Here is a 67,247-nt window from a genome sequence, read left to right as displayed (position 1 = left end):
CTGGGGACACAGACACTGGGGGGGGGAACAAGGCCCTGGGACAGGCGGGTGCTGGGGACGCAGACACTGGGGGGGGGAACAAGGCCCTGGGACAGGCGGGTGCTGGGGACACAGACACTGGAGGGGGGAACAAGGCCCTGGGACAGGCGGGTGCTGGGGACACAGACACTGGAGGGGGGGACAAGGCCCTGGGACAGGCGGGTGCTGGGGACGCAGACACTGGGGGGGGGGAACAAGGCCCTGGGACAGGCGGGTGCTGGGGATGCAGACACTGGGGGGGAACAAGGCCCTGGGACAGGCGGGTGCTGGGGACGCAGACACGGGGGGGGGGGACAAGGCCCTGGGACAGGCGGGTGCTGGGGACGCAGACACTGGGGGGGGGGACAAGGGCCTGGGACAGGCGGGTGCTGGGGACGCAGACACTGGGGGGGGAACAAGGCCCTGGGACAGGCGGGTGCTGGGGACGCAGACACTGGGGGGGGAACAAGGCCCTGGGACAGGCGGGTGCTGGGGACACAGACACTGGAGGGGGGGACAAGGCCCTGGGACAGGCGGGTGCTGGGGACGCAGACACTGGAGGGGGGGACAAGGCCCTGGGACAGGCGGGTGCTGGGGACGCAGACACTGGGGGGAAGACAAGGCCCTGGGACAGGCGGGTGCTGGGGACGCAGACACTGGGGGGGGGACAAGGCCCTGGGACAGGCGGGTGCTGGGGACGCAGACACTGGGGGGGGGGACAAGGCCCTGGGACAGGCAGGTGCTGGGGACGCAGACACTGGGGGGGGACAAGGCCCTGGGACAGGCGGGTGCTGGGGACGCAGACACTGGAGGGGGGGACAAGGCCCTGGGACAGGCGGGTGCTGGGGACGCAGACACTGGGGGGGGGGGAACAAGGCCCTGGGACAGGCGGGTGCTGGGGACGCAGACACTGGCGGGGGGGACAAGGCCCTGGGACAGGCGGGTGCTGGGGACGCAGACACTGGGGGGGGAACAAGGCCCTGGGACAGGCGGGTGCTGGGGACGCAGACACTGGGGGGGGAACAAGGCCCTGGGACAGGCGGGTGCTGGGGACACAGACACTGGAGGGGGGGACAAGGCCCTGGGACAGGCGGGTGCTGGGGACGCAGACACTGGAGGGGGGGACAAGGCCCTGGGACAGGCGGGTGCTGGGGACGCAGACACTGGGGGGGGAACAAGGCCCTGGGACAGGCGGGTGCTGGGGACGCAGACACTGGAGGGGGGGACAAGGCCCTGGGACAGGCGGGTGCCGGGGACGCAGACACTGGAGGGGGGGACAAGGCCCTGGGACAGGCGGGTGCTGGGGACACAGACACTGGGGGGGAAACAAGGCCCTGGGACAGGCGGGTGCTGGGGATGCAGACACTGGGGGGGGAACAAGGCCCTGGGACAGGCGGGTGCTGGGGATGCAGACACTGGGGGGGGAATAAGGCCCTGGGACAGGCGGGTGCTGGGGATGCAGACACTGGGGGGGTAATAAGGCCCTGGGACAGGCGGGTGCTGGGGACACAGACACTGGGGGGGGAACAAGGCCCTGGGACAGGCGGGTGCTGGGGACGCAGACACTGGGGTGGGACACAGACACTGGGAGGACACAGTGATGTAGTGGGGTGTGTAGCTCACAGAGGTTGGGGGGCTGCTGCTGGGGGTAAGCTGGCGACGAGGTGACGCCTCTGGGCTGCAGACAAAGGGGCAGGTGGAGCCTGAGGGGTGTGAATGGGAGCTGGGAGTTGGAAGCAGTGAGGCTGGGCTGGGAGAGAGAGAGGCAAAGGAGGGGACAAGGCCTCAGCTCCGGGGGCCCTCGGGGTCTCCTCTCCCCAGCGTGGATGGGACTGGCTGTCTCTGCCGGCTGCACTGACTCCTCTGTACGACGCTGTGTCCTGTCGGCTCATAAACCCGCTGTTCTCCCGCTGAGTGAGAGTCACTCCTGCATGTGGACGGGTGCAGAATCTGGGGATCCCTGAATCCCATCACACTGGTGGCAGTGGTGGGATGTTCTGCACCCCGAGGACAGAGCATCCAGCAGTAAGTGACGGGGGCGCAGGAGGAAGAAGGGGGGGCAGCGAGACCCAGGTGTGCTGACGGGCAGTGAGGTGTGGGTCCTTGAGGCAGAGGGGCCTGCAGCCGAACCTGAGCAACTGCAGTCGTGGTCCTCGAGAGGGGATGTCACACTCGAGGAGGGGCTACTCCTGGGAGTCCATTGGAGTCGGTCCCAGAAGGCGGAGGGGCTGAGGGCCCAACCCCAGGGAACATGTGACCCGCGAGGAGTCTGGCACACTGACGGGAGTCTTCCAGGAATCGTGGGGTGCAGCAGGCATTGATCTTTGAGTCTGGAACCCCGCTCAGCAACTCTGCTGTGAAGCGGCAGCGCCTGGAAACTGAACTGAGATTAAAGGAGCTGGACATGGCAGCATGGATGTGCTGAGGGTTAAGGAAACTCCTGCAGGGGTGAGCCCAGATCGGGGCAGGGAGCCGTGGACTGCATGGAGCTCTGAACCGAGTGGCCTGCCACAGCTCAAGGAGGGAAGGGGCGATTCCAACCCATCATCTACTAGTGCCCAAGACAGGCCCGTGAAGGGTTTTTCAGGCCTGGACCGAGGAAAGTGCCTGTGTGTCTGTGCAGGAAAACAGCTTGTCCACTGGGAATGGCAAGTTGTCTGTGAAAGAAGCTGCTTCACCTTCTGGGCATGTGTCGCGACCAGCCAGGAGGGCTGGGACAGAGTTTCTCCCATTGTCTGTCTGTGGCGAACAGCAGCAGCAGCTTGGGCAGAAAGCAGAGCCTGCATTTGAAAAAGGTGCCAATGAGGAAACTAGTCCATTGTCTGAGGAAGACTCCCCCAGCCTGGGGAGGCTGGAGAGGGAAGTCGGAAAGAGCATTCCAGGTGTGACTCTGAACCCAGCCGGGGGGCTGGAACAGAGGGAAGGGCTCTGGGATGGGCAGTGGTATCCCTGATAAGGACACTGGTCCTTGGTGCAAGAAAGGGGCTTCTGCTTCTAGGGAAGTGAATCCTTTGTCTGAGCCTGTGGGGGTCAAGATGGTGGCAAGATCCCAAAGCTGGATCTGAAGGCAGCTGAAGTGGGCCTACCTACGGGAAGTGGGCCTACCTCTGTGTCTCTCAGGGAGGATGATGCTTTATCTTGGTCTGATCCAGTTAGTATCATCAGGGAATCCCAGAGACCAGGCGATTCCGGTAGTTGTTCTTTGCCTGATGCTGAGGTGTTACTGGGAGGGGTGAGAGGACTCTGTACTACCAGAGTCATCCTCCAGCCAGGACACTGGAGCTGCGTCTACACGTGCACGCTACTTCGAAGTAGCGGCAGTAACTTCGAAATAGCGCCCGTCACGTCTACACGTGTTGGGCGCTATTTCGAAGTTGAAATCGACGTTAGGCGGCGAGACGTCGAAGTCGCTAACCCCATGAGGGGATGGGAATAGCGCCCTACTTCGACGTTCAACATCGAAGTAGGGACGTGTAGACGATCCGCGTCCTGCAACATCGAAATAGCGGGGTCCTCCATGGCGGCCATCAGCTGGGGGGTTGAGAGATACTCTCTCTCCAGCCCTTGCGGGGCTCTGTGGTCACCGTGGGCAGCAGCCCTTAGCCCAGGGCTTCTGGCTGCTGCTGCTGCAGCTGGGGGTCCGTGCTGCATATACAGGGTCTGCAACTAGTTGTTGGCTCTGTGGATCTTGCACTGTTTAATGAAAGCGTGTCTGGGAGGGGCCCTTTAAGGGAGCGACTTGCTGTTGAGTCCGCCCCGTGACCCTGTCTGCAGCTGTGCCTGGCTCCCTTATTTCGATGTGTGCTACTTTGGCGTGTAGACGTTCCCTCGCTGTGCCTATTTCGATGTTGGGCTGAGCAACGTCGAAGTTGAACATCGACGTTGCCAGCCCTGGAGGACGTGTAGACGTTATTCATCGAAATAGCCTATTTCGATGTCGCAACATCGAAATAGGCTACTTCGATGTAGCCTTCACGTGTAGACGTAGCCTGGAAGAGCAGACTGGCAATGGAGTTATGCTGATTGATGAAGATAAAGAAGCTGGTAGCAGAAGTGAGGGAAGGGACCCCAACCTTTTGTCTGGTGGTACTGGCTGTCTTCCTGGAAGGGGAATATGTGGGAATCTGCCTGTTGGGCCAGAAGTGATCCTGGGCATAGGTGAAACCCAGAAGTTGGCTGTGGCTCGAGGGAGCAGTGCCCCCAGGGGTGCCAGAGAAGGGTGAGTTGTTGTTTGGGGGAGCTCTTGTGGAAGAGAATGTCCCTGAAACTTTTCCTGAGCCATCTGTGGGGGCTGTGGAAAATGGGAGTGAGGTGAAGGAGAATGATCAGGAAAGGTGTTTGTCTGTAAGCGCCAGAGCCAGAGCCAGTCTGTGGAGAAGTTTGTCTCAATTCTTGATGGCCAGGACCTGCCTGAGTGTGAAACCACTGGCTGTGCTCTGCTAGGGGCTGGAGCAGGCAGTGTAAAGGTTTCTCAGGAACTGAAGTTGATCCAGGTAAGCTGAAAGCTACAAGGAAATGTGAGCAGCCCTGTGATAAGCAAGTGACTGGGTGTGACCAGCGTACCGGGAGAGTAGTGTTATTCCAGGCTGGTGGGGTAAGTGAACTGAATGGGCCTCAGGTTTGGAGGAAAGGTTGTGTGGCTCAGTATGTGGAGCAGAACAGCCGCACAGTCAATATCTGTAGGATGTGGGCGAGGGTCGGCAATCCCCCATCTCCAGATGCTGGAAACAGTTATATCCTTGAAATGGACTCCACTTCTGATTCCATGGGGAGGCAGAAGTTGGCAGTGGAAGGACAAAGGAGCTGTGGGCCTGGTGGGCCAGTCGGGTAAGCACACATCCCCTCATGTGGATTCTGTGTCTGGGACTCACAAAGCAACTTTCAGAAAGCAGTTTGGTTTGCAAATTTCCAGACTGGCTGGGAGGAGGAAGTTGTCTTGAGGATCAACAATGGTCTAGTTCAGGCGTGTCCAACCTGCGGGCCGCATGCAGCCCTGGACAGCTAGTAATGCAGCCCCACAAGATCGTAAACTTTTAACATTATTATGTGATTTATATACATTAACTATATTATATATTTTATATGTGGCCCAAGACAATTCCTCTTCACTCAATGCGGCCCAGGCAAGCCAAAAGGTTGGACACCCATGGCCTAGTTACTGCTAGAGATCAGATTTCCACCCCATCGGGAAAGGGAGAAGATTAGAATTTGATGGTGCAAAGAGAGGCCTCAGCCATTTGGCCCCAAAATGCCAGATTCTCAAGGATGTTACACAAAGGTTGTGGGATACCAAAGAACAACATGAATGTACAATTGCAATGGGTTTGTTCTTGTTACTCACCCTGACTTCTGTAACCAATGGGTGTTGCTACCAAAAGCTGTAGACTTTTACCATGTACTGAATGTTTGGAAAGAACCATGTAACATGTTGACATGGATGTAGAAGCATGAATTGTATGTTGAAGGAGTTTGTAATTCTAAAGTGTCACCGTTGTTCCCTGTAACTAGTCTTGCAGCCTCTCACGTGAGAAGGAACATTCCAAACCTATTAAAAGGAAAAAGCCGTCCAGCAGCACTTTAAAGACTAACAAAATAGTTTATTAGGTGATGAGCTTTCGTGGGACAGACCCACTTCTTCAGCCCACAGCCAGGCCAGACCAGACTCAATATTTAAGGCACAGAGAACCAAAAACAGTAATCAGGGATGACAGATCAGACAAATTACTATCAAGGTGAGCAGAGCAGAGAGCAGAGGGGCAGAGGGGGGTGTGTCTCAAGAATTAGATAAAGCAAAGTATGTAGGGCTGTAAACAGGCCGGGACCATGGGCCCCTTTGGGGAAACCTGCTGCCCTGACACCCAGCTGGGCTGTGGGAACCTGCCCTGGCTGAGCCCTGTCTGCGCAGGGCTGTGTAACCACCCGGTCACTTCCCCCTTCTGCATCCAGCCCACACACTTTGCTTTATCTAATTCCTCATTTCCCCCCTTCTTCTGCCCCTCTGCCCCTCTGCCCTCTGATTTGTTCACCTTGATAGTAATTTTTCTGATCTGTCAACGCTGATTACTGTTTTTGGTTCTCTGTGTCTTAAATATCGAGTCTGTTCTCGCCTGGCTGTGGGCTGAAGAAGTGGGTCTGTCCCTCGAAAGCTCATCACCTAATAAACTATTTTGTGTCTTTGAAGTACTACACGACCGGTTTTTTGTTTTGCTAGTGTATAGACTAGCACGGCTGTCTCTCTGTTACGCTTCCAAAAATATTGTGTGGCATGGAAGGGGAAACTGAGGCACAACCATTGTGGTGGTCTGGCTAAATGCCAAGGGGGGAAAACATTTGTACCTTCCTTTACTGGACTGTAACTGAACTCCAAACATTTGCTGGAGCAGCTCTGTGGGCAGGTGGGCAGACGGGGCAGGGCCCAGACTAGAGATGAGCTGTTTGATCTGCTGGTGCTGCAGCAGCTGTATGGGCTCTGCCTGCCCGACTTGAGAACGTGGCTGATGGACCGGAGGCTGAAGCAGGGAGACCGACCAACCTGAGGGAACCAACGGGACTTGCCCGGCTGCATCACATGAAAGGGGCCAATGCCAGGGTCCTGATGTGGAGTCTCCCCGGCAGGATTGTAACATGGAGGTGGTGCACATCAATGGGAGCACCGTGGGTACAGCTGATGCCCCAGCATGTGGGGAGGGCTCCGAACTTCCCCAGCTCACTGGCTGAGTTTGTGTGTGTGTGTGTGTGTGTGTGTGTCACAGAGGGTGGGGGGCTCCTGCTGGGGGTAACCTGAGGACCAGCTGACACCTCTGGGCTGCAGACAAAGGGGCAGGTGGAGCCTGAGGGGTGTGAATGGGAGTTGGAAGCAGTGAGTCTGGGCTGGGAGAGAGAGAGACAAAGGAGGGGGCAAGGCCCCAGCTTGGGGGCCCCTTGGGGCCTCCTCTCCCCAGCATGGATGGGACTGGCTGTCTCTGCTGGCTGCACTGACTCCTCTGTACGACGCTGTGTCCTGTTGGCTAATAAACCTGCTGTTCTCCTGCTGAGTGAGGGTCACTCCTGCTTGCGGCCGGGTGCAGCACTTGGGAACCCCTGAACCCCATGACAGACACAACACTGGGACAGGCTGGTGCTGGGGACACAGACATTGGGGGGACCTGCCTCTCTGTAGGAAGCCATGTGCCCAGCTGTGGCCACAGGGCTGTCTTGGGGGAGAGAGTCAAGGTGCAAATAGGTGGCTGGGGAGGGGGGTGTCTCCCCACATCAGGGCACGGAGCTAAAGACGATTTCCCTGCCGTGATGCTGGGGGGGGGCGTGACCCAGGGGCTGAGTCCCAGTGGTCCCAGGTGAACTCCCAGAGCCACAGAGGGAGGGAGCCACTCACACGCTGTGCTGTTCACCCCGGGTCAGGGCACCCAGAGAAGGGGGAAGTGACTGGGTGGTTACAGAGCCCTGCGCAGACAGGGGCACGGCCAGGGCAGGTCCCCCTGAGTCAGACCACAGCCCAGCTGGGTGCTGGGGCAGCAGCTTCTCCCCAAAGGGGACCCAGGGTCCTGGCCTGCGTACAGCCCTATGGTGGAACTGGCCTATGGGGGGGGGGTGCCAGCACCCCGCCCACACCCGACCCAGGGGCACGAGAGCTGCGTCCATCGTCATGGGGTGCAAACCGGCACCGAGCTCCACAGGGGCACAGCCTGGAGCCCACCATTGTTGGGTAGCAAAGTGTGGGGGCCGGACCCCCAAGTGCCCCCGCGCACATGCTCAAGGTGAAGGCACCGGGCGGGTGTGACTCTGTGCTGGCTCTGGGCCCCACATGTGGAATTGTGACGTCGCTCAGCAGCCCAGGGGACGGGTGGAAGATACCAGCCATGATGGCGTCAGCCTGGCCTGGGAGACACGTGACCCAGCCAGGCAGGTCCTTGGCGTTCCCCGGCTAGGAGTGGGAGTGGGGCAAGGGGCAGAGGATTGTACGCTTGCCATGATTTTCTGGCCACTGGCTGTGCCTCAGTTTCCCCACTCGCTGAGTGTGACCACCTGCAGTGGTGAAGGGGTTAACTGTTCCAGGCCAGGGTGTTGGGAGGTGCCTGATCCAGGCACTCTCACACTGGCTGGAGGGGGCCTCTCTGCCAGGGCCTGGCCTCAGCTGGGAGTGACAGGGGCTGTGGGGCCAACTCAGTGCACTGGGGGCCGTGCGTTCCCCAGGCCCTGGCATAGCACCTGGCCCTGCCGGAGGGGCTGGGTGACAGTCAAGTCAAAGCATCCTGGGGAGCCAAGACAGACACTCACTGGCCCTGACATTGCTCGGGGGTGTCCAGACGCGGAGCTGCTGCCCTTGCAAATGCTAAGGGGGGCTGTTCACCTGGGGAAAGCAGCTGCACAGAGCCGCAGTCCTGGGCTGGGGGCTCAAGGAGGGCAGACGAGCTAGGACTCCTGGGTTCACCCCAGCTCTGGAGGGAAGAGGAGCTGGTGGGTTAGAACGGGGGGAGGGGGGGAGCAAGGACTCCTGGGTTCTTGGGCTGGCTGTGGGAGCTGACGCATCACCAGTGGCAGCTTTGCTGCCCCGGAGGCTGAATGCAGATGTTTGGCTTCTCTGGTTCCTCCTTATAGAGATTCACTAGAAAAATTCCAGCAAACGCACCGCACCCTGTGTGTGCAACACGCAGAACGTGTTAGATCAGATCCCTGGAAATCCACTCCCCCACCACCCACCCATCCTCACCTCCCTGAGCCTAGACAGAACCCAGGAGTCCTGGCACCCAGCCCCACCCTCCCCGCTCTAACCCACCAGACCTGTTAGAGGAAGAAAAACTCTCTTGTGCTGCACATTTGTTTAGCTTTGATCTCAGATAAAAGGGAAAACCTCAATGAACCCAGGTCGCCACACGTACGGCTGCCCGGCCATGTGCAACCCCCCCCAGACCCCCGCCCGACATCTCAGGCCCCAATGGGGGGAATGGAGGCACCAGGAAGCCAGGCCCTGGGCACTAAACCCCTTATTGTGCCCCCAAGAACACTCCCCCCGGCATAGGGAGCGCAGGACAGAGGCGCTGGGGCAGCCACGGGGGTCACACTCGCGTCACAGGGAGGTGAACAGCATCTGCACCCAGAGCAAGCCAGACAGCCACCCCCCCCGACAGACAGACGTACAGACGGACGTGCAGAACTGTCCGTTGGGGGAGGGGGAACTGCCACTGGTGACACTTGCAAAGAGGACACCCCCCATCCCCTCGCCCAGCTCTTGCCAGGACCCGGATACCTGGGTTCCCACACGGGCCTGCTCCCCGAGCACAGACTCCTGCCCACCCCCAGAGGGGAACGTGACCGGGGCGGGGGGGTGGGTGACGTCTGTGCCCGGACGCCTGGGTCCCCTGGCAGCGCCGCCCTGGAGCAGACGTCACCGGACTCCCCCGTGGGACTGTGCCCTATTAATGACCTTGAGCTGTTTCCTTATTGCAGATAATTACCTTCCCCCACCCCTGCCCGCCCGGGGGTGTGAGAGCTGGGGGGGGGTCATTCAAGTCTTCTCGATGCTGCAGTGGGGGGGCCCAGCACCAACCAGCACCAACCCCAGCCCTGGCTAGTCTGAGTGAGCTGGTGCTCACAGCCTGAGTGGAAGGGGGGCAGGGAAAGGAAGTGGGGGTTATAGGGAGCGGCTGGCCCATGTGTTAACGACGGTTAAGGGGAAGTGTGGGGGGGGCCGGAGCAGCTGGTCGCTGTGGTAACGGAGGGGGAGGGGAAGTGGGAAGACGGGAGGGAGGGAAGGGGGGGCAGTGTCTGACCCCTGAAGGGGAAATGGCTGAACTGGGTGAAGTATCGGACTAGGTGCACGGTGCTGTACGGCTGCAGGGGAAGGCGGGGCTGGGGTGTCAGTGGTGAGACAATCCTGCCCCTCCCCCATTTCCCCATCCCCATATGCCCCCCAGACCTGCCCCTCCCCAGCTCTGGGGCAGAGATTCCCCTCACCCCCCACCACTTCACCTCCTCTCCTGGCGGGTTTACGGGCTGGTTCCAGGGCAGACCACACCAGGGCCAGACCAGTCACGGAGGGTAGCAGGGAGCCTCCTTTGACTCACCCCATAAATGGCTCCCATTTAGGGCACCTCCACTCAAGCGCCCCCCCAGGAGCGACACCTCCTGCCATGGCCAGCCTGCGCCCTGCACATCCCAGGCCCCTTTGCACGCATCGGCCCTGCACCACCATGACACTGCTGTGGAGAAGCTCACAACACCAGCATCCCGTCTGGGGGAACATGGCTTCAAGGAAGCTCTCAGCCCCAGACTTTGAGTGTGTGTGTACTGACACGCACGCATGCATGTGTGCGCATGCGCACGCGCGCGCACACACACACACACACACACACACACACACACATATATATATATATATATATATATATATATATATATATATATATATATATATATATTACCCAACTGAGAAAGCTGCCCAGGCCGGTTATTGGCAAACCAGCAGCTGCAGCACTTCCAGCCCCATTCTCTGGGGCGGCTGCTCAGGGCCCATGGGGAAGGGGCCTGGGCTCCCCAAGCCAGCCAGTCTCTTGCCCAGGGGCCAGATTGGGGCTGCTGCCCCTGCAATGGGAAAGACCCTATGTCCCGCTCCCTCCCCGCCGCCAGCCAGTCCATGCCCTGGGGCCAGCTCTGCCTAGGGGCGAACGGACCCTGGGCCCATTCAGGTCAGCCCCTCACGGTGCTCAGGGTCTGTGATGGGGTTTGGGGTCCCTCAAGCTCTGCACCTGTCCGCAGGCAGGAGTGACTGTCACTCAGCAGGAGAACAGCGGGTTTGTTAGCCGACAGGACGCAGCGTCGTACAGAGGAGTCAGTGCAGCTGGCAGAGACAGCCAGTCAAACCCATGCTGGGGAGAGGAGGCCCCAAGGGGCCCCCGGAGCCGAGGCCTTGCCCCCTCCTTGGTCTTGCTCTCTCTCAGCCCAGACTCACTGCTTCCAACTCCCAGTTCTAATTCAAACCCTCAGGTTCCACCTCCTCCTTTGTCTCCAGTACAAAGGTGTTACCTGGTTGTCAAGGTTCCCCTCAGCAGAAGACCCCCACCCTCTGTGAGCCACTCACACGCACACAGGTATCCCCCACTTCATCACATCTCTCCCCCCTTCCAGACCGAACTGAGCGGGGTCACTCAGCTGGTGACCTGGAGAAGTTCAGGGTCTTCCCCACGGGATAGGGCAGCGGCTGTTCCCTCAGTGCTCCCCTCGATGTTACCACCTCCACGTTGTAATCCTGCTGGGGGAGGCTCCAGGTCAGGAGCTTGGTCTTGGCCCTTTTCATGTGATGCAGCCAGGCAAGTCCCTTTAGTTCCCTCGGGTTGGTCGGTCTCCCTGCTTCGGTCTCTGGTCCATCAGCCACGTTCTCAGGTCGGGCAGGCAGAGCCCGTACAGATGCTGCAGCACAAGTTTGGAATTCAGTTACAGTCCAGGAAAGCAAGGCACAAATGCTTTCCACCCTTGGCATTTAGCCAGACCACCACAATGGTTGTGTGCCTCAGTTTCCCCTTCCATGCCACACAATAGGTCATGTGAGAGGTTGCAAGACTAGTTACAGGAAACAACGGTGACATGTCAGAATTACAAACTCCTTCAACATACAGTTTATGCTTCTACATCAATGTCATCATGATACACGGCTCTTTCCAAACATTCAGTGCATGGTTCAATTCTACAGCTTTTGGTAGCAGGACCCATTGGTTACAGCAGTCAGAGTGAGTAACAGAACAAACTCATTGCAACTGTACATTTACGTTATCTTTTTCTGATTTGTCCTCCTTGCTTACTGTTTTTGGTTCTCTGTGCCTTAAATATTGAGTCTGGTCTGGTCTGGCTATGGTCTGAAGAAGTGGGTCTGTCCCACGAAAGCTCACCTAATAAACCATTTGGCTAGTCTTTAAAGTGCTACTTGACTGCTTTTTGTTTTGATTGTTTCTAAAAGTTGTTTTGTGAGTCCCAGACACAGAATCCACATGAAGGAATCCCTGTTTATCCCTTACTGGGCCACCAGGCCCACAGCTCCTTTGTCCTTCCACCTCCAGCTTCTGCCTCCTCACGGAATCAGAAGTGGAGTCCAGTATGAGAATATAAGTGTTTCCACCATCTGGAGATGGGGATTTGCTGGCCCTCTCCTGCATCCTACAGAAATTGACTGTGCAGCCGTTTCACTTGGTCCTCACAGGGCTGCTCACATTCCCTGATAGTTTTCACATTACTTGCACCAGCTTCCAATTCCTGAGAAACCTTTGCCCTGCCTGCTTTGGACCCTTCCAGAGCACAGCCAGTGGTTTCACACTCAGGCAGGTCCTGGCCATCAGGAGCTGAAACAAACTTCTCCCCAGGCAAAGGGCTGCTCTGGCTCTTACAGACAAGCACCTTTCCTGTTCACTCTCCTCCACCTCACTCCCATTGTCTGCAGTCCCCACAGATGGGTCAGGAAAAGTTTCAGGGAAATTTTCTTCCTCAAGAGCTTCCCCAAAACAACAACTCACCCCTGTCTGCCTCCACAGGGGCACTGCTCCCTTGAGCCACAACCAGCTCCTGGGTTTCACCTGTGCCCAGGATCACTTCTGGCCCATCAGGCAAATTCCCACATAATCCCCCTCCAGGCAGACAGGTAGTACCACCAGACAGAAGGTTAGGATCCCTTTCCTCCCTTCTGCTACGAGCTTCTTTCTCTTCATCAATCAGCGTTAACTCCATTGCCAGTCTGCTCTTCCTGTGTCCTGGCTAGAGGATGACTCTGGTCAGACAGAGTCTTCTCACCCCTCCCAGTAACACCTCAGCATCAGGCAAAGAACAAATACCAGAATCGCCTGGTCTCTGGGATTCCCTGATGATACTAACTGGATCAGACTGAGTTAAAGCATCATCCTCCCTGAGAGACACAGAGGTCGGCCCACTGCCCATCTGGGCTTCAGCTGCACTCGGATCCAGCTCTGGGATCGTGGCCCCATCTCGAGCCCCCACAGGCTCAGACAAAGGATTCACTTCCCCAGAAGCACTTTTCTTGCACCAAGGACCAGCGTCCTTATCAGCGATGCCACTGCCCATCCCAGAGCCATTCCCTCTGCTCCAGCCCCCATGGCTGGGTTCAGAGTCACACCTGGAATGCTCTTTCCTGGTGGTTCCCTCTCCAGCCACCCCAGGCTGGGGGAGTCTTCCTCAGACAATGGACTAGTTTCCTCACTGGCACCTTTTCCAAATGCAGGGTCTGCTCTCTGCCCAGGCTGCTGCTGCTGTTCGACACAGACAGACAATGGGAGACACTCTCTCCTTTGTCCCTGCCCCCCCGGCTGGTCTCGACACACACACAGAAGGTGAAGCAGCTTCTCTCACAGACAACTTGCCATTCCCAGTGGATCAGCTGCTTTCCTGCACAGACACACAGGCACCTTCCTCAGCCCAGGCCTGGAAAACTCTTCGCAGATCTGTCTTGGCCACTAGTAGACAATGGGTTGGAATTGCTCCTTCCCTCCTTGAGCTGCGGCCGGCCACTCGGTTCAGAGCTCCATGCAGTCCAGGCTTCCCTGCCCTGATCTGGGCTTGCCCCTGCAGGAGTTTCCAAAACCCCCAGCTCTGCCACTGTACATCCACGCTGCCTTGTCCAGCTCCTTTAATCTCGATTCGGTTTCCAGGAGCTGCCACTTCACAGCAGAGTTGCTGAGCGTGGTTGCAGGCTCTCAGGCTGATGTCCTCTGCACCCCACGATTCCTGGAAGAATCCCTTCAGTGTGCCAGGCTCCTTGCAGGTCACAAGCTCCCTGGGGTTAGGCCGTAGCCCCCTCCGCCCTCTGGGACCGACTCCAACAGACTCCCAGAGGAACCCCTTCTTCGCTGTGATACCCACTCTCAAGGACCACATCCACACTGTCTTGGGACAAACTCGTTCAGCGTGTCAGCCTCCTCATGGGTCACTTGTTCCTGGGGGTTGGGCCCTCGGCCCCTCCACCTTCTGGAGCTGACTCCAACGAGTAACCCCTCCTCGGGTGTGACACCCCAGCTTGAGGACCACAACCGCAGTTGCTCGGGGTCAGCCGCAGGCCCCTCCGCCTTGGGGAGCTGCACCTCACTGCCCATCAGCACACCTGTGTCTCCCTGGCCCCACTTCTTCCTCCTGGGCCCCCGTCACTTACTGCTGGATGCTCCATCCTCGGGGTGCAGAACATCCCACTTCTGACACCAGTGTGATGGGGTTTGGGGTCCCCCAGGCTCTGCACCCGTCCGCAGGCAGGGGTGACTGTCACTCGGCAGGAGAACAGCCAGTTTATTAGCCGACAGGACACAGCATCGTACAGAGGAGTCACTGCAGCCGGCAGAGACAGCCAGTCCAATCCGTGTTGGGGAGAGGAGGCCCTGAGGGGCCCCTGGAGCCGGGGTCTTGCCCCCCCCCTTGGTCTTGCTCTCTCCCAGCCCAGACTCACTGCTTCCAGCTCCCAGTTCCAATTCAAACCCCTCAGGCTCCACCTGCCCCGTTGTCTCCAGTACAAAGGTGTTACCTGGTTGTCAAGGTTACCCTCAGCGGGAGACCCCCACCCTCTGTGAGCCACTCACATGCACACAGGTATCCCCCACTTCATCACAGGGTCAGCAGCTCAGCTGGGGAGCCTGGCGCAGGGCTGAGTCGCTCTGGCCCCAGGCCGGGCCGTGTCCTGCCAGCTGTGACCCTGGGCCGAGGGCGGCTGTGGGAGCGATCTCCCCCGTCTGCGGGCTGGGGAGACGGCTCCGCATCCCCTCTGGGGGCCTGGGGTCAACCTGCCAGGGGCTGACACCAAGGGGAGGCTGGAGGAACAGGCTGGGCGGGGCGAGAGGGGTGCAGCCCGAGTTGCTGGGCCCCCCAGCGGCAGTGTGAGCTGGTGAGGAGCCGGACTGAGCCCAGCTTGGCTGGAGGCACAAAGGGGACAAACCCCTGCCCAGGGAGGCTCCATCGCTGACCCAGAGTGGGGCCTTGCTGGGGGCCATGCCCCAGGCCGGTGGTCAGGCTCCAGGTCCTGGCCGCCCTCTGGCATTGCCCAGCCCCTGAGCCAGCCAGGTCCCCAGCAGGAAAAGACCCTGCCCCCAGTCTCCTCTTCCGCCCCGTCCTGGGTGGAGGCCCTGGGGGGCTCTGGGGGACGCCCTCTGGAGCGTGAACAAACCCAACCCCAGGGCCTGGCAGCAGGGGAGGGGGGACCCTCGGGGCAGGGGCTGCAGGGCGGGAGCGAGGGGCATCGGCGGAGCTGGGGGAGGGGTGGGGGGGCAGGACGGTCCCACAAGGCTCCCCTTGGTCGCTGGCTTCCCTGGCAGCTATCTGGACACTTTCATCCCAACCCGCCCATACACCCCGAGCCCTTCCCCCACCTGGGGGCCTAACCCCCCCAGGGAACCCGGAGCTGTGCAGAAGAGTGGGAATCTCCCCCCAGCTGGCCCCCAGCTTCCCTCCCCTGTTCACTCAGACCAGACTTGTACGGGGACAGCTCCTCCCTTTCCCCTCCCCATGGGAGTCAAGCCCCCCCACAGTGGGCACAGGCCAAGGGCTGGTGATCAGCGCTTGATTTGGGCTGGGGCCAAGCTGACAGCCTATCACCCCGCCTGCCACCCACCTGTCACCCACCTGGCACCCAGGGCCCCACCTGGCACCTGCCTGGCACCTGCCTAGCCACCTGGCACCCAGCACCCTGCGTGGCACGCAGCGCCCGTCCTGGCTGTTCAGGGCCCAGCACCTCTAGGCCTGGCAGGACAAACCCCCGGTGGCTCACAACTGAAGTCCCAGCAGCACTCCCTGGCACAGCGGGTGGGACTGGGGAGTAGGGGGGGACCCACAGAAGCCCAGCTCAGTTGCGCTGCTCCTGGTTCATTCCAGGGGCAGGCTGGGAGCGATCAGGGTTTGACTCTGTCCACAATGCAGGTGATGGCGGGGGGGTCACACATGGCTCCTCCGACTCCTCCCAGTGCCACCCCCAAACACCAGGAAAGACCAGCCCAGGGCTGGGGGAATTGAGGGGCCTGTGGGTCAGGAGTGAGGGGCACTGACAGTAGACCAGGGCTGGGCTGGCAGGGGCTGCGGGTCGGGATCTGAGATGGGGCTGTGCCAGGCTGCCCAGACCTGTCTTGCTCATTTCCTGCTCCCTGTCTATCCCACTCCCGCAGTGCAGGGGTCACTGCCCACCCCCAGCACCCTGTGCTCCACCCACCTGCCCAGGGTGTTGGTGCTGGGTGGGTGGGGTTGGATTCCTGAGAGCTGCCTGGCTGCGCTGTGACAGCCAGCGCCTGTTTTCCCTGGGCCTGGTCCTTGGGGGCTCCGACTCAGCAGGGTAAAGTCCCCAGGTCCAAGGCCAACCTGGCACCTCTCGGCCAGGCTGCGACAGGAGCTGGAGCACAGCAAACAGAGAGCCAGAGTATTAGATAAACCATCAAAGTATGTAAGAGAGGCCTCAGAATGGGTCAGGTAATAGCTGTCCCTGTTCAGACCACATGTTAATGTGTCGAATTTGAACACGAATGTTAGCTCTGAGCACGCTCTCTGTAGATGGACATTAAAGTCCCTTTTTAGTAGAGCACAAACGCTCAGGTCTTCAACAGACTGGCCCACTCCGGTAAAGTGCTGGCTAACGGGTTTGTGTATTTGGAGATTTTTTGTGTCTCTTCTGTGTCCATTCATTCTTTGTCGGAGAGTGTTTGCAGTCCATCCTATATACGTGGGTTGTGGGCATTGCTGGCACATGATGGCCTGTATGTTAGTTGAGGAAGAGGAGAATGTGCCCGTGATTCTGTGAATCACCTGGTTAGGTCCAGTGATGGTATCTCCAGAATAGATATGTGGACAAAGCTGGCAACGGGGCTTGTTGCAAAGAAAAGTTCCAGGATTGGTATTAGTGTGGTATAGTCTGTGGTCACTGGTGAGAATCCTAAGGTTGGGGGGTTTTCTGTAGGAGAGAACAGGCCTGTCACCAATGGCCTTCTGGACTGTGACATCCTGATTAAGGATGGGTTGTAGGTCTTTAATGATGCATTGTAGTGGTTTGAGAGCGGGGCTGTAGGTAATGACCAGTCGTGTTCTGTTCTTGGCTTTTTTGAGCCTTTCTTGGAATAGCTGGTCTCTGGGTATTCGTCTGGCCCTGTCGATTTGTTTTTTTTTAACTTCTCCCAGTTGGTAATTCAGGTTTATGAATATTTGGCAGAGATCCTGTAGTTTTCGGTCTCTGTCAGTAGGATCAGAGCAGATACAACTGTATCTCAGGGCTTGACTGTAAACAATGGATCTAGGTGTGTGTGCAGGATGGAAGCTAGAAGGGTGTAGGTAAGTGTAGCTGTCAGTGGGTTTCCGGTAGAGCGTGGTCCTGATCAGGCCATTCTTGATTCCTACTGTAGAGTCCAGGAAATTTCTCTCTCGCGTGGAGTAGTCGAGGCATAAGTTGATGGTGGGGTGCAGACTGTTGAAGTCTCTGGGGAATTCTCCTAGGATCGCTATACCATGGGTCCTAATCATAAAGATGCCTGCTGGGAGCCCTTGGCAGGCGTGAAGGCCTCTCACGAAACCCTGGCAAAGTGACCAAGGTTGGTGGAGGCTGCGTGAGTCTGTAGACAGCCTGAGCCGCTGGCTCTGGGAGAGCTCCGAGCTGCCCCAGCTCATCTCTTGGCTGTTCACTCTGAACCCTACTGACAACATGGCCATGGCAGGAACACTTCGGTTTCTGGTGACTTGGCAGCATCCAGCCAATGGGTCAAGCTGCCAGTGCTGCTCCTCCCCTGTTCTCAGCTGCTGGCAGTGCAGGGAACGGGCAGGAAATGCAGCAATGGCTGGGGCCGTGATCGCTGGTGGGAGGGGCTGAGGCTCACCAGCAGGAGCAGGCGGGGTGTTGCGAAGGAGCGTGGGACCAGGGGACAGAAGTTGCAGAGTCACCCCCACCCCGACCGTACAACCGCGCTCACACGCCTGTTTGCTCGCAGCCGGAGGGGAAGTGGGCTGGTGCAGCCAGGGGCAGAGGGACTTGTGGAACTGCAGCTGGGCCTCCCCGTCGGCCGGGTAGGGATGGATCCTGCCCTGGGCGCTGGGGCCATTAGTGCTGGGAGGTAATTCCCATCACTCACAGGCTTTATAGGTTGATACAAACCCTCATCTTTCTCCCCCCAACCCCATCCCACCTCCGTCCTGCTGCCATGGGGGGCAACGGGCAAATCCCAGAGAGTCCCAGCCTGGGGGGGGTCCCCATTTCACCAGCAGGGGTTGACAGAGAGCTCCCTCCTGGACACCCCCTGGCCAGCTCCCCTCAGCTGGTGGCTCCTTCACGGAGCTGTGAGCTCGGGCGCGTGCCTGGCGCCGTTCAGCCCGTCCCCGGCGCCTGCTCTTTTTGTGGCGGGAGAGAAAACCTGGCGCCTGCCTACCTAGAATGCGCCAGGCTGCAGCCCCTGTTCCGGCTCCTCCACAACCTGTTCCTGAGGCCCTGGCTGCCCTTCTCCCCCCTGCTCCTCCTCGCACACCCTCTCCGTGGCCCACAACGTCGCGAGACCTCCTCGGCTGCCTCCCCCCGGCCCTCGCCAGAGCCGCGATCTATCACGCCAGCAGTAGGGTGGTGGACGAGGGGTGCGCTGCCACCATGGGGCCTCCTTCCATCCCCCCGATCTCACGCAGCCGGGCAGAGCTGTCCTGGGCGGCGTCCGCTGGCTCCTTAGTCAGCTTTGCGGGGCAGTGGGCGCCGTGCGGGGTTCTCTGCTCGGTGTCCCCGTCCGGTTCCCTCCTTTCACACCTGGGACCTGCACCGCCCGGCCCGCGGTTTTTGATTTGTCCCAAGTGTCCGACTGAGTCTGGGTCCTGCAGCCCCTCCCGCTAGGCTGGGAGAGAGGCCTTGGTGGATCGGCTCAGCCTCACCGCCACCTCCACCGGCACCCAGACAGTGCCCCTGCACTGGGGCAGGGCTGCAATTTTCCAGCGGCGAGGAGCAGTGAGTGCCCAGCAGGGCAAACTCAGGACTGGGGCCTCCCAGGGCTGGTGTGTGGCTGTCACAGCCGGGGGGGTGAACCCCTCTGTGCCCTGGCTCTCCACGAGGGGTCCCTGCTCCCAGCAGGGCAGGTCGGCATTGCTGCTACAGGAGGGGATGACGTGGGGCCGGGGGCAGCAAGCCCTGGGCGGGGAGCCCGGCCCGTCTTTGGGAGCCAGCTCACCACTGGGGAGACCCAAGTCGGCGCCTCGATCTGCCTGGGCCCCTTGGTGCAGGGGGGATCAGAGGCCTCAGAGGTGCCCAGACACTGCGGTGATGGGCCCCAGCCAGCCGGACGGGCGGCTCCCACTGGCCGGGCATTGACTCCTTCTGCACTTCAGTGCTCCATTGGCAGAGTCTGTGGGTGGCAAGACCCAGGTGCAGGGCGGCGCCTTCCCAGCATGTACCGGGGGTGCCCAGAGGGGGCGTCACTTCTTCAGCTCCTCGTACACGTCCGGCTGTCGGGGTTGCAGCGTCTGGGGAAACGGGAACGGTTCAGCCACCGACGCCACTGGGAGAATGGTGACCTGCAACACCCAGCCACTCCTACCTCCCCCATGGGGCCCCCACAGACCCCCCACCCTGGGGCCACACTCCTCCCCTAACCAGGGCTAGCCCAATGCCCCTCCCCTGAGCCAGGTTCGCCCAACTGGTCCCTTTCGATCACTATGCCCCACCCCCCCCAGTCCCAGGGTTTGATAACCAGCCCTGTTCTCAGCCATACGGTTTGTGAGGTGCAACTTCTGCTCCCCATAGCTGGGTTCGACCCGCCCCTGGGGAAGGACTATGCAGCACCAGAGACCTGTGCTCACCTGGTACGTGGGGCTGGGGTCAGGGGGGCTTCTGCACGGGGCCTGGAGGAGACAGAGGCAAGAGGCTTGTTAGCACCAGACCCCAAACTCCCCTCCCACTGCCCAGCCCAGAGGGGATCTTGGCAGCGTCACAGGGAGCTGAGTTTGTGTAGCCCCCACCCCACTGCCCAAAAGGGACAGAGGCCGGCTGAGGACCGCGGTGCAGGACTGAGGGGCCCCCGCAGAGGAGGGGGCGGCCCTGGACTAGAAGGGGGAGGTTCTGAGCCCCTGCCTCTCACCTCTGGCTCCATCCTGGCTGTGGGAGGCATGTTCTCGTACACCAGGACGGGCGCCCCGTTCTCCTGGGGGGGGTCCTCGCGGCAGCGACAATCTGGGAGGAATCACCAGAGATGCTGGAACTGGGCCCAGGCTCCCAGCCCCTGCTCTAACCACTACCCCCGACTCTCTCCCCAGGGCTGACAGACAGCACAGGAGTCCTGGCTCTCCCGATCGGGGGAGGGGGAGCTGATACTCACAGAAGAAGGAGGCCCCGACTCCCACCAGCGCCACCCCCGCCAGTGACCCGATGACAATCCCAGCGATGGCCCCGGCAGAGAGACCCGAACTGGCCCCTGGGGGAGTAGGAGCCCCTGTAGGAGAGAGGTGGGGGGTTTGGGTCAGATTGTGGAGCCAAAATCCCCCCCCACACCTGTGGCACAGACCCCTAGTGTCCCCCAGGGCAACACGAACTGCCAGGGGAGAGCACCCCCTGTTGAGTTCTGTTGCTCCCTGCAGCACCTGCCCCCTAGCGCCATGCTGGGCTGCTGGTGTCAGCCCGGGGATCTCTGGGGTGCAGTGTGTTCTTCCGCCTTTCCTGGGGACTCACGCGGCCCTGTCAGCTGCACGGCGACCAACGCCTGGGCAGTGAGGCTGGTGACGGAGTTGTGAGCCCGGCACTCGTATGTGCCCTGCTGAGCCCAGCTCATGGGGATCCGGGTCAAGCTGCTCCCGGACTCGCCAGTGTCGGTGCCATTGAGAGCCCAGCGATAGCTCGGGGCTGGGTCGCAGTTGGTGACACATCTCAGGGTGAGAGGGGACCCCAGGGGCAGGGTGACAGGTCCTGGTGGCTCTATGCTGGCCGCGTCTGGCCCATCTGCACGGAAAAGGAGACGGGAGTGGGGCTGTGACAGCCAGGACTCCTGGGTTCTCCCCCTTGCCAGGGGAGGTGAGTGGGGCTGATGAGGTTGAGCTGGGGGCTCCTGGACACTCTCTGGGGCAGGGGCAGGGGGAGCTGCGTGGGGAGGTCTGTGCCGCTGGTGCAGGAGGTCCCAGGGGCAATGCAGATGTTACCACCCGTCACAGCCCCGCTGCAGGGGAGTCACTCCCCATCGGTGCTGCGCCCTGGCTCCCACCTCAGCCGGGGGCATCGGGGGCCAGAGCCCCACCTCAGTGGGGGGGCAGGATCTGTGCTGGGGGCAGGTTCCAGTTGGGCTGATCGGGGGTGACGCCGGAGCCCACTGCTGGGGACGGGCCGAGCCGGGGCTGGCACTTACCAAAGACCCGCAGAACCGCCGTGGAGGTGACACTGAGATTTGGGCCCTGGAAATACACCGTGTAGTTCCCGGTGTCGCTGAGCCTTAACCCCGCGATGTGCAGGGAGCAGCCCGGGCCCGCGGTCTCCCGCCCCGTGTGGGCCGGGCCGTTGTTCTGAACGGGGGTTTGTGGGAAGTACACGAGGATCTGTGTGTTCTGGTCGGCGATCGCGGATCGGTACCAGTTGCAGATCGTAAAGTCCTGTGGCGGGTCCTGCAGGGCCAGGCTGACGGTCCCTCCCACCGCGGGGCTGGGCGGGGTGAGGACGATGGTCCCCGAGGTCTGGGCCGGGGCCGGCTGGAGGCGGGAGACCAGGACGGAGGCTGCGGGGAGCCCAGAGAGACCGGTACTAACTGGTGCTGCTCACTCCCGCCCGGCAGCCCCCGCCCCCGCCCCCGCCTCCTGTGCAGCCACTGAGGCCCGGACGCCTGGGTCCCATTTCCCCCGATACTCCTGTCCCAGCTGCCGGGGACCCTGCCCAGGTGCCGCCCCCGCGCCTGCTCCTGCAGCCGGACCCGGCGGTCACAGCCAGGGCCCCCCCGCGCTGTCCCCGCCCACTTCCCCTCCGTTTGGGGCTCGGAGCGGGGGGGTCGTTCTCCCCGCGGGGACCTGAGCCCCGGTCGCTGCGCGGGCTGGGCCGGGGGAGGGAGATCGGGGCGGGGGGGCGGCCCCCGCTCCGGTCCCCGGAGACACAAACCCGCAGCGGCTCCCGCGGATCCCCCCGGGCACAGCGGGATCTGCCGGGAGCGAGGGAGCTGCAGAGCCCCCCGCCCCCCCAGCTGCTGGGCTTCATCCGCCCCACCCCTGCCCCACCCCCGCCAGCCCGGACACCTGGGTCCCGCCCCCCGCCCCCCCTCCGACCTGCCAGCAGGAGCCCCGCCCACGGGCCGCTCGGTGTGGGGGGGACGCGCCCCATCGCCCTGCGCTGCGGCGGGACCCGGCGGGGCAGCGCTGCCTCCCGGTTCCCAGCGGGCCGAGGGGGCGGGACCCGGCACAAAACTCCTCCCTCGTGTGTCCCAGCGCAGATACCGGGCACTGGGACGCCCCGCCCCCTTTGGCACCATGCCCACAGCCCGGCCCGCCCCCCCGGGGAGACTCACCCCCCCATCCCCCAGCGGGTTTGAGGGGCAGCCGGGTGCAGCCGCAGGGGAACCTGGTACCTACTCCAGAGCGGGGCGTCTCCAGGTCCCCCGCTGCCCCCGGGGGTCCGAACCTGGCAGATGTGGGGGGCTCGCCCCGGGAGGGGCTAGTGCCTGGGAGAGGGCAGGGCACCCCAGCCTCCCGTCCAGCTCCCGTTCCCGCCCTCAGCCCCCCATTATGGCCCCTAGTCAGGGCTGGGGGTCAGGGCTGGCGGTGCCTGTGGGGAGGGAGCAGAGACCCCTGATGAAGTTGGGGGCAGAACGTCCAGCCCCCCGCAGGGGCACCGGGACTCACACACGATGGGGACCCATCAGCCCCCCTGGACCTCGCCCCCAGCGCGGCTGAGCGTTACGGAGATGGGGGAGCCGCCCTGGGCCGGGGCTGTGGGGCTGAGCAGGGCCTGGGCTGGACAGGAGCTGGGGGGCGGTCGCTCCGGCAGCGCTCGTGGGGATCACGGCGCTTCCTGGTCCCAGGAACCTCAGCCAGACCAGGGCCAAAATACCCCGAAGTGCTCAGGCCATGGGTGCGAATCCGGCCTGGCCCCGTGGGGCTGACCCCGGCTGCCGGAGCTCCCCCTGCCCAGCCACCACGCGCCAGCCGGGCCGGTAGGGCGGAGGCTCAGGCTCAGCGAGGGAACGCAGCAGGGTGATGTGCCAGGGCCTGCAGGGGCTGGACCGAGTTGTAAGTGGGGCATTTGAAGGGGGTACAGAGAAAGTCCAGATATGTGAGTGGGACCCTGACAGCCTGAGACTGGTGAGCCCGAGAGGCCAAGGACACTGCTCAATCCATCTGAGCTGGGACGGGCACTTGGGGCTGGTCATGAGCTCTGGGGGTGGGATTTTCCCAGGCTAACACCATGTGATGTCTCTGCCTCTTTCATTACAAGTGTCTTTTCTGCACTTGGAGGCAGTGCTGGCGAGTGGGGAAGCATTGCCTCTCGGGGCGCCCAGGGGTGTGTGAATTGCCCAGGCTGCTGGGGTGGGGGTGGGGGCTGGAATCGGTTCTGTGTGAGATGGATGAAAAGGAACCCCTGGATGTGGAACCCGATCTTGGCCGCTGCTGACAAGTCACAAAGCCTGTGGTACAGCTGTGCAGGTACTTAGCAGACTGAACTTCTGGGAACCTGGACTCCTGGGTTCCCTCCCTGGGAGGGAGGGGAGTGGGGTCTAATGGGCAGAGTGGAAGGGCCAGGAGCCCAGACTCTTTGAGTTCTCTTCCTGGGAGTGGACAACATGCTCTGCATGAACACGGTGCGTGCCTCAGTTTCCCTTTTGTTCTGTCAGGGTCCACTGGTGGTGCACAGCCGTGCATGTCTGGGGGCACAGAACACAATTTATTCTGCCCATGGATGGAGAAAATTACCCAGAACTGAACTACTGACAGTCGGGGGGATCCCCTCTTGGGGGTGTTGGTTTTGGGGAGCTGGAAAGCCAAGGGCTGAGGGGGGAGGGTGCAGGCAGGGAGGGAGGAAGGGGAGTTGCATTGCTCCCTTTTGCGGTGGGGGCACTGAATGCTCCCTGAGGGCCCATGGGGAGCCAGGCTACCAGGGGCTCTGGCACAGCACAAGGCAGAGCTCACGGCCCGGCTGCAGCCAGCCCCGGAGTGAGGAGGGACTCTGCAGTCAGGAGTGGTGGCTCTCCCTGGCTCCCAAGCATCCCAAGTGGTGGCTGTCCAAGCGCCCACTGGGGGGAGGGGCCTGAGACCTTCTGGGGAAAGTTCAGATGCCTGCAGAGGGGCTGGTGGAGGATGGTTTGGAGACACAACCAGGCAGCTCTTCACCCGACCATGTGTGATGGGGTTCTGGGGTCCCCCAGGCTCTGCACCCTGTCCGCAGGCAGGAGAGTCTCTCACTTAGCAGGAGAACAGCGGGTTTATGAGCCGACAGGACACAGCATCGTACAGAGGAGTCAGTGCAGCCGGCAGAGACAGCCAGTCCAATCCATGTTGGGGAGAGGAGGCCCTGAGGGGCCCCCCAGAGCTGGGGCCTGGCCCCCTCCTTTGTCTCTCTCTCCCTCAGCCCAGACTAACTGCTTCCAACTCCCAGTTCCAATTCAAACCCCTCAGGCTGCACCTCCTCCTTTGTCTGCAGTACAAAGGTGTTACCTGGTCGTCAGGGTTACCCTCAGCAGGAGCCCCTCACCCTCTGTGAGCCACACATACACACACACAGGTATCCGCCACTCCATCACACCATGCATGGAGTGTGGGAGGGCCCCACAGCCTGGCACGGGGGGGGGGGGATCAGCCCAGCAGGGGGTGAAGCCACCCGTGGGGGGAGGGGAGTTACCAGGAACAGGGCTAAAAAGGGCTGAGCCCGAAGCTGTCCTGAGGTGGGGAAACTGAGGCATGGGAACTAGGGAAGGGGACTGGCCCTGGACAGAAAGGCCTGAGACAGGCTGGCTTTAGGGTGATCCAGTCACCACCAGCCCAGGGCCTGGCGTGTGGCGTGGGAGAGGAGAGTCGGGTCGGGCAGACTCTGGGGACCTATCAGAGGCTTGGTGCATTCACCGTGTCCGGCTCCTACCCTGGGCCCAGGCCTGATGACACCCTGGTCAGTTTGCTTTTTTGCACTCTGCCCTATACACAAAGCACGTGGGTTGGACGGTTGGGGCCTGTTCCCGGCAGGGTTCAAAGTTTGTGCTGCCCAGACTGCTGCCAGCTCCCCCTGTCACACGGGACAAAAGTGATCTCTGGTCCCTGTCACTCCCTGGTCTCGTGGCTACAGGCACCACTCTGCCTTCCTCATTCTTTTGCAGCAGAGTAGCTGCCAATGGCCGGTCGGTTGCTGCCGGTCTGGTCTGATCACAAGTGGCTGGGACTCCCCTGGGAGCCGCAGAGCCGGAGCCGTGAGGGCTTTTTGTTTGAGCACTCTGAGAGCTTCCCCCTGCTGGGACCCCCGCTCCCACGGCACCTTTTTCCTAGCAGCTTCCACCAGGGCAATGTGATCTCTGCGGGTGTGTAAATGGGAGGCCTGAGGAAGTTAAGCCCTCCCAGCAGGACCCGCAGGGAACGCTGATGGCTCGGGGCCGGGATTTCCAGCAGGGCTCTGACTTTCTCTTGGTCTGTCTGCCTCTCTTCCTTTCCCATAACAATGCCCAGGTGAGTCACCGGAGACTGGAGCAGCTGGGCTTCTTCTAGGCGAACCGTAACACCAGTCTCCAGAATCTGGGCCAAAACATTCTCAGTTAACGCCTGCACCTGTGCCTCAGTTTCCCCCCAAATTAAGATGTTTCCTATGTATGAAAACACAAAGGGCCGACCTTGTGGGCTTGGGTGGTCCAGCAACTCAGTCACATGTTTATGGGCTATAGCTGGGCTGTTCTGGCAGCCTCGAGGCAAACCTTGGACTGTCCACTGTTGCCCAATTCCAGGACACGTGAAGCTGTGCTGTGGATGGGACTGCAACAGAAGGGCCAACAGCAATTAGCCAAAGCGGTGACCGAGAAGTGTTGTGACGCAGCTTTTGAATTACTTGTGCCATATCAGCTACTCTGGGGTTTATTGGGCCTGTGCCTTTGTTAACATGCCTGAAGTCCATAAGGGCCACGATTTGCCATCTGCTTTAAGGATGAGCCATACTGGAGAGTTAAAAGGAGAAGTGGTCTTCCCAGGCACCCCTTGCTCTTCCAGGTCCTAGGCCATTGCTGTTCACTGGGATTCTGCTTCGCATGGGTAAGGTTCTGTTTCTACAGGGCACTGATTCTCCCACAGCTTTAACACAAGCCTTTATGTAAGGAATGTGCCAGCAGGAAGGCAATGCGGGTGAAGACTGGGAGGAATGTGTCTCCCAGAGATCATTTGCATGAGAATGCAAAGGTGTGCATATGTGATACCTTGCAAACAAAGCCTGATGGGTAGCAAGGAAGCAATGACGTTGTGTCTATTGTAAACACCTTGTTGTAAAATCACAATTTGTGCTAACACTCAGCACGAGAATTGTGAAATCTCACCAATGCTCCAAGTGCGTGTGGGAGACAGGGTAGATCTGCATAAGACATGGATGGCACAGGCTGCCCTGGTTTAAAGCATTTTGAAGGGGAGGTGACATTAGTTGAATTGGTTGGTTGAGTGTTTTGATCACGTATATGTCTTGGTCCTGTAGCTTTGTGCATCGTTTGGTTAGTACTTCCTCTCCTGTTGAAAGCTAGAGCTGTGTACCAGCATTTTTTAGGAGACCCCCCTTTGGTAAATATGAAGAGCTGAAATCACAGGGTTTTGCCTTATGCTGACCCCAAGGCTGGTGGATGTACAGCACAACTGGCAGGCAGCTGGTAGAAGGAGCAGCAAAAAGACAGACGGTGCAACTGGCCAAGGGCCAATAGGAGCAAGCAGAAGGCCGGACTAGCGCAAAGGGGGCATGTCTCAGGTTCCATGAGGGAATGCGTCAGCGTGAGGTGTCGGTGCTCGCATGGACTGGACCGAGTGGTAAGTGGGGTATTTGAATTGTGGGTGCGGAGAAAGTTGGATGTGTGGATTGGCTGGTTCCAGTATTGGACTGGTGAGCCCGAGAGGCCAAGGACACTGCTCAATGCATTGGAGCTGGGACAGTTACTTGAGGGTTGGTTATGAACTCTGGGCTTGGGATTCTCCCAAGCTTATGCTAATTGATCTTTCTGTCTCTTTCATTAAAATTCCTTTTCTCCACTCAGAGGCTGTGCTGGCGAGTGGGGAAGCATTGCCTCTCCAAGGCTCCCAGGGGTGTGTGAATTTCCCAGGCATACGAGTGGGGGCTCGAGCCGGTTCTGTGTGAGACGGATGAAAAGGAACCCCCGGCTGTTGAACCTGGCCCTGGTTGCTGCCCACTCTTTCCGGCAGAAGGGTTACATTTTTGTGGGCTCGTCTGGGATCCTGGCTCAGTGCCCCTCGCTAGCACATGCTGAGTGATTTGCTAAGTGGGAATTAATTGTGTTTTGTATTTGAGGAAGTTACTGTTTGTATCATTACTAATCCATCAGGGTTGTTGGGCCTTGGCCCAGAAGCCTCTAGCTCAAGAGTGGCAGCCTCAGGTGATACCTGGGCGGAATCCCTGGGGCAGACATTTGGAAAGTGCAGTAAGGTCTCAGTACGTGCGGGTTCCCTTCCGCGCACCCTCACGTAAACCCGGATTTTGCGCGTATTGGGGTCTGGCTTTTTCCCCAGCAGAACACGTATTCTGCAGCCGGGGAAGCAGCAGAAAGGCAAGTCCTGGGGAGGGGGCAGTTGGGGAGGGTTAAGCCTGGTGTGATGGGGTTCAGGGGTCCCCCTGCACTGCACCCCGTCCACTGGCAGGAGAGACTCTCACTCAGCAGGTACAACAGCAGGTTTATTAGGCAACAGATGTCCAGTTTTTCACAGAAGCAACAGCATAGCAGCCAGAGACAGTCCTTCCAACCTGTCCTGGGGAGAAGACCCCGAGGGGTGCCCCTCTGGGGTGTAGCTTCCCCCTCCTCCGGCTGGCTGCCTTCCAGCTCTCCCTTTTCCTAGCCTCTAACTCCCGCCCCCCGATTCAAAACCCAGCTCAGCTCCTCCCTGCTCTTTGTTCAGGCAGAGGTGTCACCTGCCAGTTGTAGCCCCAGGGTCATCCTTAGCCACTGGGAGCTGCTGCTTGCCTCAGACATCCAGCCTGACTCACACATGCACCCCCCCACTCCATTACACCTGGCTGTGGGTTGGGGCTGTGGGAGGCGGGGGGGTGGGCTTAGCCTGGTGTGAGTTATGTCTGCAGGGGGATGGGGATGGAGTTGAGCGCGGGTTTTGAGCTAGGCTGCGTGGGGGGCAGGGAGTTGAGCTGCAACCAGAGCCAGGCCTGGGTGGTGAGCCAGCAGGGGGTTTGCACTGGAGCCACGTGGGGTGGAGGCGGGGGTTGGCTTGTGAGATGGCATGGGGATTGCACCGGCGCCGTGCATGGTGGGGGAGAGGTGTTGAGCCAGGTCAGGGGCAGCTTGAACCAGACCCACTTGCAGGTGGTTTGAAGCGGGCCGGGGGGGGTGGGATCAGGGTCAGACACATAAGAGCGGTGTCGCGCAAGCTGAGAACTTACTGTGTGTGCTACCCCGTGTCATGGAGAGCTTCTATTGAAAGCTAAGAGTAATTCCTGGAGAAGAGGAGGTTGAACCCTGGCTAGAACACACCACTGGAATGTGGAGCAGTGGGGCTGTGCCCGACAGAGAGAAGCGAAGCTGTTTAATAGAGAGTCTCAGGGGCCCAGCATTCAATGTGATTCACACCTTGAAGCTCACTAAGCCTGAGGCCAGTGCAAAGGATTGCCGAGAGGCCAGAGTGTGGAGAGCCCTGAAGACAGTTACTGCACCTTCCTTAATGCTAAACAGAACCAGGGAGAGGAGGTTTGGGCCTATAGACATGGACTGGAGAGACTGATACAGAGAGCTGTCATTAGGGGAGCAGTTCCTGTGGAGCAGATGGACCAGGCCAGACTGGCTCAAATTGTGAGAGGAACTCAGTGTTACAGCCCGATTCTACTTCACCTCGGGTGAAGAGACTGACGGGAGCGTCCACCAAGCTACTCGCAGCTGATTAAAGAGGTCAGAGAGGAGGAAGTGAGGGAGGCTGCCAGTGAGTTTTGGGAAGCCCAGAAGCCTGAGCCAGCCGGCACAACACCCCAACCAACAGCCAGTGTAAATGATGGTGAACACCAGAGAAGACCTTGCCCAGCAAATTCAGGTCCTGACAGGACAGAAGACTGAGTTGCAAAGCGTCGTTGACCAGGCTGGGATTCGCAGGGATGAGGCGCCTCAGGCTGTGGTGATGGAGAGATCGGTATCTGGAGCCACCATCCCACCCAGGCGGAGGAGGACAGGAGAGTTCTTCTGCTACCAGTGTGGTCAAGATGGACACAGTGCTGCCAATTGCCGAAACGAGGAAAATCCCATTTTAGTTAATGGGAAGCTGAGGATTAGTTGGGGAAAAAGTTGGCAAATGGCCTCAGAGTTTGGAAAAAGAGCTGCTGAAGCTCACAAGAGCCAGACCCACCACAATCCCACAAGGACTGACAGGGCCACGAGCGGAGGTTGCTGTGAAGATAGAAGGGACGGAATGTAGAGCTGTGCTGGACACAGGATCTCAGGTGACTGTTGTATTCCAGTCATTCTACCAACGAATTCTTGGGCACCTGCCTCTTTAACCACTGACGGCTCTTGGTCTGTGTGGACTCAGCATGAACCCCTACGTGAGATATCTCAAAGTGCACCTCAAGTTCCCGGAGGAGCTGGCAGGGGTAAAAGAGGAGGTAGACACAGCTGCCTTAATAAGCCCTGACCCCAAGGGTACCTCTGATGTGTCCATACTACTAGGGACCAATTCCAGTCTCTTTAAGGTACTGGCAGAATGCTGCAGACGACAGGCCGGCGACCAACACCCAACCACCCTGATGATTCATACACTTTGTGCTGAAGCCTACAAGAAGATCGAGGATGCTAAACAGGAGTCACCTGAACTACCAATGGGAGCTCTGAGGTACGCGGGCACAACTCTCTCAGTAGTGCCTGCAAGGACAGAGCGAGAGGTGCTCACCAGGAGTGCCTGGCTGAAAAGCAGTGGAAGAGCTTTAGCCAGGGTAGAGCAGCCCTTTGAAGGAGGCCTCCCTGAAGGACTGCTGGTTCCCAGTGGAGTCATAGTCTTACCTGCTGAAGCCCAGGAAAAGGTGACTGTACTGATTGCTAATGAAAAAAGTCTTGACATTGTCGTGAAGCAAAGGTGTTGTCACTACAGGAGTGGGATGTGGGGTGTGCAAAAGGGGTCGAGCATAACATCAGGCTGCATGATGCTCGACCTTTGCGGGAGAGGTCTGGGAAGATCGCTCTATCTGAGATGGAAGATGTCTGACAGCATCTTTGAGACCTGGCTGACAATAGCATGGTTACAGAATCCCGCAGCCCATACGCTTCACCCATTGTGGTGGGCCATAAAAACAATGGGAAAATTCAGATGTGTATTGACTACCGCGCTCTAAGCAGCCGTCCTGTGATCGACTAGTACACTACACCTCAGATTCAAGATGCTTTAGATTGCCTGCTGGGAAGCCCGTGATTTTCAGTTTTAGACCTTCGAAGTGGATATTATCAGATTCCTCTGGGAACAGAAGATAAGGAGAAGACAGCCTTCATCTGCCCGTTAGCGTTCTACCAGTTTGAACTCATGCCTCAGGGGATTTCTGGGGCACCAGCCACATTCCAGCATCATATGGAGAAAGTTGCAGGCAACATGAACTTACTAAAAGTCTTGGTTTATTTGGATGACCTGATCGTATTTGGAAGAACATTGGAGGAGCATGAAGACGGAATCTTAAGGTCCTCGACCGGTTGGAGGCCTATGGGTTGAAGCTTTCTGTCGACAAGTGCCAGTTCTTTAGAACTTCGGTGCAGTATGTGGGTCACGTTGTGTCCCAGGAAGGTGTGAGTACTGACTCAGATAAAATAGAGGCACTTGTCACATGGCTATGTCCCAACAATCACCGGGAGCTTAAAACCTTTCTAGGGTTTAGTGGATACTACCGTAGATTTGTGAAGAATTATGCTACCACTGACAAGCCTCTGAATGATCTCACTCGCAGCTACCCACTTGGCAAGAGCAAGACTAAGGCCGGGGGTAAATGGAGGCCCCCAAGGCTTCCAGAGCAGAAGTGCCGTGGTCCTCTAGAGCCTTTTAGATCACAGTGGGGTGAGAGGTGTGAGAGAGCTGTTCGAGAGAACTCATGCTCCTGTCCGAGTGTTTGCTGACTCAAACAAACCCTTTATTTTACATACTGATGCCAGTTCGGAAGGTTTAGGGGCGGTTTTACACCAAGAAGTGGCCGGCAAAAGTAGACCTGTGGCCTTTGCCAGCCGAGGATTGGTTGACAGTGAGACGCATTACCCCATCCACAAGCTGGCATTCTTGGCCTTGAAGAGGGCCATCACTGAGAAGTTTCGTGACTACCTGTATGGTGCTAAGTTCCAGGTATGGACAGACAACAATCCACTGACATATGTGTTGACCAGGGCTAAGCTGGACGCGACTGGGCAGAGATGGGTGGCTGCCCTGGGCAGCTATGAGTTCAGCCTACAGCACTGATCAGGGAGAAGTAACATCAATGCAGATGCATTGTCCCTGCGCCCACGGCCATTGGAAACTGCTGAGATTCCTTCAGAAGGGGCGAGAGCCATTTGCAATGGAAGTTATGAGGAGCCAGAGGCCCCGAGAGTTGTGTTGCTGAAACTCTGGGTTTCCCACCCGAGAATGTGCCATTGGCCTCCGTGAATTATATTGTGTTGGCCCAACCTCAGTTGCCCAGGCGAAATGCTGTGGACTGGCAAAAAGCCCAATCGCGAGACTCTGACATGCGTGACACCCTACTTGCAAAAAGAGAGGGTCAAAACCCTATGACCATCATTCCCTCCATTCCTGGAAGCAAACGACGATTGAGCGAGTGGAACAAACTGAGACTGGTACAAGGCATGTTGCACCGGGTCACAGTCAATCCATTGCAAAATCGACAAACAGAACTGGTGCTACCAACAGAGTACAGAGCCCTGGCCATGAGGTCCCTGCACGATGTCTTTGGGCATTTGGGTATGGAAAGAACCCTCAGTACTTTCTGTTGGCCCTGGATGGCCAAGGACCTACGCAGGAAATGTGAGACCTGCGCTCGATGTGTTCAACAGAAAACTCTGCCCACGAGAGCAACCTATGTGCAGAACATCACGACCAGCAAACCCTTGGAGCTGGTCTGCATTGATTTCTTGTCTCTAGAACCGGATAGGAATATTGGAAACATCTTAGTGGTGACTGACCACTAGACCCGGTACGCTCAAGCCTATCCCACATGTGACCAGAGAGCCACCACCGTAGCACAAGTATTGTGGGAAAAGCACTTTTCAGTGTTAGGACTCCCAACTCAGATGCACTCTGATCGGGGTTAGACATTGACAGTTGACTCCTGAAGGAGGTGCAGAAGGTGGCAGGAGTGAAAAACTTACCAACCACAAGGTGACCCTGAGCCAGAACAATTTAACCAAACTCTGTTGCATGTGCTGTGGACATTGCCTTCTGCTCACGGCACAACCTGGAGCCAGAATGTTGCATTTTTTGGTGCATGCCTACAATGCCACCAATGCTACCGGAGCTGGTATTTGGGCAAGAGCCCTGATTACCCACAGACCTATGCTTTGGGGCGTCAGGGGATGGGGAAAGCTATGAGACGCGTCTGCAGTGTTTCCCGACGAAGGGAAAAGCTGCGGGATGCCACCGTTTGGCTACGGCAGCTGCCCGTAAAAACACGGATCGTAACAAACACCGGTATGATGCAGGAGTGCACCTGCAGGAGCTCCGGCCTGGGATTGAGTTCTGCTGCGGAATCTAGGGGTTGCTGGCAAACACAAGGTTGCTGATAGATGGAAGGCAACACCCTACCTGGTGGTGGAAGAACTGAAGGACCTGCCTTTCCAAAGGATGAAACCTGAGTGTGGATCAGGACCAACGAAGACAGTACATAGACATCTCCTACTACCCGTGGGAGAATTGGTTGGTGCCCCTTGTGAGGTGGACTATGACATGGGACCGGGGTGAAAAGAAAGTGCAAGGCCACATCCACTGCTCAATGCAGGCAGCGGGCGCTGTGGGGCGAATCTACCCTCCCCCAGCACTGTGGAGAGTGAATCTGTAGAGAATGAACCATCTCTGTGTAAGATATGGATGGCACAGGGCTCCCCCCATCTGAGCATTTGAGGAGAAGGTGGGGAGGTAAAGTGGTTGAACCAGCTGCTGGGGGGCCTATTGGTCTTACAGCTGTAAGAGTGGCCTAACTAGTTCTCTCTCTCTTCTGCATCAGGGCCTGCACTGACTAGACAGAGTTGTAAATGGGGCATTTGAAGGGGGGTCCAGAGAAAGGTTTGGGCATGTGAATGGGACCCTTAGAGTGTCGCACTACAATTCTTATGATTTGTCAAACTTGATTACTATTTTTGGTTCTCTGTGCCTTAAATACTGAATCTGTTCTGGTCTGGCTCTGGTCTGAGGAAATGGGTCTGTCTCACGAAAGCTCACCATCTAGTAAATTATTTTGTTAGTTGTTAAAGTGCTACTGGTCTGCTTTTTTGTTTTGATACTGTCAGACTGGTGAGCCTGAGGGTTGGTTATGAACTCTGGGTGCAGTATTTTCAAAAGCTAATGCCATGGGAGCGTTCCACTGTGGGGGCAATAATGGGGGGGGAACAAACACGCCCCACTGTGGTGATTGACACTGGAGCATCAGTCTGAGTGCTGGGAGAGAAATGGCTTCCCAGGAATCGGGTAGAGACAGAAAATCCAGCACAGCTGGTATCACATACAGGGGAGACAAGGAAGGCACACGTCACAAGAGCAATCCTGACCTGTGTGGGGAATCAGGAGTCACAGATCAAATCCTGTGTTCAAAACCAGGATCAAACTGCTCGTGAGAACAAGGAGGGTGGAGCCCTGGGAACGCCTCACCTTAGTCAGGGGAGACTGATAGTGAATTTAGCCAATGGGCTCCTCTGGGGAAGCAGTGAAGGGCCGGCAGAGACGAATCCCCCCCCCCCCCCCATCAGTGCCATACACAGCTGTGCGGCTATAAAGGCCCCAGCAGGAGGCAAACAGGGAAGGGACCCAGGGGTGGGAAAGTTTCCTGGCGTTTGGGCTAAGAATGAGTTAGAATGTGGGCAAATGGATACTCAGGTTGTAATTCGAGGGCCTGACCCTCCTCCCCAGTGTCAATACGAGTGTCCCCAGGAGGCAGAGGAAGGGCTAAAATCCACCACTGAACGTTTGGTAGAACAGGTGTTATTGTACAACTGGCCAGCACGACTGATGCCCCAGTGTGGCCTGTGCTGAAGGGGGATGGGAAAACCTGGCGACTGACGCGGGATTTTAGAGCATTAAGTGCAGCAACCCCGACTGCTTCTCCAGCAGTGGCTAAGTACCCAGAAGTAGTGGCTGCAGTAGCAGCAGGAGCACAGCGGTTCTCAGTCGCAGATTTAGCAAAGCCCTGCAGCTTGGTACAAATGGGGGATCCCTGACAGGGGACAGCAGTCCTGCTTCCCGCAGGGCCTTCTTAACGCCCCTGCAATGGGTCACGCTCCTGTTGTGAACGTGGGAAAAATCCACCCGTGAAGCCCAACAGTCTCCACCTGTGCTGCTGATACGCTGGTGCATGGGGACAGCGGGGAGGAGGTTGGTAGGGTAACTGGGAGTGTGTTACGCATCATCCAAGTGCTGGATTCCAGGTTGGCAGAGCCCAGGCAGCGCTGGTGCAGCAGCAGGTGAAGTATTGAGGGGTCATATTGGGAGAAGGGGGACGAACCCCAGATGCGCAACTGGTGGAACTGGAACTGACAAAGGAATCCAAAGACGTATGTTTGATATATTCACTGAACAAAAGTCAGCTGCTGTGTATGCAGGATGTGGATGTGTTTGTGTAAGAAGTCATTGTCCAACTGCAGTAGTAGATGATACGGAATTGTATTTATGACTCATTTAGTTAATAGATGTTTTTGCAATATTAAATATTAAGAGTTGCGATTCTGAATATTATGTATCCTTGTGGACTAGGGAGTGTAAGCGCTCTAAATCACAATGTAACACCCGTAACACTGGGCATGAATATGACTATGATAAGAAAATTGATAATCCATCCTACGTTGCAGTCACATTTACAGTATATTGCACAAACAGGAGAACAAATACGTACTGAAGTGCAATGTAATAATGCAGAAATCACCCATGTATCAAACACCATTGCAAATGCAGGACATCACTCCTGGTGGGAAACACTATTAGGGTGGTCACTGTCTGCAACAGACCTGCTAAATATAATGGTTCACCCCCGGTGGTGATCATTGGAATCCAATTGGCATTACGAGTGAGTGTAGTCGCTATGGCTGGCTGGATGATGAGGACTGTGCAGAGGATACAAGAAGCTGGCGTACAAAGTGCAATAAGTGTTAATGTGTTGAATTTGAACATGTAATCTAACCCACAAATCTATCGCTCTCATCTAATCTCCATCTAATCTACCAGAGCAGAGTGAGAGATTTCTGAGTTAGAGTAAGTGGTCAAATTCAACACATTAACACTTGGTATGAAGAGAGACATCAACTACCTCAGGCATTGCAAGGACAGCTGCCCTTCCTTTGATGCTTGGGATTATCTCAGGCAGGACAATAAACATCCCCTGACCCCTCCTATGGAATTGATTTGTTAGCTTTTATGGCAATTTCTTTCTTTCCTTTTTTTTTGGTCTTCTGCACTTATAAATGCCAGTCTGTATTGGAAATGAGATTGATCTGAAGAAGTGGGTCTGTCCCACGAAAGCTCATCACCCAATAAATCATTTTGTTAGTGTGTAAAGTGCTACATTTCTGCTGCTTTGTTTTATTCAGGAGGTGAGTGTAACAGCATAACCAATAAGGGGATTTTTTAGCCATAGTGAGAGGCCCAGAGTTCTTCTGCAGCCAGAATAAAGAGCAGCAGCTGGTAAGTGTGAAGCTACAGGTCACACCCTCACATTCCATCCACAGTTCAGTACAACAGAGTCACATCAGGCTGTTAAGATGGACACCACATCCTGATGCCAGCCACTGTTACCAGATAAACAGATCTCAAGATGGCCTGAGTCTGTGACAGCCTCTTGGGTCGGCCTCAGTCCGGCGGGTGAGCGTCGCCTGGCGTGACTGGCGAGGGGCAGGATGACCCTGGAGACGCGGCCTGGAAGGCGGCAGGCGAGCGCCCCAGGTGCGAGGGGCAGGGCCCTGGTGTGTTGGTGGTAGGGGAGCTCTGTCCATGGGGGTTGGTGAGACCCAGTGTGACAACCCCGGTGCCCGGTTGTGCTGGGGCTGGTCCTGCTCTGGGCAGGGCACCGGGCTCGATCCCCAAGGGCTCTTCCCACCGTCGGCGTGCCTGGCCCTGGGGTGCATGCAGGGAGGTGTAATGTGATCGCAATGGTGAAGGGCTGCGTCGCCTGTTCCACACTGCGCCTGTCTCCAGTGCCTGGGGCTGGCTGCCTGTACCCAGAGCCGGGTGTGGCTCTGCGGCTGGTGGTGGTGGTCCCCTCTGGCGCAGTGCCCAAGTGCCTGTGCTGGCACAGCCGAGGCAGCGAGCGGGCGGCGCCCCCGGAGGGACGGGCACCTCGGCCTGGCTGCCCTGGTCTGGCAATCGCTGCCCCCGCCCGGCCCGTCACTCCCGTCTGAATTCCGCTGCTCAGCCATGGCCTGGGGGTGGTCAGAGCCCAGCTGAGGCCCCCCAGGGCTGGGGTGTTGATCCCGCCCTGGGCTGACATGGCCCTGGGGTGTGCTTTCAGCCGCATCCCACCCGGAGCCCCAGCCTGAGAAAGTCTCCCCGGCAGCCCCTGAGCGCCCTCGGCCCAGCCCTCCTCCCCCACCCGCTCCCACCTGCCCGGGGGGGGCCTCTGCCCGGGGGACCCCCAGTACACCAGACCAGCTCCTCCAGCTCAGCATGAACCCCTCCCCCCCAGGAGCCTGGTCCAGCACCCCCAGCTCAGTACAGACTCCCCCTAGCAGCCCGGCCCGGCACCCCAGGCATTCCAGAGAAATCCAGGCCATGTTTATTGCTCAGAGCCAGGAGAAGGAGCTACGGGAGGGAACAGGACAATGGGTCACATGGAGAAAAACGTGGGAACATCCCAGAGCCCCACCATCCCGACCCTGCCACTGGCAGCGCTGAGGGCTCAGCCACAAGAGTCTCTCCCACGCCAGCTCCCTGCCAGGTGAGCTCCCACCCTCCCAGCAGACGACAAACCCACTGGGTGCTGCTCCCCTCGCTGTGCCCCCATGTCCATCTCAATAACACCCTCACCTACCTGGGGGCTCTTCCCTGCCACTTGCTGCCCTGGGGCCTGGCTCCAGCTGAACCAGCCACCGGGAGAGCTCAGCACCACCCAGCCCTGGCACCGGGCACAGGGAGAGCAGCCCAGAGCCTCCCGCCTGCCCCGAAAAACCCAAGTTCCCGGGTGTGCCTTTCCCAGCATGCACTGGGGGGGGCCAGAGGGGGCGTCACTTCTTCAGCTCCTCGTACACGTCCGGCTGTCGGGGCTGCAGCGTCTGGGGGAACGGGAATGGTTCAGCCAGAAACACGCCGGGGGAGAGCCAGGAACACCCCCTGCAGGGTCCAGCCCCCCCAGTTCCTCCCTTGAGGCCCTGACAGCAACCCCACCTGATGCAGGCCCAAAGCCCCTCCCCTGAGCCAGGCTCGCCCAGCTGGTCCCTTTTGATCACTGGGCCCCGACCCCCAGCCCTGGCATGTGATAACCAGCCCCGTTCTCAGCCATAGGGTTTTTGAGGCGCAACTCCTGCTCCCCACCGCTGGGTTCGACCCGCCCTTGGGGAAGGAGGATGCAGCACCAGAGACCTTTGCTCACCTGGTACGTGGGGCTGGGGTCAGGGGGGCTCCTGAGCGGGGCCTGGAGGAGACAGAAGCAAGAGGCTTGTTAGCACCAGACCCCAAACTCCCCTCCCACTGCCCAGCCCAGAGGGGATCTTGGTAGCGTCACAGGGAGCTGAGTTTGTGTAGCCCCCACCCCACTGCCCAAAAGGGACAGAGGCCAGCTGAGGGCTGTGGCACAGGACTGAGGGGGTCCCGCAGAGGAGGGGGCGGCCTTGGACTGGAGGGGGTGGTTCTGAGTCCCTGTCACTCACCACTGGCCCCATCCCGGCTGTGGGGGGCAGGTTCTCGTACACCTGGACGGGCGCCCCGTTCTCCTGCGGGGGGTCCTTCCGGCAGCGACAGTCTGGGAGGAATCACCAGAGATGCTGGAGCTTGGGCCCAGGCTCCCAGCCCCCTGCTCTAACCACTACCCCCCACTCTCTCCCCAGGGCTGACAGACAGCCCAGGAGTCCTGGCTCGCCCGGTCGGGGGAGGGGAGATGATACGCACAGAGGAAGGAGGCCCCGACTCCCACCAGCGCCGCCACCACCAGTGACCCGATGACAATCCCAGCGATGGCCCCGGCAGAGAGACCCGAACTGGCACCTAGAATCAGAGAATGGTCGGACTGGAAGGGACCCTCATGGCGGGACCAAGTACTGTCTGGACCATCCCTGGTAGACATTGATCTAATCTGCTCTTAAATATCTCCAGAGATGGAGATTCCACAACCTCCCCAGGCAATTTATTCCAGCGTTTGACCCCTGACAGTTAGGAACTTTTTCCTAATGTCCAACCTAAACCTCCCTTGCTGCAGGTTAAGCCCGTTGCTTCTTGTTCTATCCTCAGAGGCCAAGAAGAACAAATTTTCTCCCTGCTCCTTATGACACCCTTTCAGATACCTGAAAACCACGATCAGGTCCCCCCTCAATCTTCTTTTTTCCAAACTAAACAAGCCCAATTCTTTCAGCCTTTCTTCATAGGTCACGTTCTCTAGACCTTTCACCATTCTCGCTGCTCTTTTCTTGACCTTTTCCACTTTCTTGAACTGCAGTGCCCAGAACTGGACACAATACTCCAGCTGAGGCCTAACCAGCGCAGAGCAGCGTGGAAGAATGACTTCTCGTGTCTTGTTCACAACACACCTGTTAATGCAGCCCAGAATCAGGTTTGCCTTTTTTGCAACAGCATCACACTGTTGACTCCTATTTAGCTTGTGGTCCACTAGAACCCCTAGATCCTTTTCTGCCGTCCTCCTTCCTAGACAGTCACTTCCCTTTCTGTGTGTGTGACACTGATTGTTCCTTCCCAAGTGGAGCACTTTGCATTTGTCTTTATTAAACGTCATCCTGTTTATCTCAGACCATCTCTCCAATTTGTCCAGATCATTTTGAATTTTGACCCCATCCTCCTGGGGGAGTGTGACCCCCTGCAGGACAGAGGTGGGGGGTTGGGTCAGATTGGGGAGCCACAATCCCCACCCCACACCTGCAGCACACACCCTGAGTGCCCCCAGGGGCAGCACCGACTGCCAGGGGAGAGCGCCCCCTGCTGAGCCCTGTCGCTCCCTGCAGCACAGGCCCCCAAGAGCCATGCTGGGCCATTGGTGACAGCGCTGGGATCCCTGGGGTGCAGTGTGTTCTTCCAGCCTTACCTGGGGACTCATCCGGCCCTGTCAGCCACACGTCGACCGTCGCCTGGGCAGTGAGGTTGGTGACGGAGTTGTAAGCACGGCACTCGTACGTGCCCTGCTGAGCCCAGCTCGTGGGATTCCGGGTCAGGCTGCTCCCGGACTCACCAGTGTTGGTGCCGTTGAGAGCCCAGCGATAGCTCGGGGCTGGGACGCAGTCGGTGACACACCTCAGGGTGAGAAGGGACCCCAGGGGCAGGGTGACAGGTCCTGGTGGCTCTATGCTGGCCGCGTCTGGCCCATCTACACGGAAAAGGAGACGGGGGGAGGACGGCGCCAGTGAGGGATCCCCAGATAAACAGCCCCCCTCCCTGCCCCCGCCCGGCGCCTGCATTTCCGTCGCTCAGCGACACCGGCGGGGCCAGGGGCTGCCGTTACTCACAGGCCACCGTGACGGTGCTGGGCTCACTCTTGTTGGTGCTGATGGGGTTCTTGACTTCGCACTGGTAGGTGCCAGCGTCGCCCCGGGCGACATTCAGCACCGTCAGGGTCCGGTTGTCCGGGGACAGCACCAGCCGGTCGGCGGGCGTGAGGCTAGTGCTGTTGTGGAGCCAGAGCAGGGTGTCGGCGCCGGGGGAGGGGTTACACGTGAGGGTGAAGTTCTCCTTCTCCAGCGCCAGGGTTTGGTTGGGCATCACCGTGGGCTGGGGCAGCGTTTCTGGGATAAGAGAGCGTCAGTGTGGGGAGCAGATGGATCCAGCCGTGGCTCCCAGGGGACCCTTCGCCCTATGGGGCTCCTGCCCCACAGCTCTGTGGGGGATTCAGACTCAGGGCTCCAGCAGTAGAGAATTTCTTCAGCCCCAAACTTGATGGTAGGACTCCTGGGAAGGAGTGGGGCTGTGACAGCCAGGACTCCTGGGTTCTCCCCCTTGCCCGGGGAGGTTAGTGGGGCTGATGAGGTTGAGCTGGGGGCTCCTGGACACTCTCTGGGGCAGGGGCCGGGGGAGCTGCGTGGGGAGGTCTGTGCCGCTGGTGCAGGAGGTCCCAGGGGCAATGCAGATGTTACCACCCGTCACAGCCCCACTGCAGGGGGGTCACTCCCCATCGGTGCTGCGCCCTGGCTCCCACCTCAGCCGGGGGCATCGGGGGCCAGAGCCCCACCTCAGTGGGGGGGCAGGATCTGTGCTGGGGGCAGGTTCCAGTTGGGCTGATCGGGGGTGACGCCGGAGCCCACTGCTGGGGACGGGCCGAGCCGGGGCTGGCACTTACCAAAGACCCGCAGAACCGCCGTGGAGGTGACATCGCCAGTCGGGCTCTGGACAGACACCGTGTAGTTCCCAGTGTCGTTGGGCCTTAACCCCGCGATGTGCAGGGAGCAGCCCGGGCCCGCGGTCTCCCGCCCCGTGTGGGCCGGGCCGTTGCTCTGAACGGGGGGTGTTGGGAAGTACGCGAGGATCCGTGTGCTCTGGTCGGTGACCGCGGATCGGTACCAGCTGCAGCTCACAAAGTCCTGTGGCGGGTCCTGCAGGGCCAGGCTGACGGTCCCTCCCACCGCGGGGCTGGGCGGGGTGAGGACGATGGTCCCCGAGGTCTGGGCCGGGGCCGGCTGGAGGCGGGAGACCAGGACGGAGGCTGCGGGGAGCCCAGAGAGACCGGTACTAACTGGTGCTGCTCACTCCCGCCCGGCAGCCCCCGCCCCCGCCTCCTGTGCAGCCACTGAGGCCCGGACGCCTGGGTCCCATTTCCCCCGATACTCCTGTCCCAGCTGCCGGGGACCCTGCCCAGGTGCCGCCCCCGCGCCTGCTCCTGCAGCCGGACCCGGCGGTCACAGCCAGGCCCCCCCCACCCCGCGCTGTCCCAGCCCACTTCCCCTCCGTTTGGGGCACGGAGCGGGGGGGTCGTTCTCCCCGCGGGGACCTGAGCCACGGTCGCTGCGCGGGCTGGGCCGGGGGGGGGAGATCGGGGGGGGGCGGCCCCCGCTCCGGTCCCCGGAGACACAAACCCGCAGCGGCTCCCGCGGCTCCCCCCGGGCACAGCGGGATCTGCCGGGAGCGAGGGAGCTGCAGAGCCCCCCGCCCCCCCAGCTGCTGGGCTTCATCCGCCCCACCCCAGCCCCACCCCCGCCAGCCCGGACACCTGGGTCCCGCCCCCCGCCCCCCCTCCGACCTGCCAGCAGGAGCCCCGCCCACGGGCCGCTCGGTGTGGGGGGGACGCGCCCCATCGCCCTGCGCTGCGGCGGGACCCGGCGGGGCAGCGCAGCCTCCCGGTTCCCAGCGGGCCGGGGGGGCGGGACCCGGCACAAAACTCCTCCCTCGTGTGTCCCAGCGCAGGTACTGGGTACCGGGACGCCCCGCCCCCTTTGGCACCGTGCCCACAGCCCGGCCCGCCCCCCCGGGGAGACTCACCCCCACATCCCTCAGCGGGTTTGAGGGGCAGCCGGGTGCAGCCGCAGGGGAACCTGGTACCTACTCCAGAGCGGGGCGTCTCCAGGTCCCCCGCTGCTCCCAGGGGTCCGAACCTGGCAGATGTGGGGGGCTCGCCCCGGGAGGGGCTAGTGCCTGGGAGAGGGCAGGGCCCCCCATCTCCCGTTCCTGCCCTTAGCCCCCATTATGGCCCCATGTCAGGGCTGGGGGTCAGGGCTGGCGGTGCCTGTGGGGAGGGAGCAGAGACCCCCGAGGGAGTTGGGGGCAGAACGTCCAGCCCCCCGCAGGGGCACCGGGGACTCACACATGATGGGGACCGATCAGCCCCCCTGGACCTCGCCCCCAGCCGGGCTGAGCGTTACGGAGATGGGGGAGCCGCCCTGGGCCGGGGCTGTGGGGCTGAGCAGGGCCTGGGCTGGACAGGAGCTGGGGGGCGGTCGCTCCGGCAGCGCTCGCAGGGATCACGGTGCTTCCTGGTCCCAGGGACCTCAGGCGGACCAGGACCAAAATGCCCCGAAGTGCCCAGGCCATGGGTGCGAATCCGGCCTGGCCCCGTGGGACTGACCCCGACTGCCGGAGCTCCCCCTGCCCAGATACCACGCGCCAGCCGGGCCGGTAGGGCGGAGGCTCAGGCTCAGCGAGGGAACGCAGCAGGGTGATGTGCCAGGGCCTGCAGGGCCTGGACCGAGTTGTAAGTGGGGCAATTGAAGGGGGTACAGAGAAAGTCCAGATATGTGAGTGGGACCCTGACAGCCTGAGACTGGTGAGCCCGAGAGGCCAAGGACACTGCTCAATCCATCTGAGCTGGGACGGGCACTTGGGGCTGGTCATGAGCTCTGGGGGTGGGATTTTCCCAGGCTGACGCCATGTGATGTCTCTGCCTCTTTCATTACAAGTGTCGTTTCTGCACTCGGAGGCAGTGCTGGCGAGTGGGGAAGCATTGCCTCTCGGGGCGCCCAGGGGTGTGTGAATTGCCCAGGCTGCTGGGGTGGGGGGGCTGGAATCGATTCTGTGTGAGATGGATGAAAAGGAACCCCTGGATGTGGAACCCGACCTTGGCCGCTGCTGACCAGTCACAAAGCCTGTGGTACAGCTGTGCAGGTACTTAGCAGAGTGAACTTCTGGCAACCTGGACTCCTGGGTTCCCTCCCTGGGAGGGAGGGGAGTGGGGTCTAATGGGCAGAGTGGAAGGGCCAGGAGCCCAGACTCTTTGAGTTCTCTTCCTGGGAGTGGACAACATGCTCTGCATGAACACGGTGCGTGCCTCAGTTTCCCTTTTCTGCTGCAAGTTTTCCATGTGGTGGGAGGGGGGTTGTGGTTGCAGGTAACTAAGTGTGACTTTGCCTAGGAGCCTGGACATTCTGCATCTTCACCAATGTCCCTGTCAGCTGAGCACTGGGGCTCCCACCCAGGAGAGTCAGGGGCCCCCAGCTGATGGGCAGAGCACCCCCAGCCGGCAGCTTGTGTTTCTACTGGTGGTGCACAGCCGTGCATGTCTGGGGGCACAGAACACAATTTATTCTGCCCATGGATGGAGAAAATTACCCAGAACTGAACTACTGACAGTCGGGGGGATCCCCTCTTGGGGGTGTTGGTTTTGGGGAGCTGGAAAGCCAAGGGCTGAGGGGGGAGGGTGCAGGCAGGGAGGGAGGAAGGGGAGTTGCATTGCTCCCTTTTGCGGTGGGGGCACTGAATGCTCCCTGAGGGCCCATGGGGGAGCCAGGCTACCAGGGGCTCTGGCACAGCACAAGGCAGAGCTCACGGCCCGGCTGCAGCCAGCCCCGGAGCGAGGAGGGACTCTGCAGTCAGGAGTGGTGGCTCTCCCTGGCTCCCAAGCATCCCAAGTGGTGGCTGTCCAAGCGCCCACCGGGGGGAGGGGCCTGAGACCTTCTGGGGAAGGTTCAGATGCCTGCAGAGGGGCTGGTGGGGGATGGTTTGGAGACACAACCAGGCAGCTCGTCACCCGGCCATGCATGGAGTGTGGGAGGGCCCCGCAGCCTGGCACGGGGGGTCACCCCAGCAGGGGGTGAAGCCACCCGTGGGGGGAGGGGAGTTACCAGGAACAGGGCTAAAAGGGGCTGAGACCGAAGCTGTCCTGAGGTGGGGAAACTGAGGCATAGGAACTAGGGAAGGGGACCGGCCCTGGACAGAAAGGCCTGAGACAGGCTGGCTTTAGGGTGATCCAGTCACCACCAGCCCAGGGCCTGGCGTGTGGCGTGGGAGAGGAGAGTCGGGTCGGGCAGACTCTGGGGACCTATCAGAGGCTTGGTGCATTCACCGTGTCTGGCTCCTACCCTGGGCCCAGGCCTGATGACACCCTGGTCAGTTTGCTTTTTTGCACTCTGCCCTATACACAAAGCACGTGGGTTGGACGGTTGGGGCCTGTTCCCGGCAGGGTTCAAAGGTTTGTGCTGCCCAGACTGCTGCCAGCTCCCCCTGTCACACGGGACAAAAGTGATCTTTGGTCCCTGTCACTCCCTGGTCTCGTGGCTACAGGCACCACTCTGCCTTCCTCATTCTTTTGCATCAGGGTAGCTGCCAATGGCCGGTCGGTTGCTGCCGGTCTGCTCACAAGCGTCTGGGACTCCCCTGGGAGCCGCAGAGCCGGAGCCGTGAGGGCTTTTTGTTTGAGCACTCTGAGAGCTTCCCCCTGCTGGGACCCCCACTCCCACGGCACCTTTTTCCTAGCAGCTTCCACCGGGGCAATGTGATCTCTGCGGGTTTGTAAATGGGAGGCCTGAGGACGTTAAGCCCTCCCAGCAGGACCCGCAGGGAACGCTGATGGCTCGGGGCCGGGATTTCCAGCAGGGCTCTGACTTTCTCTTGGTCTATCTGCCTCCCTTCCTTTCCCATAACAATGCCCAGGTGAGTCACCTGAGACTGGAGCAGCTGGGCTTCTTCTAGGCGAACCGTAACACCAGTCTCCAGAATCCAGGCCAAAACATTCTCAGTTAACGCCTGCACCTGTGCCTCAGTTTCCCCCCAAATTAAGATGTTTCCTATGTATGAAAACACAAAGGGCCGACCTTGTGGGCTTGGGTGGTCCAGCAACTCAGTCACATGTTTATGGGCTATAGCTGGGCTGTTCTGGCAGCCTCGAGGCAAACTTTGGACTGTCCATTGTTGCCCATTTCCAGGACACGTGCAGCTGTGCTGTGGATGGGACGGCAACAGAAGAGCCAACAGCAATTAGCCAAAGCGGTGACCGAGAAGTGTTGTGAAGCAGCTTTTGAATTACTTGTGCCATATCAGCTACTCTGGGGTTTATTGGGCCTGTGCCTTTGTTAACATGCCTGAAGTCCATAAGGGCCACGATTTGCCATCTGCTTTAAGGATGAGCCATACTGGAGAGTTAAAAGGAGAAGTGGTCTTCCCAGGCACCCCTTGCTCTTCCAGGTCCTAGGCCATTGCCGTTCACTGGGATTCTGCTTCTCATGGGTAAGGTTCTGTTTCTACAGGGCACTGATTCTCCCACAGCTGTAACACAAGCCTTTATGTAAGGAATGTGCCAGCAGGAAGGCAATGCTGCTGAAGACTGGGAGGAATGTGTCTCCCAGAGATCATTTGCATGAGAATGCAAAGGTGTGCATATGTGATACCTTGCAAACAAAGCCTGATGGGTAGCAAGGAAGCAATGACGTTGTGTCTATTGTAAACACCTTGTTGAAAAATCACAATTTGTGCTAACACTCAGCACGAGAATTGTGAAATCTCACCAATGCTCCAAGTGCGTGTGGGAGACAGGGTAGATCTGCATAAGACATGGATGGCACAGGCTGCCCTGGTTTAAAGCATTTTGAAGGGGAGGTGACATTAGTTGAATTGGTTGGTTGAGTGTTTTGATCACGTATATGTCTTGGTCCTGTAGCTTTGTGCATCGTTTGGTTAGTACTTCCTCTCCTGTTGAAAGCTAGAGCTGTGTACCAGCATTTTTTAGGAGACCCCCCTTTGGTAAATATGAAGAGCTGAAATCACAGGGTTTTGCCTTATGCTGACCCCAAGGCAGGTGGATGTACAGCACAACTGGCAGGCAGCTGGTAGAAGGAGCAGCAAAAAGACAGATGGTGCAACTGGCCAAGGGCCAATAGGAGCAAGCAGAAGGCCGGACTAGCGCAAAGGGGGCATGTCTCAGGTTCCATGAGGGAATGCGTCAGCGTGAGGTGTCGGTGCTCACATGGACTGGACCGAGTGGTAAGTGGGGTATTTGAATTGTGGGTGCGGAGAAAGTTGGATGTGTGGATTGGCTGGTTCCAGTATTGGACTGGTGAGCCCGAGAGGCCAAGGACACTGCTCAATGCATTGGAGCTGGGACAGTTACTTGAGGGTTGGTTATGAACTCTGGGCTTGGGATTCTCCCAAGCTTATGCTAATTGATCTTTCTGTCTCTTTCATTAAAATTCCTTTTCTCCACTCAGAGGCTGTGCTGGCGAGTGGGGAAGCATTGCCTCTCCAAGGCGCCCAGGGGTGTGTGAATTTCCCAGGCATACGAGTGGGGGCTCGAGCCGGTTCTGTGTGAGACGGATGAAAAGGAACCCCCGGCTGTTGAACCTGGCCCTGGTTGCTGCCCACTCTTTCCGGCAGAAGGGTTACATTTTTGTGGGCTCATCTGGGATCCTGGCTCAGTGTCCCTCGCTAGCACATGCTGAGTGATTTGCTAAGTGGGAATTAATTGTGTTTTGTATTTGAGGAAGTTACTGTTTGTATCATGACTAATCCATCAGGGTTGTTGGGCCTTGGCCCAGAAGCCTCTAGCTCAAGAGTGGCAGCCTCAGGTGATACCTGGGCGGAATCCCTGGGGCAGACATTTGGAAAGTGCAGTAAGGTCTCAGTACGTGGGGGCTCCCTTCCACGCACCCTCACGTAAACCCGGATTTTACGCGTATTGGGGTCTGGCTTTTTCCCCAGCAGAACACGTATTCTGCAGCTGGGGAAGCAGCAGAAAGGCAAGTCCTGGGGAGGGGGCAGTTGGGGAGGGTTAAGCCTGGCTGTGGGTTGGGGCTGGGGGGGGTGGGCTTAGCCTGGTGTGGGTTATGTCTGCAGGGGGATGGGGATGGAGTTGAGCGCGGGTTTTGAGCTAGGCTGCGTGGGGGGCAGGGAGTTGAGCTGCAACCAGAGCCAGGCCTGGGTGGTGAGCCAGCAGGGGGTTTGCACCGGAGCCACGTGGGGTGGAGGCGGGGGTTGGCTTGTGAGATGGCATGAGGATTGCACCGGCGCCGTGCATGGTGGGGGAGAGGTGGTGAGCTAGGTCGGGGGCAGCTTGAACCAGACCCACTTGCAGGTGGTTTGAAGCGGGCCGGGGGGGGTGGGATCAGGGTCAGACACATAAGAGTGGGGTCGCGCAAGCTGAGAACTTACTGTGTGTGCTACCCCGTGTCATGGAGAGCTTCTATTGAAAGCTAAGAGTAATTCCTGGGGAAGAGGAGGTTGAACCCTGGCTAGAACACACCACTGAAATGTGGAGCAGTGGGGCTGTGCCCGACAGAGAGAAGCGAAGCTGTTTAATAGAGAGTCTCAGGGGCCCAGCATTCAATGTGATTCACACCTTGAAGCTCACTAAGCCTGAGGCCAGTGCAAAGGATTGCCGAGAGGCCAGAGTGTGGAGAGCCCTGAAGACAGTTACTGCACCTTCCTTAATGCTAAACAGAACCAGGGAGAGGAGGTTTGGGCCTATAGACGTGGACTGGAGAGACTGCTACAGAGAGCTGTCATTAGGGGAGCAGTTACTGTGGAGCAGATGGACGAGGCCAGACTGGCTCAAATTGTAAGAGGAACTCAGTGTTATAGCCCGATTCTACTTCACCTCGGGTGAAGAGACTGACGGGAGCGTCCACCAAGCTACTCGCAGCTGATTAAAGAGGTCAGAGAGGAGGAAGTGAGGGAGGCTGCCAGTGAGTTTTGGGAAGCCCAGAAGCCTGAACCAGCCGGCACAACACCCCAACCAACAGCCAGTGTAAATGATGGTGAACACCAGAGAAGACCTTGCGCAGCAAATTCAGGTCCTGACAGGACAGAAGACTGAGTTGCAAAGCGTTGTTGACCAGGCTGGGATTCGCAGGGATGAGGCGCCTCAGGCTGTGGTGATGGAGAGATCGGTATCTGGAGCCACCATCCCACCCAGGCGGAGGAGGACAGGAGAGTTCTTCTGCTACCAGTGTGATCAAGATGGGCACAGTGCTGCCAATTGCCGAAACGAGGAAAATCCCATTTTAGTTAATGGGAAGCTGAGGATTAGTTGGGGAAAAAGTTGGCAAATGGCCTCAAAGTTTGGAAAAAGAGCTGCTGAAGCTCACAAGAGCCAGACCCACCACAATCCCACAAGGACTGACAGGGCCACGAGCGGAGGTTGCTGTGAAGATAGAAGGGACGAAATGTAGAGCTGTGCTGGACACAGGATCTCAGGTGACTGTTGTATTCCAGTCATTCTACCAACGAATTCTTGGGCACCTGCCTCTTTAACCACTGACGGGTCTTGGTCTGTGTGGACTCAGCATGAACCCCTACGTGAGATATCTCAAAGCGCACCTCAAGTTCCCGGAGGAGCTGGCAGGGGTAAAAGAGGAGGTAGACACAGCCGCCTTAATAAGCCCTGACCCCAAGGGTACCTTTGATGTGTCCATACTACTAGGGACCAATTCCAGTCTCTTTAAGGTACTGGCAGAATGCTGCAGACGACAGGCCGGGGACCAACACCCAACCGCCCTGATGATTCATACACTTTGTGCTGAAGCCTACAAGAAGATCGAGGATGCTAAACAGGAGTCACCTGAACTACCAATGGGAGCTCTGAGGTACGCGGGCACAACTCCCTCAGTAGTGCCTGCAAGGACAGAGCGAGAGGTGCTCACCAGGAGTGCCTGGCTGAAAAGCAGTGGAGGAGCTTTAGCCAGGGTAGAGCAGCCCTTTGAAGGAGGCCTCCCTGAAGGACTGCTGGTTCCCAGTGGAGTCATAGTCTTACCTGCTGAAGCCCAGGAAAAGGTGACTGTACTGATTGCTAATGAAACAAGTCTTGACATTGTCGTGAAAGCAAAGGTGTTCTCACTACAGGAGTGGGATGTGGGGTGTGCAAAAGGGGTCGAGCATAACATCAGGCTGCATGATGCTCGACCTTTGCGGGAGAGGTCTGGGAAGATCGCTCTATCTGAGATGGAAGATGTCTGACAGCATCTTTGAGACCTGGCTGACAATAGCATGGTTACAGAATCCCGCAGCCCATACGCTTCACCCATTGTGGTGGGCCATAAAAACAATGGGAAAATTCGGATGTGTATTGACTACCGCGCTCTAAGCAGCCGTCCTGTGATCGACTAGTACACTACACCTCAGATTCAAGATGCTTTAGATTGCCTGCTGGGAAGCCCGTGATTTTCAGTTTTAGACCTTTGAAGTGGATATTATCAGATTCCTCTGGGAACAGAAGATAAGGAGAAGACAGCCTTCATCTGCCCGTTAGCGTTCTACCAGTTTGAACTCATGCCTCAGGGGATTTCTGGGGCACCAGCCACGTTCCAGCATCATATGGAGAAAGTTGCAGGCAACATGAACTTACTAAAAGTCTCGGTTTATTTGGATGACCTGATCGTATTTGGAAGAACATTGGAGGAGCATGAAGACGGAATCTTAAGGTCCTCGACCGGTTAGAGGCCTATGGGTTGAAGCTTTCTGTCGACAAGTGCCAGTTCTTTAGAACTTCGGTGAAGTATGTGGGTCACGTTGTGTCCCAGGAAGGTGTGAGTACTGACTCAGATAAAATAGAGGCACTTGTCACATGGCTACGTCCCAACAATCACCGGGAGCTTAAAACCTTTCTAGGGTTTAGTGGATACTACTGTAGATTTGTGAAGAATTATGCTACCACTGACAAGCCTCTGAATGATCTCACCCGTGGCTACCCACTTGGCAAGAGCAAGACTAAGGCCGGGGGTAAATGGAGGCCCCCAAGGCTTCCAGAGCAGAAGTGCCGTGGTCCTCTAGAGCCTTTTAGATCACAGTGGGGTGAGAGGTGTGAGAGAGCTTTTCGAGAGAACTCATGCTCCTGTCCGAGTGTTTGCTGACTCAAACAAACCCTTTATTTTACATACTGATGCCAGTTCGGAAGGTTTAGGGGCGGTTTTACACCAAGAAGTGGCCGGCAAAAGTAGACCTGTGGCCTTTGCCAGCCGAGGATTGGTTGACAGTGAGACCCATTACCCCATCCACAAGCTGGCATTCTTGGCCTTGAAGAGGGCCATCACTGAGAAGTTTCGTGACTACCTGTATGGTGCTAAGTTCCAGGTATGGACAGACAACAATCCACTGACATATGTGTTGACCAGGGCTAAGCTGGACGCGACTGGGCAGAGATGGGTGGCCGCCCTGGGCAGCTATGAGTTCAGCCTACAGCACCGATCGGGGAGACGTAACATCAATGCAGATGCATTGTCCCTGCGCCCACGGCCATCAGAAACTGCTGAGATTCCTTCAGAAGGGGCGAGAGCCATTTGCCATGGAAGTTATAAGGAGCCAGAGGCCCCGAGAGTTGTGTTGCTGAAACTCTGGGTTTCTCACCTGAGAATGTGCCATTGGCCTCCGTGAATTATATTGTGTTGGCCCAACCTCAGTTGCCCAGGCGAAATGCTGTGGACTGGCAAAAAGCCCAATCGCGAGACGCTGACATGCGTGACACCCTACTTGCAAAAAGAGAGGGTCAAAACCCTATGACCATCATTCCCTCCATTCCTGGAAGCAAACGACGATTGAGCAAGTGGAACAAACTGAGACTGGTACAAGGCGTGTTGCACCGGGTCACAGTCAATCCATTGCAAAATCGACAAACAGAACTGGTGCTACCAACAGAGTACAGAGCCCTGGCCATGAGGGCCCTGCACGATGCCTTTGGGCATTTGGGTATGGAAAGAACCCTCAGTACTTTCTGTTGGCCCTGGATGGCCAAGGACCTATGCAGGAAATGTGAGACCTGCGCTCGATGTGTTCAACAGAAAACTCTGCCCACGAGAGCAACCTATGTGCAGAACATCACGACCAGCAAACCCTTCTAGCTGGTCTGCATTGATTTCTTGTCTCTAGAACCGGATAGGAATATTGGAAACATCTTAGTGGTGACTGACCACTAGACCCGGTACGCTCAGGCCTATCCCACATGTGACCAGAGAGCCACCACCGTAGCACGAGTATTGTGGGAAAAGCACTTTTCAGTGTTAGGACTCCCAACTCGGATGCACTCTGATCGGGGTTAGACATTGACAGTTGACTCCTGAAGGAGGTGCAGAAGGTGGCAGGAGTGAAAAACTTACCAACCACAAGGTGACCCTGAGCCAGAACAATTTAACCAAACTCTGTTGCATGTGCTGTGGACATTGCCTTCTGCTCACGGCACAACCTGGAGCCAGAATGTTGCATTTTTTGGTGCATGCCTACAATGCCACCAATGCTACCGGAGCTGGTATTTGGGCAAGAGCCCTGATTACCCACAGACCTATGCTTTGGGGCGTCAGGGGATGGGGAAAGCTATGAGACGCGTCTGCAGTGTTTCCCGACGAAGGGAAAAGCTGCGGGATGCCACCGTTTGGCTACGGCAGCTGCCCGCAAAAACACGGATCGTAACAAACACCGGTATGATGCAGGAGTGCACCTGCAGGAGCTCCGGCCTGGGATTGAGTTCTGCTGCGGAATCTAGGGGTTGCTGGCAAACACAAGATTGCTGATAGATGGAAGGCAACACCCTACCTGGTGGTGGAAGAACTGAAGGACCTGCCTTTCCAAAGGATGAAACCTGAGTGTGGATCAGGACCAACGAAGACAGTACATAGACATCTCCTACTACCCGTGGGAGAATTGGTTGGTGCCCCTTGTGAGGTGGACTATGACATGGGACCGGGGTGAAAAGAAAGTGCAAGGCCACATCCACTGCTCAATGCAGGCAGCGGGCGCTGTGGGGCGAATCTACCCTCCCCCAGCACTGTGGAGAGTGAATCTGTAGAGAATGAACCATCTCTGTGTAAGATATGGATGGCACAGGGCTCCCCCCATCTGAGCATTTGAGGAGAAGGTGGGGAGGTAAAGTGGTTGAACCAGGTGCTGGGGGGCCTATTGGTCATACAGCTGTAAGAGTGGCCTAACTAGTTCTCTCTCTCTTCTGCATCGGGGCCTGCACTGACTAGACAGAGTTGTAAATGGGGCATTTGAAGGGGGGTCCAGAGAAAGGTTTGGGCATGTGAATGGGACCCTTAGAGTGTCGCACTACAATTTTTCTGATTTGTCAAACTTGATTACTATTTTTGGTTCTCTGTGACTTAAATACTGAGTCTGTTCTGGTCTGGCTCTGGTCTGAGGAAATGGGTCTATCTCACGAAAGCTCACCATCTAGTAAATTATTTTGTTAGTCGTTTAAGTGCTACTGGTCTGCTTTTTTGTTTTGATACTGTCAGACTGGTGAGCCTGAGGGTTGGTTATGAACTCTGGGTGCAGTATTTTCAAAAGCTAATGCCATGGGAGCGTTCCACTGTGGGGGCAATAATGGGGGGGGAACAAACACGCCCCACTGTGGTGATTGACACTGGAGCATCAGTCTGTGTGCTGGGAGAGAAATGGCTTCCCAGGAATCGGGTAGAGACAGAAAATCCAGCACAGCTGGTATCACATACAGGGGAGACAAGGAAGGCACACGTCACAAGAGCAATCCTGACCTGTGTGGGGAATCAGGAGTCACGGATCAAATCCTGTGTTCAAAACCAGGATCAAACTGCTCGTGAGAACAAGGAGGGTGGAGCCCTGGGAACGCCTCACCTTAGTCAGGGGAGACTGATAGTGAATTTAGCCAATGGGCTCCTCTGGGGAAGCAGTGAAGGGCCGGCAGAGACGAACCACACACCACCCACCCCATCAGTGCCATACACACCTGTGCGGCTATAAAGGCCCCAGCAGGAGGCAAAGAGAGGGAAGGGACCCAGGGGTGGGAAAGTTTCCTGGTGTTTGGGCCAAGAATGAGTTAGAATGTGGGCAAATGGATGCTCAGGTTGTAATTTGAGGGCCTGACCCTCCTCCCCAGTGTCAATACGAGTGTCCCCAGGAGGCAGAGGAAGGGCTAAAATCCACCACTGAACGTTTGGTAGAACAGGTGTTATTGTACAACTGGCCAGCACGACTGATGCCCCAGTGTGGCCTGTGCTGAAGGGGGGATGGGAAAACCTGGCGACTGATGCGGGATTTTAGAGCATTAAGTGCAGCAACCCCGACTGCTTCTCCAGCAGTGGCTAAGTACCCAGAAGTAGTGGCTGCAGTAGCAGCAGGAGCACAGCGGTTCTCAGTCGCAGATTTAGCAAAGCCCTGCGGCTTGGTACAAATGGGGGATCCCTGACAGGGGACAGCAGTCCTGCTTCCCGCAGGGCCTTCTTAACGCCCCTGCAATGGGTCACACTCCTGTTGTGAACGTGGGAAGAATCCACCCGTGAAGCCCAACAGTCTCCACCTGTGCTGCTGATACGCTGGTGCATGGGGACAGCGGGGAGGAGGTTGGTAGGGTAACTGGGAGTGTGTTACGCATCATCCAAGTGCTGGATTCCAGGTTGGCAGAGCCCAGGCAGCGCTGGTGCAGCAGCAGGTGAAGTATTGAGGGGTCATATTGGGAGAAGGGGGACGAACCCCAGATGCGCAACTGGTGGAACTGGAGCTGACAAAGGAATCCAAAGACGTATGTTTGATATATTCACTGAACAAAAGTCATCCCGCGTATGCAGGACGTGGATGTGTTTGTGTAAGAAGTCATTGTCCAACTGCAGTAGTAGATGATACGGAATTGTATTTATGACTCATTTAGTTAATAGATGCTTTTGCAATATTAAATATTAAGAGTTGCGATTCTGAATATTATGTATCCTTGTGGACTAGGGAGTGTAAGCGCTCTAAATCACAATGTAACACCTGTAACACTGGGCATGAATATGACTATGATAAGAAAACTGATAATCCATCCTACGTTGCAGTCACATTTACAGTATATTGCACAAACAGGAGAACAAATACGTACTGAAGTGCAACGTAATAATGCAGAAATCACCCATGTTTCAAACACCATTGCAAATGCAGGACATCACTCCTGGTGGGAAACACTATTAGGGTGGTCACCGTCTGTAACAGACCTACTAAATATAATGGTTCACCCCCGGTGGTGATCATTGGAATCCAATTGGCATTACGAGTGAGTGTAGTCGCTGTGGCTGGCTGGATGACGAGGACTGTGCAGAGGATACAAGAAGCTGGCGTACAAAGTGCAATAAGTGTTAATGTGTTGAATTTGAACATGTAATCTAACCCACAAATCTATCGCTCTCATCTAATCTCCATCTAATCTACCAGAGCAGAGTGAGAGATTTCTGAGTTAGAGTAAGTGGTCAGATTCAACACATTAACACTTGGTATGAAGAGAGACATCAACTACCTCAGGCATTGCAAGGACAGCTGCCCTTCCTTTGATGCTTGGGATTATCTCAGGCAGGACAATAAACATCCCCTGACCCCTCCTATGGAATTGATTTGTTAGCTTTTATGGCAATTTCTTTCTTTCCTTTTTTTTGGTCTTCTGCACTTAGAAATGCCAGTCTGTATTGGAAATGAGATTGATCTGAAGAAGTGGGTCTGTCCCACGAAAGCTCATCACCCAATAAATCATTTTGTTAGTGTGTAAAGTGCTACATTTCTGCTGCTTTGTTTTATTCAGGAGGGTAACAGCATAACCAATAAGGGGATTTTTTAGCCATAGTGAGAGGCCCAGAGTTCTTCTGCAGCCAGAATAAAGAGCAGCAGCTGGTAAGTGTGAAGCTACAGGTCACACCCTCACATTCCATCCACAGTTCAGTACAACAGAGTTACATCAGGCTGTTAAGATGGACACCACATCCTGATGCCAGCCACTGTTACCAGATAAACAGATCTCAAGATGGCCTGAGTCTGTGACAGCCTCTTGGGTCGGCCTCCGTCCGGCAGGTGAGCGCTGCCCGGTGTGACTGGCGAGGGGCAGGGTGACCCCGGAGACGCGGCCTGGAAGGCGGCAGGCGAGCGCCCCAGGTGCGAGGGGCAGGGCCCTGGTGTGTTGGTGGTAGGGGAGCTCTGTCCATGGGGGTTGGTGAGACCTAGCGTGACAACCCCGGTGCCCAGTTGTGCTGGGGCTGGTCCTGCTCTGGGCAGGGCACCGGGCTCGATCCCCAAGGGCTCTTCCCACCCTCGGCGTGCCTGGCCCCGGGGCGCATGCAGGGAGGTGTAATGTGATCGCCATGGCGAAGGGCCACGTCGCCTGTTCCACACTGCGCCTGTCTCCAGCGCCTGGGGCTGGCTGCCTGTACCCAGCGCCGGGTGTGGCTCTGCGGCTGGTGGCGGTGGTCCCCTCTGGCGCAGTGCCCAAGTGCCTGTGCTGGCAGAGCCGAGGCAGCGAGCGGGCGGCGCCCCCAGAGGGACAGGCACCTCGGCCTGGCTGCCCTGGCCTGGCAATCGCTGCCCCCGCCCGGCCCGTCGCTCCCGTCTGAATTCCGCTGCTCAGCCATGGCCTGGGGGTGGTCAGAGCCCAGCTGAGGCCCCCCAGGGCTGGGGTGTTGATCCCGCCCTGGCCTGACATGGCCCTGGGGTGTGCTTTCAGCCGCATCCCACCCGGAGCCCCAGCCTGAGAAAGTCTCCCTGGCAGACCCTGAGCGCCCTCGGCCCAGCCCTCCTCCCCCACCCGCTCCCATCTGCCCGGGGGACCCCCAGTACACCAGACCAGCTCCCCAGCTCAGCATGAACCCCTGCCCCAAGCAGCCCGGCCCAGCACCCCCAGCTCAGCATGAACCCCTCCCCCCCAGGAGCCCGGCCCAGCACCCCCAGCTCAGTACAGAGTCCTCCTAGCAGCCCGGCCCGGCACCCCAGGCATTCCAGAGAAATCCAGGCCACGTTTATTGCTCAGAGCCAGGAGAAGGAGCTATGGGAGGGAACAGGACAATGGGTCACATGGAGAAAAACGTGGGAACATCCCAGAGCCCCACCATCCCGACCCTGCCACTGGCAGCGCTGAGGGCTCAGCCACAAGAGTCTCTCCCACCCCAGCTCCCTGCCAGGCGGGCTCCCACCCTCCCAGCAGGCGACAAACCCACTGGGTGCTGCTCCCCTCGCTGTGCCCCCATGTCCATCTCAGTAACACCCTCACCCACCTAGGGGCTCTTCCCTGCCACTTGCTGCCCTGGGGCCTGGCTCCAGCTGAACCAGCCACCGGGAGACCTCAGCACCACCCAGCCCTGGCACCGGGCACAGGGAGAGCAGCTGAGAGCCTCCCACCTGCCCCGAAAACCCAAGTTCCCGGGTGCGCCTTTCCCAGCATGCACTGGGGGGGGCCAGAGGGGGCGTCACTTCTTCAGCTCCTCGTACACGTCCGGCTGTCGGGGCTGCAGCGTCTGGGGGAACGGGAACGGTTCAGCCAGAAACACGCCGGGGGAGAGCCAGGAACACTCCCTGCAGGGCCCAGCCCCCCCAGTTCCTCCCTGGAGGCCCTGACAGCACCCCCACCTGATGCAGGCCCAAAGCCCCTCCCCTGAGCCAGGCTCGCCCAGCTGGTCCCTTTTGATCACTGTGCCCCGACCCCCAGCCCCGGCATGTGATAACCAGCCCCGTTCTCAGCCATAGGGTTTGTGAGGCGCAACTCCTGCTCCCCACAGCTGGGTTCGACCCGCCCTTGGGGAAGGAGGATGCAGCACCAGAGACCTTTGCTCACCTGGTACGTGGGGCTGGGCTCAGGGGGGCTCCTGCGCGGGGCCTGGAGGAGACAGAAGCAAGAGGCTCGTTAGCACCAGACCCCAAACTCCCCTCCCACTGCCCAGCCCAGAGGGGATCTTGGTAGCGTCACAGGGAGCTGAGTTTGTGTAGCCCCCACCCCACTGCCCAAAAGGGACAGAGGCCAGCTGAGGGCTGTGGCACAGGACTGAGGGGGTCCCGCAGAGGAGGGGGCGGCCTTGGACTGGAGGGGGTGGTTCTGAGCCCCTGTCACTCACCACTGGCCCCATCCCGGCTGTGGGGGGCAGGTTCTCATACACCTGGACGGGCGCCCCGTTCTCCTGGGGGGGGTCCTTCCGGCAGCGACAGTCTGGGAGGAATCACCAGAGATGCTGGAGCTTGGGCCCAGGCTCCCAGCCCCCTGCTCGAACCACTACCCCCCACTCTCTCCCCAGGGCTGACAGACAGCCCAGGAGTCCTGGCTCTCCCGGTCGGGGGAGGGGAGCTGATACTCACAGAGGAAGGAGGCCCCGACTCCCACCAGCGCCGCCACCACCAGTGACCCGATGACAATCCCAGCGATGGCCCCGGCAGAGAGACCCGAACTGGCACCTAGAATCAGAGAATGGTCGGACTGGAAGGGACCCTCATGGCAGGACCAAGTACCGTCTAGACCATCCCTGGTAGACATTGATCTAATCTGCTCTTAAATATCTCCAGAGATGGAGATTCCACAACCTCCCCAGGCAATTTATTCCAGTGTTTGACCACCCTGACAGTTGGGAACTTTTTCCTAATGTCCGACCTAAACCTCCCTTGCTGCAGGTTAAGCCCGTTGCTTCTTGTTCTATCCTCAGAGGCCAAGAAGAACAAATTTTCTCCCTGCTCCTTGTGACACCCTTTCAGATACCTGAAAACCACGATCAGGTCCCCCCTCAATCTTCTTTTTTCCAAACTAAACAAGCCCAATTCTTTCAGCCTTTCTTCATAGGTCACATTCTCTAGACCTTTGATCATTCTTGTTGCTCTTTTCTTGACCTTTTCCACTTTCTTGAACTGGGGTGACAAGAACTGGACACAATACTCCAGCTGAGGCCTAACCAGCGCAGAGCAGAGCGGGAGAATGACTTCTCGTGTCTTGTTCACAACACACCTGTTAGTGCAGCCCAGAATCAGGTTTGCTCTTTTTGCAACAGCATCACACTGTTGACTCATATTCAGCTTGTGGTCCACTAGAACCCCTAGATCCTTTTCTGCCGTCCTCCTTCCTAGACAGTCACTTCCCTTTCTGTGTGTGTGACACTGATTGTTCCTTCCCAAGTGGAGCACTTTGCATTTGTCTTTATTAAACGTCATCCTGTTTACCTCAGACTATCTCTCCAATTTGTCCAGATCATTTTGAATTTTGACCCCATCCTCCTGGGGGAGTGTGACCCCCTGCAGGACAGAGGTGGGGGGTTGGGTCAGATTGGGGAGCCACAATCCCCACCCCACACCTGCAGCACACACCCTGAGTGCCCCCAGGGGCAGCACCGACTGCCAGGGGAGCGCGCCCCCTGCTGAGCCCTGTCGCTCCCTGCAGCACAGGCCCCCAAGAGCCATGCTGGGCCATTGGTGACAGCGCTGGGATCCCTGGGGTGCAGTGTGTTCTTCCAGCGTTTCCTGGGGACTCACCCGGCCCTGTCAGCCACACGTCGACCGTCGCCTGGGCAGTGAGGTTGGTGACGGAGTTGTGAGCCCGGTACTCGTACGTGCCCTGCTGAGCCCAGCTCGTGGGATTCCGGGTCAAGCTGCTCCCGGACTCACCAGTGTCGGTGCCATTGAGAGCCCAGCGATAGCTCGGGGCTGGGACGCAGTCGGTGACACACCTCAGGGTGAGAGGGGACACCAGGCGCAGGGTGACAGGTCCTGGTGGCTCTATGCTGGCCGCGTCTGGCCCATCTACACAGAAAAGGAGACCGGGGGAGGACGGCGCCAGTGAGGGATCCCCAGATAAACAGCCCCCCTCCCTGCCCCCGCCCGGCGCCTGCATTTCCGTCGCTCAGCGACACCGGCGGGGCCAGGGGCTGCCGTTACTCACAGGCCACCGTGACGGTGCTGGGCTCACTCTTGTTGGTGCTGACGGGGTTCTTGACTTCGCACTGGTAGGTGCCAGCGTCGCCCCGGGCGACATTCAGCACCGTCAGGCGGTCGCCGGGCGTGAGGCTCGTGCTGTTGTGGAGCCAGAGCAGGGTGTCGGCGCCGGGGGAGGGGTTACACGTGAGGGTGAAGTTCTCCTTCTCCAGCGCCAGCGTTTGGTTGGGCGTCACCGTGGGCTGGGGCAGCGTTTCTGGGACAAGACAGCGTCAGTGTGGGGAGCAGATGGATCCAGCCCGGGCCCCCAGGGGACCCTTCGCCCTATGGGGCTCCTGCCCCACAGCTCTGTGGGGGATTCAGACTCAGGGCTCCAGCAGTAGAGAATTTCTCCAGCCCCAAACCTGATGGTAGGACTCCTGGGAAGGAGTGGGGCTGTGACAGCCAGGACTCCTGGGTTCTCCCCCTTGCCCGGGGAGGTGAGTGGGGCTGATGAGGTCGAGCTGGGGGCTCCTGGACACTCTCTGGGGCAGGGGAAGGGGGAGCTGCGTGGGGAGGTCTGTGCCGCTGGTGCAGGAGGTCCCGGGGGCAATGCAGATGTTACCACCCGTCACAGCCCCGCTGCAGGGGGGTCACTCCCCATCGGTGCTGCGCCCTGGCTCCCACCTCAGCCGGGGGCATCGGGGGCCAGAGCCCCACCTCAGTGGGGGGGCAGGATCTCTGCTGGGGGCAGGTTCCAGATGGGCTGATCGGGGGTGACGCCGGAGCCCGCTGCTGGGGACGGGCAGAGCCGGGGCTGGCACTTACCAAAGACCCGCAGAACCGCCGTGGAGGTGACATCGCCAGTCGGGCTCTGGACAGACACCGTGTAGTTCCCGGTGTCGTTGAGCCTTAACCCCGCGATGTGCAGGGAGCAGCCCGGGCCCGCGGTCTCCCGCCCCGTGTGGGCCGGGCCGTTGCTCTGAACGGGGGGTGTTGGGAAGTACGTGAGGATCCGTGTGCTCTGGTCGGTGATCGCGGATCGGTACCAGCTGCAGCTCACAAAGTCCTGTGGCGGGTCCTGCAGGGCCAGGCTGACGGTCCCTCCCACCGCGGGGCTGGGCGGGGTGAGGACGATGGTCCCCGAGGTCTGGGCCGGGGCCGGCTGGAGGCGGGAGACCAGGACGGAGGCTGCGGGGAGCCCAGAGAGACCGGTACTAACTGGTGCTGCTCACTCCCGCCCGGCAGCCCCCGCCCCCGCCTCCGCCTCCTGTGCAGCCACTGAGGCCCGGACGCCTGGGTCCCATTTCCCCCGATACTCCTGTCCCAGCTGCCGGGGACCCTGCCCAGGTGCCGCCCCCGCGCCTGCTCCTGCAGCCGGACCCGGCGGTCACAGCCAGGGCCCCCCCCGCTGTCCCCGCCCACTTCCCCTCCGTTTTGGGCACGGAGCGGGGGGGTTGTTCTCCCCGCGGGGACCTGAGCCCCGGTCGCTGCGCGGGCTGGGCCGGGGGAGGGAGATCGGGGGGCGGGCGGCCCCCGCTCCGGTCCCCGGAGACACAAACCCGCAGCGGCTCCCGCGGCTCCCCCCGGGCACAGCGGGATCTGCCGGGAGCGAGGGAGCTGCAGAGCCCCCCGCCCCCCCAGCTGCTGGGCTTCATCCGCCACACCGCAGCCCCACCCCCGCCAGCCCGGACACCTGGGTCCCTCCCCCTGCGCCCCCCTCCGACCTGCCAGCAGGAGCCCCGCCCACGGGCCGCTCGGTGTTGGGGGGACGCGCCCCATCGCCCTGCGCTGCGGCGGGACCCGGCGGGGCAGCGCTGCCTCCCGGTTCCCAGCGGGCCGGGGAGGCGGGACCCGGCACAAAACTCCTCCCTCGTGTGTCCCAGCGCAGGTACTGGGTACCGGGACGCCCCGCCCCCTTTGGCACCGTGCCCACAGCCCGGCCCGCCCCCCGGGGAGACTCACCCCCCCATCCCCCAGCGGGTTTGAGGGGTAGCCGGGTGCAGCCACAGGGGAACCTGGTACCTGCTCCAGAGCGGGGCGTCTCCAGGTCACCCGCTGCCCCCGGGGGTCCAAACCTGGCAGATGTGGGGGGCTCACCCCGGGAGGGGCTAGTGCCTGGGAGAGGGCAGGGCCTCCCAGCCTCCGCTCCCCCTCAGCCCCCCATTATGACCCCTAGTCAGGGCTGGCGGTGCCTGTGGGGAGGGAGCAGAGACCCCCGAGGGAGTTGGGGGCAGAGTGTCCAGCCCCCGCAGGGGCACCGGGACTCACACACGATGGGGACACATCAGCCCCCCTGGACCTCGCCCCCAGCCGGGCTGAGCGTTACGGAGATGGGGGAGCCGCCCTGGGCCGGGGCTGTGGGGCTGAGCAGGGCCTGGTCTGGACAGGAGCTCGGGGGCGGTCGCTCCGGCAGCGCTCGCGGGGATCACGGCGCTTCCTGGTCTCAGGGACCTCAGCCAGACCAGGGCCAAAATGCCCCGAAGTGCCCAGGCCATGGGTGCGAATCCGGCCTGGCCCCGTGGGACTGACCCCAGCTGCTGGAGCTCCCCCTGCCCAGCCACCACGCGCCAGCCGGGCCGGTAGGGCGGAGGCTCAGGCTCAGCGAGGGAACGCAGCAGGGTGATGTGCCAGGGCCTGCAGGGCCTGGACCGAGTTGTTAGTGGGGCATCTGAAGGGGGTACAGAGAAAGTCCAGATATGTGAGTGGGACCCTGACAGCCTGAGACTGGTGAGCCCGAGAGGCCAAGGACACTGCTCAATCCATCTGAGCTGGGACGGGCACTTGGGGCTGGTCATGAGCTCTGGGGGTGGGATTTTCCCAGGCTGACGCCATGTGATGTCTCTGCCTCTTTCATTACAAGTGTCTTTTCTGCACTCGGAGGCAGTGCTGGCGAGTGGGGAAGCATTGCCTCTCGGGGCGCCCAGGGGTGTGTGAATTGCCCAGGCTGCTGGGGGGAGGGGGCTGGAACCGGTTCTGTGTGAGATGGATGAAAAGGAACCCCTGGATGTGGAACCCGACCTTGGCCGCTGCTGACCAGTCACAAAGCCTGTGGTACAGCTGTGCAGGTACTTAGCAGAGTGAACTTCTGGCAACCTGGACTCCTGGGTTCCCTCCCTGGGAGCGAGGGGAGTGGGGTCTAATGGGCAGAGTGGAAGGGCCGGGAGCCCAGACTCTTTGAGTTCTCTCCCTGGGAGTGGACAACATGCTCTGCATGAACACTGTGCGTGCCTCAGTTTCCCTTTTGTGCTGCAAGTGTTCCATGGGGTGGGAGGGGGGTTGTGGTTGCAGGTAACTAAGTGTGACTTTGCCTAGGAGCCTGGACATTCTGCATCTTCACCAATGTCCCTGTCAGCTGAGCACTGGGGCGCCCACCCAGGAGAGTCAGGGGCCCCCAGCTGATGAGCAGAGCACCCCCAGCCGGCAGCTTGTGTTTCCACTGGTGGTGCACAGCCGTGCATGTCTGGGGGCACAGAACACAATTTATTCTGCCCATGGATGGAGAAAATTACCCGGAACTGAACTACTGACAGTCGGGGGGATCCCCTCTTGGGGGTGTTGGTTTTGGGGAGCTGGAAAGCCAAGGGCTGAGGGGGGAGGGTGCAGGCAGGGAGGGAGGAAGGGGAGTTGCATTGCTCCCTTTTGCGGTGGGGGCACTGAATGCTCCCTGAGGGCCCATGGGGGAGCCAGGCTACCAGGGGCTCTGGCACAGCACAAGGCAGAGCTCACGGCCCGGCTGCAGCCAGCCCCGGAGCGAGGAGGGACTCTGCAGTCAGGAGTGGTGGCTCTCCCTGGCTCCCAAGCATCCCAAGTGGTGGCTGTCCAAGCGCCCACCGGGGGGAGGGGCCTGAGACCTTCTGGGGAAAGTTCAGATGCCTGCAGAGGGGCTGGTGGGGGATGGTTTGGAGACACAACCAGGCAGCTCGTCACCCAGCCATGCATGGAGTGTGGGAGGGCCCCGCAGCCTGGCACGGGGGGGGGGGGGGATCACCCCAGCAGGGGGTGAAGCCACCCGTGGGGGGAGGGGAGTTACCAGGAACAGGGCTAAAAAGGGCTGAGACTGAAGCTGTCCTGAGGTGGGGAAACTGAGGCATAGGAACTAGGGAAGGGGACCGGCCCTGGACCGAAAGGCCTGAGACAGGCTGGCTTTAGGGTGATCCAGTCACCACCAGCCCAGGGCCTGGCGTGTGGCGTGGGAGAGGAGAATCGGGTCGGGCACACTCTGGGGACCTATCAGAGGCTTGGTGCATTCACCGTGTCCGGCTCCTACCCTGGGCCCAGGCCTGATGACACCCTGGTCAGTTTGCTTTTTTGCACTCTGCCCTATACACAAAGCACGTGGGTTGGACGGTTGGGGCCTGTTCCCGGCAGGGGTCAAAGGTTTGTGTTGCCCAGACTGCTGCCAGCTCCCCCTGTCACACGGGACAAAAGTGATCTCTGGTCCCTGTCACTCCCTGGTCTCGTGGCTACAGGCACCACTCTGCCTTCCTCATTCTTTTGCATCAGAGTAGCTGCCAATGGCCGGTCGGTTGCTGCCGGTCTGGTCTGCTCACAAGCTGCTGGGACTCCCCTGGGAGCCGCAGAGCCGGAGCCGTGAGGGCTTTTTGTTTGAGCACTCTGAGAGCTTCCCCCTGCTGGGAGCCCCACTCCCACGGCACCTTTTTCCTAGCAGCTTCCACCAGGGCAATGTGATCTCTGCGGGTTTGTAAATGGGAGGCCTGAGGAAGTTAAGCCCTCCCAGCAGGACCCGCAGGGAACGCTGATGGCTCGGGGCCGGGATTTCCAGCAGGGCTCTGACTTTCTCTTGGTCTATCTGCCTCTCTTCCTTTCCCATAACAATGCCCAGGTGAGTCACCGGAGACTGGAGCAACTGGGCTTCTTCTAGGCGAACCGTAACACCAGTCTCCAGAATCTGGGCCAAAACATTCTCAGTTAACGCCTGCACCTGTGCCTCAGTTTCCCCCCAAATTAAAATGTTTCCTATGTATGAAAACACAAAGGGCCGACCTTGTGGGCTTGGGTGGTCCAGCAACTCAGTCACATGTTTATGGGCTATAGCTGGGCTGTTCTGGCAGCCTCGAGGCAAACCTTGGACTGTCCATTGTTGCCTCCTCTCCCCAGCATGGATGGGACTGGCTGTCTCTGCCGGCTGCATTGACTCCTCTGTACGATGCTGTGTCCTGTCGGCTCATAAACCCGCTGTTCTCCTGCTGAGCGAGAGTCACTCCTGCCTGAGGATGGGGTGCAGAACTTGGGGACGCCTGAACCCCGTTCAGTGGTGGGATGTACTGCACCCTGAGGATGGAGCATCTGGGCATAAGTGACTGGGGCGCAGGAGGAAGAAAGGGGGGGCAGCGAGTCCCAGGTGTGCTGACAGGCACTGAGGTGCGGTTCCCCGAGGCGGAGGGGCTGTGGCTGAACCCAAGAGAGTGCGGTCATTTTCCTCAAGAGGGGGAGTCACACCTGAGGAGGGGCTACTCCAGGGAGTCCATTGGAGTCGGTCCCAGAGGGCGGAGGGGCCGAAGGCCCAACCCTGGGGAATGTGTGACCTGCAAGGACTCTGGCACACTGAAGGGATTCCTAGAGGAATCGTGGGGTGCAAAGGGCATCAGCCTGTGAGTCTGCAACCACACTCAGCAACTCCGCTGTGACGCGGCAGCAACCGGAAACTGAATCGAGATTAAAGGATGGGAAAAACTGGGAGAAAGAGCAGCAGCATGGATGTGCAGTGGCAGAGCTGAGGGTTTGGGAAACTCCTGAAGGGGTGAGCCCAGATCGGGGCTGGGAACCCTGGACCGAGGAAAGTGCCTGTGTGTCTGTGCAGAAAAGCAGCTGGTCCACTGGGAATGGCAAGTTGTCTGTGGGAGAAGCAGTTTCGCCCTCTGGGAGTGTGTCTGAGACCAGCCAGGGGCTGGGACAAAGGAGAGAGTGTCTCTGATGGTCTGTCCTGTTGAACAGCAGCAGCAGCCGGGGGGAGACAGCAGAGCTCACATTTGGAAAAGGTGCCAGTGAGGAAATTAGTCCATTGTTTGCCAAAGATTCCCCCAGCCTGGGGTGGCTGGAGAGGGAACCACCATGAAAGAGCATTCCAGGTGTGACTCTGAATCCAGGCATGGGGGCTGGAACAGAGGGAATGGCTCTGGGATGGGCAGTGACATCCCTGATAAGGACGCTGGTGCAAGGAAAGTGCTTCTACTTTTGGGGAAGCTGGTTCTTTGCCCAAGCCTGGGGTGGCTCAAAATGGCGGTAAGATCCCAGAGTTGGATTTGAGTGCAGCTGAAGTCCAGAAGTCATAGTGAAAGTCTGGATTTCTATGTACAATGCTTCTGCAACTGTGCTCAGACTGACATTATACCCAAACAATGCCAAATGAGACACAATCTCAACTCTGCTGAACGCTACGCTGTCCAGAGTCTCAAAAATAACCCCAACATTATAATCAAACCCGCTGACAAAGGGGGTGCTGTTGTCATCATGCACAAGTCAGACTATGAACAAGAGGCAGCCAGACAACCCTCCAACACCACTTTTTACAGACCTCCCTCCACTGATCCCACTTCGGGATTCCAAAACAAATTACAACAACTACTTAAGGAACTCCCTGCTGCTACCTGGGACCTTGTTCACTCAGACACACCATCTGAGCCCCAGCCTGGATTATTCTATTTACTTCCTGAAATCCACAAACCTGGAAACCCTGGACGCCCTATCATTTCACCTATTGGCACCCTTACCACTGGACTATCCAGTTACATGGACTCCCTCCTCCAACCCTACACCACCAACACTCCCAGCTATCTCCGAGATACCACCAACTTCCTGAGTAAATTACAAAGCATCAGAATAGTTCCTGAAAACACCATCCTTGCTGCCATGGATGTAGAGGCTCTGTACACTAATATTCCACATGAAGACGGATTACAAGCAATCAGAAATACCATCCCTGATGTCACCACAGCCAATCTGGTGTCTGACCTCTGTAACTTTGTTCTCACCTACAATTATTTCCAATTTGGGGGACAATTTATACCTCCAGATTAGTGGAACTGCTATGGGCACCTGCATGGCCCCACAATATGCTAATATATTTATGGCTGATCTGGAACAACGACTCCTCAGCTCTCGTCCCCTATTCCCCTCCTCTGCTTAAGATACATTGATGACATCTTTGATTTGGACCCATAGTAAAGAGACTCTAGAAGAATTCCACAGAGACTTTAACAAGCTGCACCCCACCGTCAACTTATGCCTCGACCACTCCACACGAGAGATGCATTTCCTGGGCACTACAGTACAAATCAAGGATGGCCTGATCAGTACCACACTCTACTGGAAACCCACTTACCGCTATACTTACCTACACACTTCTAGCTTCCATTCTACACACACAAGAAGATCCATTGTTTACAGTCAAGCCCTAAGGTACAATCGCATTTGCTCTGATCCTACTGACAGAGACCGAAAACTACAGGATCTCTGCCAAACATTCATAAACCTGAATTACCAACTGGGAGAAGTTAAAAAAAACAAATCGACGGGAGACGAATACCCAGAGACCCGCTACTCCAAGAAAGGCTCAAAAAAGCCAATAACAGAACACGACTGGTTATTACCTACAGCCCCCAACTCAAACCACTTCAACACATTATTAAAGCCCTACAACCCCTCCTTAATCAGGATGCTACACTCCAAAAGGCCCTAGGTGACAGGCCTGTTCTCTCCTACAGACAACCCCCCAACCTTATGAGGATTCTCACCAGCGACCCCAGACTATACCACAATAATAGCAATCCTGGAACTTTTCTTTGCAACAAGTTCCGTTGCCAGCTTTGTCCACATATCTATTCTGGAGACACCATCACTGGACCTAACCAGGTGAATCACAGAATCACAGGCACATTCTCATGTTCCTCTACTAACATCATATCTGCATCATGTGCCAACAATGCCCACATACTTTGTATATAGGACAAACGGTAAACACGCTTTGACAAAGAATGAATGGACACAAAACAGACTTCAAAAAGCTCTTAACTCCCCAGCCTGTCAGCCAGCACTTTACTGGAGTGGGCCATTCTGTTAATGACGTGAAAGTGTTTTACTGAAAAGGAACGTTGGGAACCCCCTACCGAGTGCCTCTCTCTCTTTTATATTCAAATTCGACACTTTAACACGTGGTTTGAATCAGAACACCAATTATCTGGGTCATTATATGGTCTCTTTTACATACTTTGTTTGATCTGACTCTTGACTCTCCCCCCCACCCCTTTGCTCTTCTGATTTGCCCGCCTTGATTACGTTTTCCTGATTTGTCAGCCGTTAACTATTTTTGGTTCTCTGTGCCTTAAATATTGAGCCTGTTCTGGTCTGCTATGGTCTGAAGAAGTGGGTCTCTCCCATGAAAGCTCATCACCTAATACGTTATTTTGTTAGTCTTTAAGGTGCTACTGGACTGCTTTTTTGTTTTGAAGGCCAGAAAGAATTAGTTGTGGCTCAAGGGAGCAGGGCCCCTATAAAGCCTGACAGAGGTCAATTGCTGTTTG

The 67,247-nt window shown here is 58.4% G+C and overlaps 2 protein-coding genes and 1 long non-coding RNA gene across 3 annotated transcripts; 1 reads left to right on the top strand and 2 right to left on the bottom strand.

The window, feature by feature from the left end:
- Positions 1-15,661: 15,661 nt before the first annotated feature.
- Positions 15,662-22,330, bottom strand: LOC142003600 (cell adhesion molecule CEACAM7-like). The gene is made up of 6 exons (XM_074980683.1): positions 22,222-22,330; positions 21,321-21,683; positions 20,304-20,417; positions 20,067-20,158; positions 19,789-19,830; positions 15,662-19,452 (listed from the first exon to the last, which is right to left on the bottom strand). Exons 1-6 carry the CDS (start codon positions 22,274-22,276, stop codon positions 19,405-19,407), a joined length of 714 nt encoding a protein of 237 aa, XP_074836784.1. The 5' UTR covers positions 22,277-22,330; the 3' UTR covers positions 15,662-19,404.
- Positions 22,331-23,491: 1,161 nt separating this feature from the next.
- On the top strand, positions 23,492-38,456 carry LOC142003602 (uncharacterized). Its single transcript, XR_012642858.1, has 3 exons — positions 23,492-23,595; positions 36,012-36,225; positions 38,322-38,456. It is a non-coding gene; the product is annotated as an uncharacterized LOC142003602 (long non-coding RNA).
- On the bottom strand, positions 37,037-60,550 carry LOC142003601 (cell adhesion molecule CEACAM6-like). The gene is made up of 11 exons (XM_074980684.1): positions 60,432-60,550; positions 59,533-59,895; positions 58,733-58,981; positions 58,344-58,593; positions 43,471-43,484; positions 39,945-40,220; positions 39,527-39,805; positions 38,383-38,478; positions 38,145-38,236; positions 37,868-37,909; positions 37,037-37,550 (listed from the first exon to the last, which is right to left on the bottom strand). Exons 1-11 carry the CDS (start codon positions 60,484-60,486, stop codon positions 37,503-37,505), a joined length of 1,764 nt encoding a protein of 587 aa, XP_074836785.1. The 5' UTR covers positions 60,487-60,550; the 3' UTR covers positions 37,037-37,502.
- Between the last annotated feature and the right edge of the window lie 6,697 nt (positions 60,551-67,247).

The sequence above is a fragment of the Carettochelys insculpta genome, chromosome 30, assembly GCF_033958435.1.
Source record: "Carettochelys insculpta isolate YL-2023 chromosome 30, ASM3395843v1, whole genome shotgun sequence".
Taxonomy (NCBI): domain Eukaryota; kingdom Metazoa; phylum Chordata; order Testudines; family Carettochelyidae; genus Carettochelys; species Carettochelys insculpta.
Note: the sequence above shows the minus strand (reverse complement) of the source record. Positions and strands in the feature narration are given on the sequence as shown.

What these genes read in the sequence shown, in the direction of transcription:
- LOC142003600 (XM_074980683.1), bottom strand. Translation starts at nt 22,276, where the DNA reads ATGGGGCGCGTCCCCCCCACACCGAGCGGCCCGTGGGCGGGGCTCCTG. An exon ending in GGCGGTTCTGCGGGTCTTTG is followed by an intron (nt 20,418 to 21,320) that starts GTAAGTGCCAGC and finishes TCTCTCCTACAG; the next exon opens with GGGCTCCTACTCCCCCAGGG. An exon ending in ACCCCAGCCCCACGTACCAG is followed by an intron (nt 19,453 to 19,788) that starts GTGAGCACAGGT and finishes CCGTTTCCCCAG; the next exon opens with ACGCTGCAACCCCGACAGCC.
- LOC142003601 (XM_074980684.1), bottom strand. Translation starts at nt 60,486, where the DNA reads ATGGGGCGCGTCCCCCCAACACCGAGCGGCCCGTGGGCGGGGCTCCTG. An exon ending in AGTCGGGGCCTCCTTCCTCT is followed by an intron (nt 38,237 to 38,382) that starts GTGCGTATCATC and finishes GATTCCTCCCAG; the next exon opens with ACTGTCGCTGCCGGAAGGAC. An exon ending in CAGCCGGGATGGGGCCAGTG is followed by an intron (nt 37,910 to 38,144) that starts GTGAGTGACAGG and finishes TGTCTCCTCCAG; the next exon opens with GCCCCGCTCAGGAGCCCCCC.